The sequence below is a fragment of the Nicotiana tabacum genome, chromosome 3 (assembly GCF_000715075.1).
Source record: "Nicotiana tabacum cultivar K326 chromosome 3, ASM71507v2, whole genome shotgun sequence".
In the NCBI taxonomy this organism is placed as follows: domain Eukaryota; kingdom Viridiplantae; phylum Streptophyta; class Magnoliopsida; order Solanales; family Solanaceae; genus Nicotiana; species Nicotiana tabacum.
In genome coordinates, this window is record NC_134082.1 from 100,082,801 (window position 1) to 100,154,889 (window position 72,089).

The 72,089-nt window shown below is 36.7% G+C and overlaps 4 protein-coding genes across 6 annotated transcripts; 2 read left to right on the top strand and 2 right to left on the bottom strand.

The window, feature by feature from the left end:
* Positions 1 to 20,586: 20,586 nt before the first annotated feature.
* On the top strand, positions 20,587 to 27,412 carry LOC107827001 (putative metal-nicotianamine transporter YSL7). The gene is made up of 6 exons (XM_016654052.2): positions 20,587 to 21,383; positions 24,811 to 24,974; positions 25,280 to 25,377; positions 25,471 to 25,605; positions 25,817 to 26,006; positions 26,107 to 27,412. Exons 1-6 carry the CDS (start codon positions 21,017 to 21,019, stop codon positions 27,211 to 27,213), a joined length of 2,061 nt encoding a protein of 686 aa, XP_016509538.1. The 5' UTR covers positions 20,587 to 21,016; the 3' UTR covers positions 27,214 to 27,412.
* A 1,047-nt stretch (positions 27,413 to 28,459) lies between these two features.
* Positions 28,460 to 31,672, bottom strand: LOC107827004 (ATP-dependent zinc metalloprotease FTSH 6, chloroplastic-like). Its single transcript, XM_016654055.2, has 5 exons — positions 30,993 to 31,672; positions 29,944 to 30,484; positions 29,538 to 29,851; positions 29,050 to 29,290; positions 28,460 to 28,945 (listed from the first exon to the last, which is right to left on the bottom strand). The coding sequence occupies exons 1-5, from the start codon at positions 31,577 to 31,579 to the stop codon at positions 28,604 to 28,606; spliced, it is 2,025 nt and encodes a 674-aa protein (XP_016509541.1). The 5' UTR covers positions 31,580 to 31,672; the 3' UTR covers positions 28,460 to 28,603.
* Positions 31,673 to 39,234: 7,562 nt separating this feature from the next.
* LOC107826999 (uncharacterized) lies at positions 39,235 to 40,613 on the top strand. The gene is made up of 2 exons (XM_016654050.2): positions 39,235 to 39,551; positions 40,285 to 40,613. The coding sequence occupies exons 1-2, from the start codon at positions 39,266 to 39,268 to the stop codon at positions 40,473 to 40,475; spliced, it is 477 nt and encodes a 158-aa protein (XP_016509536.2). The 5' UTR covers positions 39,235 to 39,265; the 3' UTR covers positions 40,476 to 40,613.
* Positions 40,614 to 41,174: 561 nt separating this feature from the next.
* LOC107827006 (protein ROOT PRIMORDIUM DEFECTIVE 1) lies at positions 41,175 to 44,058 on the bottom strand. Of its 3 annotated transcripts, none has more exons than XR_001657401.2 (2): positions 42,550 to 44,058; positions 41,175 to 41,821 (listed from the first exon to the last, which is right to left on the bottom strand). XR_001657401.2 is itself a non-coding variant. In XM_016654058.2 (2 exons), the coding sequence occupies exon 1, from the start codon at positions 43,875 to 43,877 to the stop codon at positions 42,636 to 42,638; it is 1,242 nt and encodes a 413-aa protein (XP_016509544.1). In that variant the 5' UTR covers positions 43,878 to 44,058; the 3' UTR covers positions 41,175 to 41,461; positions 42,595 to 42,635. The 3 variants fall into 3 exon arrangements, 2 of the variants coding, with proteins under 2 accessions (XP_016509544.1, XP_016509543.1); XM_016654058.2 differs by having other exon boundaries at positions 41,175 to 41,461; positions 42,595 to 44,058; XM_016654057.2 differs by having other exon boundaries at positions 42,595 to 44,056.
* Between the last annotated feature and the right edge of the window lie 28,031 nt (positions 44,059 to 72,089).

The following is a 72,089-nucleotide window of genomic DNA, read 5'->3' on the forward strand; positions in this document are numbered from 1 at the left end:
GATAGATTTGATATCTTTGAACCGTCGAACTTTGGTGTATACCTAGATAACCATAAGTCATACAATCAACCCTTAACCGTCTTTGGTTCTCATTGTTGTGTTCGTTTCAGCCATGAACACCGCCTGATTTCATAAGTGCATAGAGAACCGGCCTTACAAAATTCTCCTTGAAGCGGCTAACACTTCACACTTACATAGGTGATTCCTAAACATGTTATCTCATAGATATACTATTTGATATACCCCGTATCAAATTTAGAAATCATTAAAAAGTCTTAACGCTTTATCCTTGGTATTGAACATTGTCTCATCACGAGAATGTACCAAAATTTTAGTTGACAATGTTGAACCGTCATTAATGACTTTGTTTGATCTCCTTGAACCTAGATCTTGGGATCTCCAGTCTTCTAGGTAGAGTTACCGCCGCAATGACTTGTTCTCGGCCATAGTCGCTGTGAGCACGTGATTTTTGCCCTATATGAATTACTCCCACAAAGTCAAAACAAAATAATTTTTTCATTATTTGCAATTTTGTGGATTTTTGTGGCATTTTCTGTCAATTGTTTGCATTTTATCTCTGCACTTTTACTTTAATTAAATAAAAAATACCAAAATATCATGCATTACATTTAGGATCTGTTTTTACATTTTTAGAATTAACCAGTAATTATTTGTCTTATAGAAATTCGAAAATCACAAAAATAGCTCATTTTTACATTTTTTGTCTCTTAATTTTTAGCTTATTGATTTTTCTCTTTTAATTTAGAATTAAGTATTGTTTATAATTTTTATAATTAGTTTAATTTCACACTTTTGGATAATTTAGGATTTTTAATTTGTAGGATTTTAATTAAAAGAAAAGAAAAAATTAGAAAATAAAAGAAAGAATTGAAAAAAAGGGTTTGTCTTGTAAAATTGGGCCAATTCCTAAAGGCCCAAATTTATTTTAAACCCCAACCCAATTCCAATACCACTACTCAAATACTCATTCCCCTTTACCCTACCCTTACATATAAAACATAATTAGAAAGCCTAAAGGGGGAGGAAGAAAAATCGATCAGACCCTAGGACCTCTTGAACAAAAAACGACGCTCTCTCTCTTATTCTTTCAAGGATAACGCTTGAAGACTTTCTCCCAAAAAATGGAGTAATGGCTGGCTTCTTCATCTCCTCTCTCTTCTAAAGAGCCAGAAATAAACCCGCCCCTCTTGAACAAGAACCCAACACACAAGCTGAAATTTCCTTGAAACTTTGGGTTTAAGACTATACAAAGGCATCAATTGAAACCAACTTCATCTTCATATCACAGTTTCATCTGTTTTCTTTCAAAAAATTGAATTTGCTTTCCGATTTGCTGTTGATTGCAGAAGTTTTGGCTGAGTTTCATTCAAATTTGCTCATGGGCTTAGGAAATTGTTGTTTTAGCTGCTGTTGAGTATCCCGTTGAACATTTCGGGCTTTAGCTTTCTATTTCAGCTTCATTTGGATAATTTTGAGCTGTATTTTTATTGTCGAGGTATGATTTTCAGTCTAAAATAATATAACTATTTCTAGCATTAACGTTGTAAAATCTGTATCCATGTGTTTACTTCAACACTTGTTGAGTGATTTTATGTTTTATTAGCTTGGGAATCTGTATCAATTTCAGCTTGGGATAGCAAGGCATCTCAGTTGCATTACCACAGGGCTTTCTGTACTTTCTTGATGTAACTGGTTTTCACAGTAATTTTTTTTGTAAAACATGGCATAACTGATTACTAGTACTATTCATTAATTCGTTGGTTTGGTTTCTTAAAAATGTGTATTTGATACTTTACTCTGGCAAGCGAAATGACCGTTGGTGTATTGGGACAAATCATTTTTAATTCTCTTAAATTGAGTTGGTGGATGCATCAAAAGTAGACCATGACTGCAGGTTTTTTACTTCTCACTGCTGAAAGTTAGATGTCATTGCAAATTGCATTAAAATTAATAGTTATACTAGTGATTAAATGAGTAAGAGGTGAATACTAGTCAGAATCAAGGATTCATTTCTGTACAAGTAAGCCAAAAAATCCAACAGTATAGTCCTCCTATTAACTTAGATGGACTATGAATTTTAGTAAAGTTTCTGCCTCATTTGTATATTCCTTTTACACCAAAAGTGAAGTAACATGAGATAAAATCTAACTTGATTCTGTGCACTGATTTTTATTTCTCTTCAACGCATCTTGAAATAGTTAAACGGTGGACTTAACTTCTTGTTTTGTTGACCTTAAGATTCTCCTGTAATTAGTAGTTAACTTAATCTTTTTCTCTTGTACTTCTGAAAATATTTTCATGCATCTTTACTGCTAAGTTTTGGACATGAAACACTACTTGTGCAATTTGTATTAGAACTTGTGCTGACATATCCCCATCATGTAATAAAGTTTAATGGTCATCAAAGCACTATAAATCTCTAATCAAAATGTGCTTACTGTAAAAGAAATTTTTATTCGTTCTACTTTTCATCCATTGAAATATTTCACAGTTTCTTGTAAACTTCTTAGTATTGATTTAAAGTATTTTAATCCTTCATGTTAAATACAAAATTATGTTGTACTCGTAGGATCCATGGCCCTCACTTAATTAATTTTAATCCTTTAGAAATCGAGCTGTGCCATTTAGTTGAATTTTCATGGCCCTCGCAAAGTTGAAAGTGCGCAGTTGCTTTAAGCACGCCATTTTAAAATTACTTTCCTAAACTCGGGTATGCATTTATGTGACCCAAATCCAAATCTCAACAACGTTAGATAACATATGTCGTGGATCGTGGGTGCATTTATGTGACATGGTTCAAGACATGTTTTAAATAATGTTGAATCTTCCTAAAAATATGTAAATAAAAGCGGTTATAAAGTTAAAATTGCACCATAGGCTAAAACATGTTTTAAAATCAGATAAATAGGCCAATTATAATAGTTGAGCGACCGTGCTAGAACCACGGAATCCGGGAATGCCTAACACCTTCTCCCGGGTTAATAGAATTCCTTACCCGGATTTCTGTGTTCGCGGACTGTAAAATAGAGTCAATCTTTTCCTTGACTCGGGATTTTAAATCGGTGACTTGGGACACCATAAATTATCCCAAGTGGCGACTCTGAATTCAATAATTAATCCCGTTTCGATTGTCACTTAAATTAGAAAAAACTACCTTATATACTACCCTTCCCCGGGGGTGTAGGTAAACAGAAGGTGTGACAGCTCTGGCGACTCTGCTGAGGAACGAACCCAGAATCTCTGGTTCAGAGTTCAGAATTTGAGCTTTGATGAATTGTTATATTTGGCTTTATCTATTATCTGATTTTGTTACATGTTTGGGCCTAATGTGCTAAGTGATGCTTTTACCACTTTGATATTATCTGAACTGTATATAAACTGCTGCGAAACCATTCTCTTCTCATCTTCGGGGATGTGCTCGCTGGTTGAGACTCTCTATTCTGTTAGTGTCACACCTTGAAATAAGAAAGAGGCTCGGACAAGTTACTAAGCCGGATGGCCTTTTGGTTCCCGATACGTAGCCCCCTCCTCGGCTCGAGTTGTCCTCTCGGGTAAGCCAGGTCTAGAACAATAAACTCAGGTTTTAAACCTAGTATAACAAAGCCTCATGCCGGATCCCTAGTAGGAACGCTTATTTGCATCATGTGCATTTTGACTTTGGGGACTCAACACAGGGGTTGGGTCCGTCTAGGACAGGTGTACCCAAAATAACAGACCATCTTGATGCATCCTATGTGCTACATATTGCATTTTCTTCGAGGGTAAAAGAGTCATTTGGCGGATTAATGATAGTTGAGGGCAAATAAAAAAATGAAAAAAAAGAGGGTGAAGTGTGAAGGGATTGGGGCCCAATTAGGTTTTCTGTCACATTTCTTGTTAAAAAAAAAATTGAAAATTCAAAAAAAAGATGTTGCACTTTTTCATCATTTTCCGAAAATCAAAATCAAAAAAATAAAAAGAAGGAAAAAGAAAATCCAAAAAAAAAAGATGTTGCATGTTTCATCATTTTCAAGGAAAAGGCAAAAAATATATTTTCTCTAAATTAGTTGTTTTTGTTTTAATTCTCGCCCGTATTCAATCTGCCCGAACTACGCGAATCTGATTCTCGTCTCTCGGGGCGGGATACGCAGACAATCCACATAGGGTCCGGTCTTCCTAGTAAGTCTTAGGTTCTTGGCTTTGTGGGGTCTTAGCCAAATCTTGCTTTTAGTTGGGTCTTTTGTTTTTGTATTTCCTATTTTGTATTGGAAAAAGATGTGTTATAAATCAAAAATTCAAAAAAAAAGAAGATATTTTGCGTTTTTATATTTCCGTAAGAATTTTCTTTAGGAATACTACTCCCAGAAATTGAAAAAAAAATCGTTTGATGTGGTTTTTCCTTTAGGCAATTAATATCTAGAACTTAAAATAAAAATTATTTTTATATTTCCTTTAGTATATTAGGACTAAAAATTTAAAAAAGAAAGAAATTTTCGTTTAGTACCCATTTTAAAGTTTCCTTTAAGATATTAATTCCAAAAAGATTTTCTTTTGAGGTTCTTCTTTGGGAAATTCTTTTTATTTTTACTAGAACTTTGGGACATTGTACATAGAAGAAAAGAAAAAATACTTTATCTTTCGTTTATCATTAAAATTTCTCCTTTATGTAATTAAAAATTGAAATCCAAAAATAATTTTTATCTTTTTCATTTCTCGTTACAAAGTTTTTCTTCAGGGATATCAAATGAAAAAAAAAAGTCAAAAAATATCTTTCTCTCTTCTAGAATTTTCCCTTAGAATAGGTTATAGAACATTAATTCTAGAAAATTCAAAAAGATTTTGCTTTTTTATTTCTTTTTTTTCATCAGATTAGTCATTAAGGTAAAAAGGGGGGGGGGAGAACATTGGTTTATTTACTTTATTTCTTATCCTCCAGAAGTACGCAAAGATCTGATTCATGCGACGTCATGATACGTAGACAACCTACATAGGGTTCGATCGAATCATTTTTTTATTATTAAAAAAAAAGTAAAAAAATAGGTGAAATTGTGGGATGTGAGATATGAGAGAAAGAAAGAGTGATGATTAAAAAAAGAGAAATGAAGGAAAACGGGCAAGCCAGCAAGTGCTAAAAAAGCAAAGAAAAGAGAGGTTGAAATGAACAAATTGGGATGATGCCAACTGACCTTTGTACCCTTAAAGTCATTTTAGAACCGAGAACTGTGGCTAGGTGCATTGCACATAAAGTGAGATTATCTTATGTTAAATGCCCTAATGCTAACGTGATGACTTCATTTTGTTATATTCATAGCAGAAGAGTGGTTGGTTTGTGGGTTTTAAAGTGGTAAATCTTTCTACAACATAAAGTTAAAAGGCAATGGCAGACAACAACAGAACTGAGTTGGTTGATACCGGTGCCCGGAAGCAGTTGTCTGAATAGGACAATGGGTTGGTTGAAGAGGTAAAGATGTTAAGACAACACATGGCGGACATGTATCAGGCTTGGATGACTAGGAAGGCATCACCCCCGCCACCACCTAGCTTCCTAGATGCTGCCCTTACCCAAACTCCGGACACAATGCCAGATGATTCTCCATACTCTCCAGATCCACCCGCTTATCTCCAAGCTCACGATGCCCAATATTACCCCTCAGAGGTTGCCCACAAGGTTCCCTACTCATACAAACAGGGCCCCAGGGATGAGCCTCATGTTGAAAATGAAAGGTTCACAGGAAGAAAAAGGAAAGATGGGGCACCCAGGAGGTTAAAAGGCATAGAACAGTCCTTAAAGAACAAGCAAGGAATGAGAGACCAGGGAAGCATGGCTTACAAAGAACTGTCTGTGTCCCCTGACGTTCGCCTGCCCGCGGGGTTTAAAGTGTCAAAATTTAACTTGTATGATGGGTGTGGGGATCCGGTAGCCCACCTGAAGGTTTATTGCAGTGAAATGAGAGGTGTTGGAGAGAAAGATGACTTGATGATGGCGTATTTCAGTGAGAGCCTGACTGGGCAGCTTTGGACTAGCATGCTCGTCAAGATGTTGGTAAGTGGACTACATTGGGTGACATGGCTCAAGATTTTGTTCAAAACTTTCAATACAAATCAGGCGTTACCCCAGACTGCTCCTCCATATCTATAATGGGAAAGAAACCGGAGGAAAGCTTTAGAGAGTTTGGGCTCCGATGGAGGGAGCAGGCAGCTCGAGTCAATACCCCGATTGGTGAAGAAGAAATGGTTGAGCTTTTCCTACAAGCCCAGGGGCCCACATACTTCAGTCATTTGATCCCGTCCCTGGGGAAGCCTTTCAATGATGTGTTAAAAATGGGGAAGCTAGTAGAAGAGGGAATCAAGTCAGGAAAAATCATGAATTGTTCGAAAAACATTCAGAACATCCCAGTAAGCTTGGGTAGAAGAAAGAGAAACAGAAAAGATGATCCAATGGGCTTTTCCGATCAACACTTCCAGCCTCAACATCGTCCCCGTGGATATCCTTATGCACCAGATGAGCCTCCCCAATGCCACTTCTCTCCACAGAACTCCCAAAGTCGTACATCACTCTCCCAGTACCCAGCTCCACAAAATTTCTATCTACCCCCACGAGTCTACCGAAACCCCCCTGGATTAGGTTTCCAGCCCAATCAAGCATTTAAGAATGAGAGGTTGCAGAAGAAGAAAACCTTCACTCCATTGGGAGAGTCATATGCCAGTCTGTTCCAGAGGCTACGGAAATTGTACATGTTGAAGTTGATCCAGATAAAAATGTCAAACCCTCTTCCAAAGAAGTTTGGTTTTTCTCAAAGGTGTGCATATTGCTCAGATGCCCCGGGGCATGACATAGAGAAGTGTTGGAATATGAAGAATGTGATTCAGAAGCTTATTGATGCAGGAGACATTGTCATGCAAAATCCAGACGCAACAGACACTAGCCAAAGTCCGTCACCTGTGCATAATGAGACGCATATGGTGGGTATGATTTATTTTGAAAAGGAATGTGAGAATTTTTCTGGGATCCTAGGAAGTCCACGTGCTACGAAGCTTTCAGTGCTATCAGAGGTTGATCCTAAGAACGAGCAGGCAAAGGGAACCCAAAGGCAATCTGTTAACAACAATGTGATGGAGACTTGTGAAGGTCCTAGTATTGTTGATGCAGAAGTCAGTGGCTAAGATGTTGTGTTTGATGATTGGAAAGATGCTCTTTTTTTGGTTAGCCAGGGAGGAGTTTTGGTGGTTTATTTTGTTGTCATTTCTGCTATCCGGGTTATTTCAGGGTTGTAATCCGGATATTGTCTTATGACTCAAACCCTTCTATCCTTTTATTTTGCTTAGTTTGTTTAGTCATAACAGCCCGTTTAGTGTTGTCTAGGTTTGTAACCCCAGTTTAGTTTGTTTGTTTTGTTGTCCAAACCCTTTCACCATATGTCTAATGCAATTTTCTATTTTCTGTGATTTCTAGTCATTTTCGTTTAGTTCTCTTTTCTTTTTATAATTCTTTTCCTGTTGACTCTAGTGACATGACATGCACGCGTAATTCTCAGTCTGGTTTTAAAAGTCAATTTAATCACGACGCAATGAAACAATGTTGAAGATGTAAGTACATTTGCGGGAAATAAGTAAAGGCATTTTGAGATCACCTCAAGCCCGAATTGTGTGAAACTGGGGCAGATAGAACATAAAGAAACAATATTGAAACGCATCCTGCCGGATCAGGTTGAACTAAAGGCAAGTTTGCCCCAAATTTGTCGGGGTCGTTCGTGGTAACAAGAGTGTTGTCCAATGGTGCTTTGTATTTAACATATGTAGAAGGCAAATGTGTGGATATGGTTATCAATTCTGATGTAGTTAAAAGATATTATGTATGATTTCTTTGGTTTGTTTAATTGTGTTGTTTGTGTTTGGAATGCTTTGAAGATTGGAATGATGAAGGCATTTTATTCTGCTATCTAAACACTTTATCCTTTGTTACCCTTTCGAGCCTTATTTATTTTCTTTCATATCCCACTTTTGGAATCAGAAGCAGAGTTTAGAAATACAGACACAAAATTAAAAAAAAAAGAGAAAAGAGGAAAAGAGAAGAGAAAAAGAGAAAGAAAAATGGGAAAAGAGTAAAGAAAAAGAAAAGAGAAAAAAATAGAAAAAGAAAAAAAAGAGAGAAAAGTACAAAAACGAAGCAATTCCTATGTCATGAACTACGTTCGACCTGATTCCTTTTAAGGATACGTAGGCAGCCTCATGGTTCGGTCCCATCAAAATAAAAATTCAAAAGTCCCCAAGCAAGAAACTGGGGCAGAAGTTGTGGTTGATGTAAGAAATTTGATTCTGAAAGTTGTAATTTTGAACCCATGTGAATTGTTTTGAGCTTTGATATCCTTTATTTTTAACCCTATCCAAAAGCCCACGTTACGGTCCAAAGAAAGACCTTCCGATCAGTCTTCAATAGATGCCAAGTTAAGCAAGGATATGTAATTCGTATCAGGGGCAACACTCTGCTCCAAGCGGAAAAATAATGAAAACGAGAGAGTCTTATTGGTGAAAACCCTCACGGGCACCGTAAGGCGACGGGAGTTGAGAGAAATAAAAAATGAGAGAGTCTTATTGGTGAAAACCCTCGCGGGCACCGTAAGGCGACGGTAATTTGAGAGAAAGAACAAAATGAGAGAGGCTTGATGGTGAAAACCCTTCGGGCACTGCAAGTCGAAAAAGGATTGTGAATCAGATTGGATAATTGAAGCATTGAAGCCCAGTTTCACGGTTTAGGGGTATAACATGAGTTGAACATCAGACTTGCTCAACAGAATAGGCCACATGTGCATGTCATGGTCATTAGAGTTGGCATCCGCATCTGATAGGTTTCTACTTTGTCGTTTTCTTGTTAGGGATCATCTCTTTCCTTTGTCCTTTACTCTGTTCTTTTTGTCTTGTTTACTTCCTCTTCTTGAGTCTGTTCGGTCAAAATAGGTAAGAAATGACTTCAAAATTTTCCACCAGCTTTCCAATTTCATAAAACGGGATCTAGCCAGCACATCAAAGTGACATAAGTTAGGAAAAAATGACGTGCGCACTGAGTTGGTAACAATCAACATGCTTTGGGATTCATGTGAAATACAAAGGTTTGGTATATATCAATTCATGAACAATGCAACAGATGGAGGGTGTAGGGTGAACGGATCAAAGGTATTTTCTGTGATAAGATTGACAAAGAAAGTGGTTAATCAAGGACAAGAAAGGTCTTCCAAGCAGAAATCAAAGTTATCATGACAAGTGAAGGAGCAATAGACCTCAAGGCCAAGTCCAGTGGTTTAAGTCAAGAAAGAACAGCATACGCACTAAGTGAGTGGCAATTAACGTGCTTTGAGATTCATGTGAGACACAAAGGTTTGGTAAATGTCATTTCATGAGCAATGCAACAGATAGAGGGTATTGGGTCTAAACGGGGAAGAGGTATTTTATGTGATAAGGGTGACGGAGAAAGCGGTCAGTCAATAAACAAGCAAGAACTTCGAGTGGAAATCAAAGCTATCATGGGAATTGAAGGAGAAATCGCCCTCAAAGTCAAGGACACAAACCAACCACCATATTTTTAAACTGACAAGATTTTTCTTTGATTTGAAATAGGGGCAGAAAATTTCGATTGTTTCGGAGGAACCCTCTGTAAGGGGGAAAAGCAAGCACCAGACAGGTTTGACTTGTGATTTTCAGGACCCGCCTGGATAATGGGATTTAATTTGAAATTCTCAGGACCCTCATGGAAAATGGGACCTAGTTTAAAATTCAAAACAATCACGAGTAACAAAATCTAGCATAAATGTACCCCAATGAATATAAGTTTGTTTCAAAGTTTGCATGTTTAAGATATGATTCAATTAAGAGTTGTCAGGACCCTCCTGAATAATGAGACCTAACTTTAAAATTTCCATTGGATAACAAACTCAGTGTAAGTTTTGGTGTAGGGTAATATAATTTAGCCGTAAAATAGTCACTCTTAAGATAAAACTGGAGTTTGGATTTTCAGGACCCTCCTAGATAATGGGATGTAGCTTTAATACTTTCTTAGATAAACAAGATGCAGCAGAAGTAACACCTTCAGAAAGATATAACTTAGATTTAAAATTGTCGTTTAACTAAGAGTTGTCAGGACCCTCCTGGATAATGGGGTGTAGTTTTAAAATCGGCTTAGACAACAAGATGTAGCGAAAGTAATACCTTTAGAAGATATAATTTAGATTTAAAACTATCGTTTAACTAGGAGCTGTTAGGACCTTCCTGGATAATGGGACCTAGCTTTCAAATTCTTAGTAATATTTGATAATATAATTCAATTTAACACTCACATATGTGCCCAGCTACCAAACTGGGGCAGAAGTTTTCTTTGTTTTTGTCTATTTTGTTGAAATCAGGCGCCCACCTGGAGAGCAAGGGAATATATTTCAAGTTCAGCAATCAGGCGCCCACCTGGTGAACAAGGGAATACATTTCAAATTCAGCAATCAGGCGCCCACCTGGAGAACAAGGGAATACATTTCAAGTTCAACAATCAGGCGCCCACCTGGAGAACAAAGGAATACATTTCAAATTCAGCAATCAGGCGCCCACCTGGAGAACAAGGGAATACATTTTCAAGTCTCGGTAATCAGGCTCCCACCTGGAGAACAAGGGAGTACAATTCAAGTTCAGCAATCAGACGCCCACCTGGAGAACAAGGGAATACATTTTCAAGTCTCGGTAATCAGGCGCCCACCTGGAGAACAAGGGAGTACAATTCAAGTTCAGCAATCAGGCGCCCACCTGGAGAACGAGGGAATACACTCAAGTTTCAACAATCAGGCGCCCACCTGGAAAACAAAGGAGTACAATTCGAGTTTTAACTTTCAAGTTCTTACTGATATTCGGTAACATGATTCAGTTCACAATCACATATATGCCCAGCCTCCAAACTGGGGCAGAAAATTTTCTTTGTTTTTGTCTATTATTGTTGAAATCAGGCGCCCACCTGGAGAACAAGGGAATACATTTTTCAAGTTCAGCAATCAGGCGCCCACCTGGAGAACAAGGGAATATATTTTTAAGTTTCAGCAATCAGGCGCCCACCTGGAGAACAAGGGAATACATTTTCAAGTTCAGTAATCAGGCGCACACCTAGAGAACAAGGGAATACATTTCAAGTTCAGTAATCAGGTGCCCACCTGGAGAACAAGGGAATACATTCAAGTTTCAGCAAGCGGGTGTCCACCTAGAGAAAGTGAAACATCTCATATTACTATTCAAGGCGGCAACAAGGGGATGCCACCGGCATAATACAAGTCAACAAGGCAAGAGGAACCACAAGGGCAAGTGTGAAGATATAGATAGGATCTTGTAAACTCACAGATCATAGTCTAGTCTAGCTTCTTTTATTTTTGACATGGTGTAATAAGGGGGTTCAGTAAGCAACAACAACAACAGTGAAATCACAGCGTTATGGTAGTCCCAGCTACCAGACATTCCTGAACTACACTGACCTGATTCCTTTTTAGCCAAGGATATGTAGGTAACCTCAGAAACAGGGCGTGATCAACTCTTTCAAAAGTGCTTCCCACGGAGTATTCAAATGGGCAAAAATCGCTCGTATCCACTCACTTTATCTTTGCCCGAAAACTCTGCGTGTTTCCGAGCAAAGAGGGGCAGTTGTGAGCACGTGATTTTTTTCCTATATGAATTACTCCCACAAATTCAAAACAAAATAATTTTTCCATTATTTGCAATTTTGTAGATTTTTGTGGCATTTTCTGTCAATTGTTTGCATTTTGTCTCTACATTTTTACTTTAATTAAATAAAAAATACCAAAATATCATGCATTGCATTTAGGATCTGTTTTTACATTTTTAGAATTAACCAGTAATTATTTGTCTTATAAAAATTTGAAAATCACAAAAATAGCTCATTTTTACATTTTTTGTCTTTTAATTTTTAGCTTATTGATTTTTCTCTTTTAATTTAGAATTAAGTATTGTTTATAATTTTTATAATTAGCTAATTAGTTTAATTTCACACTTTTGCATAATTTAGGATTTTTAATTTGTAGAATTTTAATTAAAAGAAAAGGAAAAATTAGAAAATAAAAGAAAGAATTGAAAAAAAGGGTTTGTCTTGTAAAATTGGGCCAATTCCTAAAGGCCCAAATTAATTTTAAACCTCAACCCAATTCCAATACCACTACTCAAATACTCATTCCCTTTTATCCTACCCCTACATATAAAACATAATTAGAAAGCCTAAAGGGGGAGGAAGAAAAATCGATCAAACCCTAGGACCTCTTAAACAAAAAACGACGCTCTCTCTCTTATTCTTTCAAGGATAACGCCTGAAGACATTCTCCCAAAAAAATGGAGTAATGGTTGGCTTCTTCATCTCCTCTCTCTTCTAAAGAGCCAGAAACAAACCCGCCCCTCTTGAACAAAACCCCAACACACAAGCTGAAATTTCCTTGAAACTTTGAGTTTAAGACTATGCAAAGGCATCAATTGAAACCAACTTCATCTTCAGATCACTGTTTCATCTGTTTTCTTTCAAAAAATTGAATTTGCTTTCCGATTTACTGTTGATTGCTGAAGTTTTGGCTGAGTTTCGTTCAAATTTGCTCATGGGCTTAGGAAATTGTTGTTTTAGCTGCTGTTGAGTATCCCGTTGAACATTTCGGGCTTTAGCTTTCTATTTCAGCTTCATTTGGATAATTTTGAGCTGTATTTTTACTGTCGAGGTATGATTTTCAGTCTAAAATAATATAACTATTTCTAGCATTAACGTTGTAAAATTTGTATCCTTGTGTTTACTTCAGCACTTGTTGAGTGATTTTATGTGTTATTAGCTTTGGAATCTGTATCCATTTCAGCTTGGGATAGCAAGGCATCTCAGTTGCATTTTTACCACAGGGCTTTCTGCACTTTCTTGATGTAACTGGTTTTCACAGTAGTTTTTTTTTGTAAAACATGGCATAACTGATTACTAGTACTATTCATTAATTCGTTGGTTTGGTTTCTTAAAAATGTGTATTTGATACTTTACTCTGGCAAGTGAAATGACCGTTGGTGTATTGGGACAAATCATTTTTAATTCTCTTAAATTGAGTTGGTGGATGCATCAAAAGTAGACCATGACTGCAGGTTTTTTACTTCTCACTGCTGAAAGTTAGATGTCATTGCAAATTGCAGTAAAATTAATAGTTATACTACTGATTAAATGAGTAAGAGGTGAATACTAGTCAGAATCAAGGATTCATTTCTGTACAAGTAAGCCAAAAAAGCCAACAGTATAGTCCTCCTATTAACTTAGATGGACTATGAATTTTAGTAAAGTTTCTGCCTCATTTGTATATTCCTTTTACCCCAAAAGTGAAGTAACACGAGATAAAATCTAACTTGATTCTGTGCACTGATTTTTATTTCTCTTCAACGCATCTTGAAATAGTTAAACGGTTGACTTAACTTCTTGTTTTGTTGACCTTAAGGTTCTCCTGTAATTAGTAGTTAACTTAATCTCTTTCTCTTGTACTTCTGGAGATATTTTCATGCATCTTTGCTGCTAAGTTTTGGACATGAAACACTACTTGTGCAATTTGTATTAGAACTTATGCTGACATATCCCCGTCACGTAATAAAGTTTAATGGTCATCAAAGTACTATAAATCTCTAATCAAAATGTGCTTACTGTAAAAGAAATTTTTATTCGTTCTACTTTTCATCCATTGAAATATTTCACAGTTTCTTGTAAACTTCTTAGTATTGATTTAAAGTATTTTAATCCTTCATGTTAAATACAAAATTATGTTGTACTCGTAGGATCCATGGCCCTCACTTAATTAATTTTAATCCTTTAGAAATCGAGCTGTGCCATTTAGTTGAATTTTCATAGCCCTCGCAAAGTTGAAAGTGCGCAGTTGCTTTAAGCACGCCATTTTAAAATTACTTTCCTAAACTCGGGTATGCATTTATGTGACCCAAATCCAAATCTCAACAATGTTAGATAACATATGTCGTGGATCGTGGGTGCATTTATGTGACATGGTTCAAGACATGTTTTAAATAATGTTGAATTTTCCTAAAAATATGTAAATAAAAGCGGTTATAAAGTTAAAATTGCACCATAGGCTAAAACATGTTTTAAAATCAGATAAATAGGCCAATTATAATAGTTGAGTGACCGTGCTAGAACCACGGAATCCGGGAATGCCTAACACCTTCTCCCGGGTTAACAGAATTCCTTACCCGGATTTCTGTGTTCGCGGACTGTAAAATAGAGTCAATCTTTTTCTTAACTCGGGATTTTAAACCGGTGATTTAGGACACCATAAATTATCCCAAGTGACCACTCTGAATTCAATAATTAATCCCGTTTCGATTGTCACTTAAATTGAAAAAAATTCCCTTATATACTACCCTTCCCCAGGGGTGTAGGTAAACAGGAGGTGTGACAGTCGCATTCCCCTCGATGATTTCTCAACTACCTCTATAGTTAGGCCTTTTGTTAGTGGATCCAACACATTATCACTTGACTTTACGTAGTCAACCGTGATAATTCCTCTAGAGAGTAGTTGTCTAACGGTTTTATGTCTTCGTCGTATATGACGAGATTTACTGTTATACATAACGCTCCCAGCCCTTCCAATTGCCGCTTGACTATCACAATGTATGCATATTGGTGCTAATAATTTGGGCCAAAATGGAATGTCTTCCAAGAAATTTCGGAGCCATTCAGCTTTTTCACCAGCTTTATCTAATGTTATGAACTCAGCCTCCATTATAGAGCGGACAATACTAGTTTATTTGGACGACTTCCAAGATACCGCTCATCCACCAATAGTGAATACATATCCACTTGTGGACTTAGAATTAGTTGAACTGGTGATCCAATTTGCATCACAGTATCCCTCAATCACCGCAGGATATTTACTGTAGTGCAAAGAAAATTCCTGGGTATGTTCTAAATATCCCAAAACTCGTTTCATTGCCATCTAATAAGATTGACCTGGATTGCTCGTGTATCGACTCAATTTACTTATAGCACAAGCTATATCTGGTCGTGTACAATTCATGATATACATTAAGCATCCAAACATACAAGCATAATCCAATTGTGATATGCTTTGGCCTTTGTTCTTTGTTAATGCAAGATTCACGTCAATTGGAGTCTTTGCAACTTTGAACCCTAAGTGCTTGAATTTTTCAAGTACTGTCTTAATATAATGAGATTGTGACAATGCCAGACCTTGAGGAGTCTTATGGATCTTAATCCCCAGAATTAAATCAGCAACTCCCAAGTCCTTCATATCAAACTTGCTAGTTAGCATACGCTTAGTCGCATTTATGTTTGCAATGTCATTACTCGTTATCAGCATATCATCCACATATAAGCAAACAATGACTATGTGATTTGGAATATTTTTAATGTACACACATTTATCACATTCATTTATCTTAAAACCATTTGACAACATTGTTTGGTCAAAATTTGCATGCCATTGTTTGGATGCTTGTTTTAGTCCGTAAAGGGACTTAACAAGTCTACATACCTTCTTTTCTTTACCTGGAACCACAAACCCTTCAGGTTGTTCCATATAGATTTCTTCCTCCAAATCTCCATTTAAGAAAGCCGTCTTAATATCCATTTGATGAATTTCAAGGCCATAAACTTCAGCTGGTGCTGCATTCGTATGGACGTAATTCTTGTAACTGGAGAGTATGTATCAAAGTAGTTAAGACCTTCTCGTTGTCTATACCCTTTGACTACAAGTCTTGCCTTAAATTTATCAATAATGCCATCATCTTTCATTTTCCTCTTAAAAATCCATTTAGAACCAAAAGGTTTATTTCCAGGAGGAAGATCAACCAATTTCCATGTATGGTTGTTCAATATGGATTCTATTTCACTATTGACTGTCTCTTTCCAAAACAATGATTCCGAAGAAGACATAACTTCTTTAAATGTTCGAGGCTCATTTTCCAATAAGAAAGTCACAAAATCTGGTCAAAATGAAGTAGACATTCTTTGACGTTTACTACGTCTTGGATCCTCTTGATTAAATGTACTTTCTTTTGTTTCTTCCCGAGGTCGTTTAGATCCTTCACCAATTGACTCACATTCTTTTTTATACGGATATATATTTTTAAAGAACTCAGCAAATCTGATTCTATAACCGTATTATTATGAATGTCAGGATTTTCTGATTTATGAATCAGAAATTGATATGCTTTACTATTGGTCGCATATCCTATGAAAATACAATCAACAATTTTCGGCCCTATTTTTACCCTTTTGGGTTTAGGAACTTGCACTTTTGTCAAACACCCTCACACTTTAAAATAATTCAAGTTAGACTTCCTTTCTTTCTATTTTTCATATGGAATGGATTGTGTTTTGCTAGGGGGTACTCAATTTAGTATCCAGTTAGCCGTAAGAACGGCTTCCCTCCACAAGTTCTGTTGCAAACCAGAACTTATCAACAATGCGTTCATCATCTCCTTTAACGAACGATTATTTCTTGCCGCAATACCATTGGATTGGGGCTTTTAAGGGGCCGTTATTTGATGAATAATTCTATATTCTAAACATATTTCTGGAGATTCATACTTACCACCCCTATCACTTCTTATCATTTTGATTTTCTTGTTAAGTTGCGTTTCAACTTAATTTTTTTTATTGCCTGAATGCGTTTATTGCTTCATCTTTACTATTAAGTAAGTAAATATAGGAATATCGAGTACGGTCGTCAATAAAATTTATGAAATACTTCTTTCCATCGCGAGATGGTATTGACTTCATGTTGCAAATATCTGTGTGAATTAAGTCTAAAAGATTTGAATTCCTTTCAACTGACTTATTAGGATGTTTAACATACTTAGATTCCACACATATTTCACATTTTGATTTTTCGCATTCAAACTTAGGCAATACTTCCAAGTTAATCATTTTCCGTAAGGTTTTATAATTGACATGACCCAACCGTATATGCCATAAATTATTTGACTCAAGTAAGTAATAAGAAGCTGAAATTTTATTATTATTCTCAACAACCATTACATTCAGCTTGAAAAGGCCCTTGGTGAGGTAACCTTTTCCTACAAATATCCCATTCTTACTTATTACAAACTTATCAGATACAAAGACACATTTAAACCCGTTCTTAACAAGAAGTACAGTAGAGACTAAGTTATTTCTAATATCAGGAACATGAAGGATGTTGTTCAGAGTCACCACCTTGCCAGAAGTCATTTTCAGAAATATCTTCTCAATCCTTCAATTTTGGCCATTGTAGAATTTCCCATAGAAAGCGTCTCTTCGGGTCCAACGGGAGCATATGTAGTAAATGCTTCTCTAACGGCACAAACATTGCGAGTGGATCCAGAATCAATCCACCACTCCTTAGGATTTCCCACCAGGTTGTATTCAGAAAGCATAGCATATAAGTCATCAACATCTTCGTGCTTTTCAAGCATGTTTGCTTGACCCTTCTTCTTGTTTTTCTTTGGAGCATGACAATCTGTAGATTGTGTCCAGCTTTTCCACAGTTGTAGCAATTTTCGTTGAACCGCTTCTTGCTTGGGTTGCTTTTCAGTCCAGAAGCATGCTTCTTCTTTCTCTTATTTTGAGGAGTATCCTCAACAATGTTTGCTCCCATTATTGTTGAGTTTCCACGGCCTCTCTTTTCAGCAGCTTTGTTGTCCTCTTCTATTCTCAACCGAACAATGAGATCTTCAAGCGGCATCTCCTTGCATTCGTGTTTCAAGTAGTTTTTGAAGTCCTTCCACAAAGAATGCAACTTCTCAATCATCACTACAACTTAGAATGTTTCATTGATAACAAGACCTTCAGCAAAAATTCTGTTAGTAAAAATACTAAAATTACTACTTTCAACATCAATATTAATTCGACTTATACCTTCAGCAAAGAGATCGTGAATAATCACTTGCAATTCTTGGACTTGGGTAATAACAGACTTGCTATCTACCATTTTGTAGTCCAAAAATTCAGCGGCAACGAATTTCTTTAACCCAACATCTTCAGTTTTGTATTTCCTTTCAAGCGCAATCCATAGTTCTTTTGACGTCTCCACATTACTGTAGATGTTATACAGATCGCCCTCCAGTCCGCTAAGAATATAATTCTTGCACAGAAAATCAGAATTCTTCCATGCCTCAATCACGAGAAAGCGTTCATTCTCTGGAGTTTTATCAGGCAGAACAGGAACATCTTCCTTAATGAACTTCTGTAGACTTAAAGTAGTCAAGTAGAAGAACATCTTCTGCTGCCACTACTTAAAATCAATCCCGGAATTTTTTTTTGGTTTTTCCGCAGGTGCCAATGCCGGTGTTGTTCGGCTTGTCGCTACATTGACAGTCACCATAGAAACAGTCTGGTTCCCGTTGTCATTCGTCATTTCTGTAAAAGAATGACACTAACACACATTAAAATCACGTAGATTAGTATTGCTTTCTTAGTAATTAAAATAATGCAGAAGAAAGGATGAGAAGTCAGAAATTCGTATGGAAAATCTGAGAGAATGGACTGCAATTTATAGCCCCAACCTGTTGAGTTCAAATGAAGAGTTGTAACTCTTCAGAGGTCAGTTACTTAAAACGGCCATAACGTAAATGATCATTTACGCAAATTAAAATGGGCAGAGGAAATGTTTTCCGCTACAAAAAAACGGACGGGCAGAGTCAATGAAACGGATACTTTGGATTATTAATTTTCCGTTACAAACACAAATAAATTTGGTCTAAAAAATTAATCAATCAATCGTTTGACCGAAGCCGAAGCCAAGCGAGCAACGACAACGCGAGGTTTGCCTTCTTCTTAACTCTTTAAGAGCTACAAGAAGAGCAATTGTATATATAGCCATAAAAAACCTTTTCCTCTTCCAATATGGGACAATGTCCATGGTCAAGGAAGAAAACTTTAAAAATTTCATTTTCCCTCCATTTTCAATTCACCCTCTTTTAAGCCTATTTTAGCTTAAAACCTCAACACAATTTAGATACTCGTTTATCTGATTTGATTCTGAAAATTTATGTTGTAAAAAAATTATTCAGCCACCGTGTGGCCAACTGCCATAAACTTTATATTTACTTTATAATGTTAATTAGACTTCAAAGTTTAAATGGTTTAAACTTAAGAAGCAGCATTTCACGTGCTTTAACGTGATTCAGTGAAAGTAGAGCATCTATGTTTGACCGAGTGTCGTAATCATGGATCAACAAATATTTTCACATAGCCGAAGCAAGAAAAATAACCAGATTTGTATATAAGAAAACAGCTCACACAATCTATAGTAATATTTCTATCATCTTCTTTTTCTTAGACTAATATATTTACGAACTCAAAAGAAATGTCCCACTCCGTGGAATGAGCCAAATTCATGTTACACGCATATGACATGATTGTATATATCTTCCAATGTCTTATGTTTCACTTCACAATGCCCAATTTTAGGATCTAAGTCAACTTTATTCATACGGCACCATCGAATTTTTTTTATGTCAAGAGTGTGGGATCAACTTGCTCAGCTTTGACTATTTCATCAAGAATATGCTAACGCACGCTACCCATAAAAATTTAGGTAGAATGAAAAGAAATCACTTTTATATTTGTATTTTTTATTTCTGTTGAGATTTGCACCATACCAATGAATTTCTTACCCAAGAAAAAGTAATGGGAGGATTCTTAAAGGCATGAAACGCTACGTATAAAAGTTAACTATAGACTTACTCAGGATGCTGCATACCCATTTTCTATATTAAGTTTGCCATGAATCTCCAAAGTTGACTTCAAGTGCTGTTGCTACTTAGTGTTATAAGTTTTTTTTTTTAATAAAAAATCTCACATGCGCATATGCGTGGTCTATGTTGAAACTTATGGTTGCGATTACACTTTGGTCAAAATACTAAATCCGTCAATGGGACTCCTTTACTTTTAGTTTTGGTATTTATCAAACAAACCATTATACTTATTATTTATTAATCAATCCCTAAAAAAGAAAAAGAAAAAAGATCATACTCGCAAGAACGTATTTCTTGTAAAGAACTTTGTATTTTGTTAAATGGAGCATGCAGGAATCTGGTATAGACATGATTAATAAGTATTTAATTTAGATCCACGGATAGTATAAATGAAATTTAACTAACACAACAAATACAATTTATTTGTCTTATTTCAAGTTAGTATTTTCATCTATTATACATTAAGTGGGCATTTGGACATAAGAATTGTAATATCCCGGAAAAAAGTAAAAAAAAAAAAACAATTCAAGTGAAAATAATATTTAAAAATTAGAGTTGTGTTTGAACATGAGTATAATTTTGGGTTGTTTTTGAATTTTTATGAATGATCTGAATGAAAATTTTGAAAAAAAACAACTTTTTGTAGTTTTTCAAATTTTCGAAAAATTTCAAAATTCATCTTCAAATAAAAATTAAAAATTTTATGACCAAACACTAATTAAAAAAAAAACTTCCAAAACAAAGTGAAAATTACTCCAATGTTTGCATGTTTTTTTGTTAGAGTACATAAATAATTGCAACCAATTAGTCGACCAACCAATGTGCAATGCCGTTTGTATTCACTACTCACTGTACCATTTCCAGCTTCGGAGTCTTGAGTCATCACAGAATCCCCAAGTTTTTGCTGACTTTATTTTCAGAAAGATTCATTGTTCCTTCTTTTTCTACCCAATAAAGCGTCCAAATCGGAACTCCCATTTAAGCACTTAGAATTGATTATATATCACACCGAGGCCAACTCACCATCTGATAAGAACTACCATATCCCCCCTTTGATTTTGACAAATCCCATAGTATCCTTTTTCTGATAAACTTCCTCAATATAAACCTCAAGAAAACAAAGGAAAAAAAGGTTCCTTTTTCATTTGAAACTTCCTATTATGACCGATTTCTCATCAACTTTTTCACTATATAGTTTAATACCCATCTCAACTTCAATAAAACAAAGAAAAACAGAGTCGTAGAAACCCAAAAAAGGTTTCTTTGTATGGCTATGGATAGATCCAACAGAAAGAAAAATGATGACACCCAAATAGAAGGAGAAGCTTTGGACTCTGTAGAAAGGATATTTGAGTCCAAAGAAGTACCTTCATGGCAAAGCCAGTTAACTTTGAGGGCATTTGTTGTCAGTTTCATATTGGGAGTTCTTTTCACTTTCATTGTCATGAAGCTGAATCTCACCACTGGTATTATCCCTTCCCTCAATGTTTCTGCTGGGCTTTTGGGGTTCTTTTTTGTCAAGACTTGGACTAGTCTTCTTGAGAAATCTGGGTTTCTCAAGCAACCTTTCACTCGCCAAGAAAACATTGTCATTCAGACCTGTGTCGTCGCTACTTCCGGCATTGCCTTTAGCGGTAAGTTTATTCTCTGTTAGGCTTTTTACCAAACAGTTAAGCTGCAAACTTTTGAATAATTAGTGTTTTTCAACAAATTTTTCATGCATTTGTTGCAATTTAATTTTTCCATATTTAAGGTCTTGTGAGTATCTCGGCTTGCAGAAATGACCCAAAAGCCAGAAGTGGTAGGGGTTAAAGGAGAATTAGGTTAAAGTTAAAGTGTAATTTTTGTATATAATATCGCAGTTTGTTAAGAAACTTGGATAAGCCAGAAGTTAGTAAAAGTAGATTAGTAAGCATGCATGTTGAATCATTAAATTGGGCCATGGGATATTTCTCATGGGCCCTTTTTGGTCTCAAGCCTTGGTGGGTTGAGTAGGGTCCACGTTGAATATAATAGCAGCTTGACCATGCACGGGTGAAAGATTGTATGGGCCCTTTGGAAGTGGTGGTCCCATCTAATTAGGCTCAAAGGTTTGTGAATTTCTAGAATAGCCACAAATGCTACTCCACCAAAAAGTGATGTATAGTTCTATGGTGTTTAGCATCTCAGGAGTTATCTTCCTAATAACATACGTAACAAATATATAGAGCCAAAAGTGCTTGGTTTTTTTATGTGGCTAAAAGTGGTTTTTTTTCAAAGTCAAGGTGTTTGATCAAGCTTTTATATAGGGGTGTATAAAGGAAACCGACAAACCGCACCAAACCGATAATCCGAGTCAAACCGACCATAATTGGTGTCAGAAAAAAAAATCCGACCATAATTGGTTTGACTTGGTTTTAACTAAAAAAAGTGAAACCGAAACCAAACCAACCAGACATTACATGTAGACAAGTTTTAAAAATATTTTAATACATAAAAATAATTATTGTAATGTAATTTATAAATATAATTTAAACTCTTTAATAGTTCTCTCTTTTAATATATTATTTCAAGCTTGAACTTAGAACTTTTGAATGATCAAATATGTTTTATAACCCATAAAAGTTAGTAACTCAAATAAAACCCAAAGCAAAATCAAATCAACACTAATGTAACAAAAAAAATTCAATTCTATACTAGAAATGACAATAGTATTGGATATTTATTTTTTTAGTTTCACATTGATTTAGATAGTGAAAATGCATAACTCACTTTTAATATTATTTAGTCATGTAATTAATAATTAGTATTTATTAGTTGTACTTATTTTAACATGACTTAGTACTTTTAGATTATGTTTATTTTTATTATGACTTATTAATTAGCAATATTTATCTTATGCGGTTTGTTGAGTATTTTAGTATAATTATGACTTATCTCATATTATTTTATTGGGTAGCATCTTATATAGTTTTATCTTACTAGGACCTAAGAAATATAAGAGCGCAAATTATTAATTTTATGCTATGAAGATTTTGTCAGAAAAAAATCCGAAAAACCCGAGAAAACAGAAAAACTCGAGAAAACCCGTGATTGAAAAACCCGACTTTTGTTGGTTTGGTTTGTAAATTTAAAAATTCGAGACAATTGGTTTGGTTTGGTAATTGAAAAATCCGAACCAACCCGACCTATGTACACCCCTACTTTTAGAATAACAAAAATTGCTTTCGAGTAGAAATAAAAGTAGCTTTTGAGAAACAGAAAAAAGTTGTTTCCTCCCAAAAATACTTTTTAGAAAAATACTTTTGAGAAAAATATATTTAAAGGTACTTTTTAAAAGCTTGACTAAATATTAATTATTGCTCAAAAGTGATTTTTAAATTAATTAGCCAAACACAAACTATTTCTCACCAAAAATACTTTTTAAAAAAGAAACGAATGTTAGAAGCTTGGCCAAACAGGCTAGTAGTAATCAGTTATCTAAATAACCAAAGTTAGTGGTTAGAACATGTTGAGAATGAGAAGTACTGTATATGACACTATTTCAAAAACTTAATTTTGCACATGAATAATGAATATGAAAAAAAGTATTAATAAGAAAGACCTAATAGTGAGACTAAAAGTCTAAAACATGTCAAATTCCAGTTGCTATCATTAAATAACAACTTAAATCCTACTAAGCTTCTTGATGGAATGGTTGATGAATTCGCCATCACTCAACAACATGTGTTCCAGTCTTCTTAAAGGAACACCACTTTCCTGTATTATTAGTCGCTTTCTTAATAAGAGTTACATGACCATGAGAATTGTTTTTTATATAGTTCAAGGTGTTTTTCTATGAGAATGGAATGCGAACTCACGATTAACTGAAAGTCCATCCACTTATCCAGGAAAAATGGAGTGTCATTTACTTGACTGACTTCTAGTGGTAGGCTGACTTCACTCTTACGTAAATTGGAGAAATTGTAGGGTTTATTGAATTTAACTTATATGCACTTAACAGTATTATTTAATATGTCATAGCAAGTTTTGTACCTTATTTTTATGTTATTGGTTCCACTAATTATGTGTCATGACAATTAGTGAATTTTCTTGTTACTGTCCCTAAGTGATCAATAGCATAGAAAATAAGGGAGGCAACTATACCATAGAAGTTAAACTCTACTTTATTGAATGTCATCTGTTTGTTATCTAATTTTGAAAGCTGCTCCTATCATTTTCCACAAGTCCACTATACAAAATCCGCAGTAGCAACTACAACATAATCACTTTCTTAGTGTATTCAGACTTCATTATTCCTTTTCCCATTTTGAGACTATCTAACATGGAAAAATATTATGTATTCGGTATTTGCACCGAATTAATAAATTTATGACATGTCAACGTGCCACGTATATCATGTTTGGCTGACTTCTTGGTCAAGATGGTTTTCTAGAGTTCATTGATTTTGCTTTCGAGTAAACTTGAGTTTATTGCGGTGTATTTGGCAAACGAATTGTTGTAGATGATAACATATACTGCTAACAAATTGAAAAGCTATTTGAAGAGTTGATTAGGGAGAAGATATTAGTCTAGGATGTAACAGACCACAATCTATGTTTTATAGAATCTAGTCGACTATTTTCTCAGTGGGATGCTTAATATAGTAGTATAAGAAATCTGCTAGCTCTTTTTTTGGGAGTTTAATCAAGACAAAAAATTTTGCAGCTTTGTTTGGCTATTTCAATTAAAATTGGAATGTAATGCAAACTGAGGTCCTCTAATCTTCCTTTTTGTTTAAGTCAACTGAAGCATCAAATGAACTGGAATGAGTGTGACTGTTAACTATACCTGAGTGCTAACTTTGCCAATATTGAGCCTTGTTCTTCCACACAACTTTTTTATAATGGAATTTCCCTAGATAAATCCTGCATTATCTCGCAACACTAGCTCATTGAGTTAGCAGCAGCCGTTTATTTTTCCTCCATGCCTTTGTTTGAAAAGATATGTAAATGTTTCCTGTTTTTCTTCTTAAGAATGATAGGGGCGTCTCAAATTCAATGACTCTTACTCAATATTGTTTATGTTACTTTGGATGAGCAGGAGGTTTTGGAAGCTATCTGTTTGGCATGAGTGAAGTTGTTGCCAAACAGGCAGTTGAAGCTAATAATGAAGCTAATATTAAGAACCCCTCTTTGGGATGGATGATAGGGTTTCTTTTTGTTGTTAGCTTTCTTGGGCTTTTCTCAGTGGTTCCACTTCGTAAGGTATATTCCTATCTCAGGATATGTGTAGGGCATATGTATAACAAATTTTCTTGCAAAAGATAAAAGCTGTTCTCAATATTTTGTTTCTGGAGTTATCAGTTTTACTTTTTTCCTCTACACGTTTTTTTTTGGGTTATGACACTTCTCTAGGGCGTAATCAACCTTAATATTTGTTAAACACAGACCGAGACACTAGAGCTTTATGCCATACATAGTACTTGGAATGACATGTTAACACTTGATTTAGTCATCCTTATTTTATTCTTCTAGACTGTATCTTGATAATGCAAAAAACTATGTTTCAGATTATGATCATAGACTTCAAACTGACTTATCCAAGTGGCACTGCAACTGCTCACCTTATCAACAGTTTCCACACCCCACAAGGAGCTAAACTAGCAAAGTAAGAATATTTCACATTTTAGTAAATTCTGTCAGCATTAATACAGATGGTATGATTACAATTTTATTGTTTCTTTCTAATCGATCACTACAGGAAACAAGTAAAAGCTCTGGGAAAGTTCTTCACCTTCAGCTTCCTATGGGGTTTCTTCCAATGGTTTTTCACTGCTGGGGATGACTGTGGATTTGCAAGCTTTCCCACGTTTGGTCTTAAAGCCTACGAGAACAGGTAGGTTCTAATTCCAAATTACCTGCATGATAAAGGTTCAATTTCAGTCATCTTTCTCGCAACCGAAAGAGATGAGTTGATATTCATTAAAACTATTTACAAAATTAGCTTTTTAATATAGTTTGAGGTGTCGGGTTCAATAACATCTCAATATCTCCTTTCAACTTTTGTTTACTTTTATTTGACATTTTAATTGTTTCCAATCAACCAGGTTCTACTTTGACTTCTCAGCAACATATGTTGGTGTAGGGATGATATGTCCTTATCTAATTAACATCTCTTTGCTACTCGGATCTATCCTTTCTTGGGGTATAATGTGGCCTCTGATTCAGGACAGAAAGGGTCATTGGTACCCTGCAGATGAGAGTCCTGCCAGCTTTCACGGCTTGCAGGGCTATAAGGTAGTCTCCTCCCTTTTCTTTTAGACCAGAAATAAGGACCAAAATGAGGCAAAATTTTCAATTCTTAAGATATCTTTTCCATAATTCTCTTCTATTGCAGGTCTTCATAGCAATAGCCATGATCCTTGGTGATGGTCTCTACAATTTCTGTAAGGTACTTGGACGAACATTATATGGTTTGTATATGCAATTTCGCGATAAAAATGAAGGTGCAGTCCTACCAGTTGGCGCTCGTCCATCTCCTCAGGAGCCTTCCATATCTTTTGATGACCAGCGTCGAACAGAGCTTTTCCTCAAGGATCAAATCCCGACATGGGTGGCCATAGTCGGTTATGTTGGCATTGCGATCATCTCCATTATAACACTTCCACACATTTTCCATCAGCTTAAGTGGTACCACATTGTAGTGATTTATATATTCGCACCAGTACTAGCCTTCTGCAATGCTTATGGTTGTGGTCTCACTGACTGGTCATTGGCATCCACCTATGGGAAGCTGGCAATATTCACAATTGGTGCATGGGCCGGGGCTGCTCACGGAGGGGTTCTTGCTGGACTTGCTGCTTGTGGTGTCATGATGAACATTGTTTCCACTGCATCCGACCTATCACAGGACTTCAAGACTGGTTATATGACATTAGCTTCCCCTCGGTCCATGTTCATAAGCCAGATTATTGGCACAGCAATGGGTTGTGTCATCTCCCCATGTGTATTTTGGCTCTTCCTTAAGGCATTCCACAGCTTAGGTACCCCAGGTTCAGCATATCCTGCCCCTTACGCACTGGTGTTTCGTAGCATGTCTATCATAGGAGTTGAAGGTTTCTCAGCTCTGCCAAAGCACTGCCTCACCCTTTGCTATATATTCTTTGTTGGAGCTATCGTCATCAATGGCATCAGAGATCTCGTGGGAAAGAACAAGGCAAAGTACATTCCTCTCCCGATGGCGATGGCCATTCCCTTCTATCTTGGCTCCTACTTTGCTATTGATATGTGTCTCGGGAGCTTGATATTGTTCGTTTGGTCAAAGATAAACAAGGCCAAGGCTGATGCATTTGGACCTGCCGTGGCTTCTGGACTGATTTGTGGTGATGGGGTCTGGACTTTACCCAGTTCAATACTAGCTTTGTCAGGAGTGAAACCACCCATTTGCATGAAGTTTCTGTCTAAGAAAGATAACACCAGGGTCGATAGTTTCTTAAATTCTTGAACTCCCTTCTTCTTGTAGGTGTTTTATCATTCTCTATTATTCTGTTAGTATTGCCACATGTCCGCTTAAATCATTCATGTACATATCTGGGTGGTACAATTGTCATAAATCATCTCAGCTCAACTGAAACAGGATTGCTATGCTGAGTCAATGTCCCCCTTAAATATACAATTGTGTACAAAAAGCTTTTGTTTTTTCTTTTTTTTTGGGTGCATTGGCTAGCATATATCCAACTAGAGATCAATGTGAACAAAATATGTTGATCTCCATGTTAGAAGTCAAGTTCTAAAAGCTGAAAAGTAAGCATGGAAGAAAAAGAAAAGATAAAAAACCAGTTTTCCCTTATTTCTGTATCAACTTGTATTATTTGTTGTGTTGGAAAGAAAAGTATCTGGTTTCGTTATTGTTTAAAAGAGAAAAGGAAAAGAAAGTTTTATCCAGAAGCATAAATAAAAGCTTGAAGACGTCAACACGTTTTGTACTTAAGTCCTTTTATTCGAGATATAACTAGCATTTTCTAGATTCTCATATCTTTGAATATAAATCTCCTTTTTTCTTGACCCAACAACCCCACCATTGTGACTATTCTGTTCTGCCATATCTTGATTATTCCTAGTGATCTAAGCTCTTTATTGCCAACCTGCAAGTTTTGCTGTAAATCTTGTATATACACAACTTAAATACATGCTGTTGGAGCTGGTGTTAAGGCGGTGCTGGCATCAGACTTTCCCTCCTATGGATCCTCGTTAACTGTTTAGATTGTACTCCCTGTTCGGTTACCTCCCGCGTCAGATTGGGTAATTTGCGGTCCTGCTGCCTTTTTCATAGAGAAAGGAAGCTATAAAAAGAAGTTTGAGATGTGTTTGGTGTTTGTATGTGATGAAGATGAGAGGGTATTACAAAGACAGGCAGCTCCAGGGGCATGTCCTTACTGTGGAGGGTTGGTTCAAGCCTTGGACATGGAGAGCCAGTGGAGATTCTGCTTTGTCCCTCTTTATTTCAAGACTAAGCGCAGATATTACTGTACCCTTTGCACCAGGCGTCTCATCATCCAATAATTTTCCCTATCATATGATTATAGCCTTCTTTTTTTTAAAATCTTGTTTCGTTGAACTTCCAAGAAAATAAAGATGTATAATCCTTTGGCTTTTCAGGTATAAAGGGTGTGTACGGTATATGTTATCTAAGTTTTATAAGTTTGTTTTATGAAAGGATGAATCGGCTGGAAGTTGGTAGCTCAAAATTGTTCTGGTGCAACTGACCTGCTGTTCTTGCTATATGAAATTTAACCGATTATATTACATTGCTCAAGCTTTCTGCACTACACTACACATGTACAATCTGGTGAAAGTTGATAGTTTCTGCAGCTGTACATTGGAAGTAATTTTGCTTAGGCCTCAATCAGTTCTCTAATAGGTTTACTGTTTATGTTAGCCGATGGGATATTAGTGAATTCAGAGAGTATAGCTCTGAACTCATCTCCTGTAAGAGTCTCCTTTTCTAGCAGCACGTCCACTAATTTGTCGATTGCCTCCCTGCTGTTCCTTATGTGGTTCTTTGCAACTTCATATGCTCTCTCAATTATGTGCCTTACAGCTGCATCAATGTCTTCTGCTAGTTTCTCTGACATTTGATTCCTCGCCAGCATTCTCAGCACCAAGTCACCACTTTGTGTTGCAGGATCAGTTAACGCCCATGGTCCTATCTCAGACATCCCGAACATTGTCACCATCTGCTCAAGATATAAACATTAACAAGTTAATACTTATGAGTATTCGACTATGTTCTTTTTTCCTTATTTGGTGTAACAAGAAGATGTGCCAAATAAGTAAGTACTTGTCTTGCTATTTGAGTTATTTGTTGCAAGTCTCCAGCTGCACCAGTAGTGATTTCTGCTTCCCCAAAAATTATTTCCTCTGCTGCTCTACCTCCTAAGCCTCCAACTATTCTAGCAAAAAGTTGCTGCTTAGAGATCAAGGTCGGATCTTCACCAGGAATAAACCATGTAAGACCGCGAGCTTGCCCTCTTGGGATCAATGTAACTTTCTGTACTGCATCATGACCAGGAGTCAATGTCCTACAAGCGCAAGAACTCACTCTTTAGTACAGTGTCTTTTGATTACAAATAACAAACAAAAAGTCTGAATACTTTGACAGCTTCTTAAATTTGTCCGGTTTTTTCATCTAAACACTGCCTGACATATTGAACACTTGATGTTAGTTGAAAAAACAAATAAGTAGCAAATTACTCCCTTTTTTTGCTTCATGTAATATAATCTAGTATAAACGAAAACAATGAGGGGAAGAAATGATCGTTAACTTACGCGCAGACACCATGTCCAACTTCATGATATGCTACCAAAATCTTATTCTTTCCATCTGTCATCTTGGTTCCTTCCATTCCAGCAACAATTCTATCGATGGAATCATCAATCTCTTTCGAGGTAATCTTATCTTTTCCTCTTCTTCCAGCTAGAATGGCAGCTTCATTCATGAGGTTTGCAAGATCTGCACCACTGAATCCTGGTGTTCTCATTGCAATAACACTTAAAGATACATCTTTATCAAGCTTCTTATTGTTACTATGAACCTTCAATATTTCTTCCCTTCCTCTTATATCAGGCAGTCCAACACTTACCTAGTGTATCACAAAATGGATGTAACATCAATATCAGTGAAGTGATTCTGGAAACTGTATTGGAATTTTACAATCAAAAGCTCATTTCATACCTGCCTATCAAATCTTCCAGGTCGAAGCAAAGCTTGATCAAGAATTTCAGGCCTATTAGTAGCAGCAATGACAATGACTCCAGTGTTTCCAGTAAAACCATCCATTTCAGTGAGAAGTTGGTTAAGTGTCTGCTCTCTTTCATCATTTCCACCACCAATACCAGTTCCTCTTTGCCTCCCAACAGCATCAATCTCATCAATAAAGACTAAACAAGGTGAATTTTGCTTTGCCTTGTTGAATAAGTCCCTAACTCTAGAAGCTCCCACACCAACAAACATCTCAACGAACTCTGAACCAGAGAGAGATAAGAACGGAACCTCTGCTTCTCCGGCGATCGCCTTAGCTAGCAATGTCTTCCCTGTCCCTGGTGGCCCTACTAAGAGAACTCCCTTTGGTATCTTTGCCCCAACTGCAGCAAACTTTTCTGGGGTTTTCAAGAACTCAACAATCTCTTGAAAATCTTGCTTTGCATCATCTACTCCAGCCACATCATCAAATGTTACTCCTGTATTTGGTTCCATCTGGAATTTGGCTTTGCTCCTGCATTATTCACAAACAAGTACTACTAGTTATTATTAGTTGTTGAAGATCACTTCACCAGACATAATGTTCAATCTTGATCATGTTTATGGAATTTCTATTATAGCATACCGCTGGGTTTCTTAAAGAGATGGAGCAGCAAAAAAAATTAAAAGAATGATTGAAATTGTCTCTCCTAAGTTTTATTAACTATAAAGCGATTTAAATAGCCAACTTGAAAATAAAATACGCAGATTTATAAAATATTGAAAAATCTAAAATATAGCAACAACCTACAATATCTAACCGAAATTTAAGTTCAAACAAAGTAGACTACTCTTACTACTAAAAAAAGGGCTTCCCGCTATGCACGGGGTCCGGGGAAGGGCCGAACCACAAAGAATCTCTTTTATGCAGTCTTACTCTGTATTTCTGCAAGAGGCCGTTTTCACGGCTCGAACCCATGAACTCCTGGTAGTATTATTATTTTAGTAAATCAGCAGTAACAGAAGCTATATTCAACACATACCTTCCTAATCCAAAAGGCAAGTTTGGCCCACCAGGGGTATTTGAAGAAGAGCTTCTCAACAGCAAAGAGCCAAGCAATATCAATGGAAAAGCTAAATTCCCAAGTAAATCAAGAAGTGGCCCTATGACATTCATTTCAGGGAGATGAGCAGCAAAATCTACATCCTTCTCTCTAAGTTTTCTCACCAATTCTGGTGGCAATCCTGGCAACTGAACTTTAACTCTCTGGACTTTGTTAAGAGCAGGATTGAATATCTCAGCAACAGCACTATTCTCAAAGAAATCAACTTTTTTCACAGCACCTTGATTCAAGTATTCCAAGAATCTTGAATATGACATTCTACTTGATGTTGCTTCAATTGGTGCTTCAGTTTCTGCTCTTGCTGGTTTAGCCAAAGTCCCTGCTACAAGGCTCAAACCACTAGTACCCAACAGCTTCCTCCTGTTTATTCTGGCGTCTGAATATGATTTTTGACATGGGGTTTCTTTATTGGAGATTTTAGGATTGTGAGTATCCTTAGAAAAATCTTGGGATTTGCATAGGGGAAATTGAGTGACAAACAAAGAAAGGGCAGGAGACATTTTCATTTTCTCAGCTCAGATTTATGTGTTTATGTATGTAGTGTGCACTTTGGGAAGTTAATGGCAGTTAGCTGCTTTTGGAGGGAAAGATGGTAAGAATGTTATAATAGAGTTAGTTTATATAGGCTTTGAAGATGTTTCTAGTACTACTTTATTTGGAATTTTGTTGTGATGCTTTTGTAGTACGTACTTGGTCATTCATGAAGTCTCTAGAGTAAATGACTTATGGCTATTTGGATATGATGTGATGGAAATTAGAAAGAAGTTCTAATAGCTCATGTTTATAATTAGCAGACATTATATAATAAAGTCTGGAGTTTAACCATATATACACTTGGAGAGATTGTGGGCTCTTGTTTGGACAAAATGTGGTAGGCAATTTTAGATTGACTATTCTTTTCAGTAGAAGTGACACCGGGTCATTCCGTTAGAAATCTATATTCGAAAATATGCTCAAAAATAAAAATGCTATAAAATCAGAATTATTTCGAGCCCACTAAATTCACAGTGTTCCCTTAAGGAACTTAATTCTCTCCTAGTACCCGAGGTTTAGGATTATTTCCTCCAAGGATAGAATGGATTATCCTCACTGGTATAACGGTACTTCAAACTCAGTGACAACAAACGCAAAGAATAATAGTAAATCATACTTACTGTTTTTTTTTTCTTGTTAAAACATTGCAGAAAGAAGAAGGAGAAATCAGAATTTTCGAAAGGAAAATTGTAAACTTTCGATCTTCGACTATTACAATGGACTTGATTTGATGAATGAATTGCTGATTTAATTAGCTTTTCTGGTTAAGACTAGATGATGTACCCGTGCGTTGTGCGATGCACGGGCCCAATTATTGCTTTTTTTTTTTTTGAATTTTTACATTCCTATGACACATAAGAAACCTTATTACCCTCAATGTTTAAGGTTTGACTTAATTACACTTAGTATACCAAATTACCAATTCTATACCATAATTAATTAAAGGAATCTGCATATTTCTCTCTCCTAACCCCTCAGTCTCACCCACGTTTTACCCATACTCACGTTCTTTTTACTATTTTTCATCTTCTGAAATCAAATTCTCCCTCTAAATTCACAGAAAATTGAAGAAATCTTTCAACAAAGTTGGTTCCCCATTTTACTTCAGTTGAAGTTCATCAATGAAGAACAACAAAGTTCATCAAAATTGAAGTCAAATCTTCAAAGTTCATACACACATTTACCTTCAGCTTCAAATTTTCTCAATGAAGAAGAACAAATCTTCAAAGAGACAAGAGAGCAGCAATTCCACCATTGACAGCCATTAAAAAACTTTGAAGCTTTGAATTCAAATTTGGGTTTTCAAAAATCATTATTTGTTTTGATTGGGTGTTGTAATAAATAATTGGGAATATGTTTTGGAGTTTATATCTCAATTTTGAGGGGTTTTGGTGAAGATTTAGACTTGACTTTGGCTGAATTTCAGATTGAAACTCGAAGAAGAAGAAGAAGAAGAATAAGACATATTGCAGAAATTGTAGAAAATTGTAGATAAATTGTAGAAAATTGTAGATAAATTGTAGACTGTTTTTTGCAGAAGATTTGTAGAAGTTTTAGTCGTTTTTGATTTGTGAAAACAGAAAACAAAGCATCTACAATCAGAATACAAATAATCTACAATTTATCTACAAAATATCTACAAATTGGGCGCATTGAATTTTAATATCCCAATCCCCATTCAATTGTAGCTTAATTGGATTTTCGACATAATTGCATTTTTTGTAGAAGATTTTGTAGGAGTTTTAGTCGTTTTGGATTTGTGAAAGCAGAAAACAATGCATCTATAATCAGAATACAAATAATCTACAATTTATCTACAAAATATCTACAAACTGGGTACATTGAATTTTAATATCCCAATTCCCATTCGATTGTAGCATAATTGGCATTTTCGACGTAATTGTGTTTTTTTGCAGAAGATTTGTAGAAGTTTTAGTCATTTTTGATTTGTGAAAACAGAAAACAAAGCATCTACAATCAGAATACTAATAATCTACAATTTATCTACAAAATATCTACAAACTAGATACATTGAATTTTTATATCCCAATTCTCATCCAATTGTAGCATAATTGTAATTTTTTACATAATTGCGTTTTTTCAGAAGATTTGTAGGAGTTTTAGCTGTTTTTTATTTGTGAAAACAGAAAATAAAACATTTACAATCAGAATACAAATAATCTACAATTTCTGCAATATGTCTTCTTCTCCTTCTTCTTCTTCTTCTTCTTCTTCTTCTTCTTCTTCTTCTTCTTCTTCTTCTTCTTCTTCTTCTTCTTTGTCTTCGTCGAGTTTTAATCTGAAATTCAGTCAAAACCAAGTCTAATCTTTACCAAAACCCCTCAAAATTGAGATATAAACTCCAAACCATATTCCCGATTATTTTCAACAACACCCAATCCATAAAAATAATAATTTTTGAAAACTCAAATTTGAATTCAAAGGTTTCAAGCTTTTTAATGGCTATCAATGGTGGAAAATATCTGGAAGAATATTTACTTCCATAATTGTAGTGCTCCTAAATAGGAATATCTGGAAGAATATGATTTGATCTGATTTACGCCAAATCTTTTTAGAATATTCTGTTCCTCAATTTTAGCTCGACAAATTAGGAATATTCGGCTACTATTAATTAGTATTTAATGATTGGTATATAACTGTAGAAAAAATGTGGACAGGGCGGGTAAATAAGAAACTATGCACATTTTTGGTAATAAGGTTTCATATATGGTATAGGAAAGAAAAAATCTCTTTTTTTTCTCTCCTTGTTTTCTTTTAATATTTTTTGGTATATTATTAATTACACACTTTGTATGCCTTTGGGAAAAGAAGAAAATAGATTTTTGTGTAATAACGTATAGAACCATAATTACCTGTCGAAGTCAGACACTTTATTATACAAGATTATACAATACTTTAAATACAATTTAGAGTGTCTCTACATAGGTTCTACACTTTTTTATTTTTAAAAAAAGTTCTGCATCACCAAACTTAAAATTGACAATAAAATAATGATTAAAAGTCAGTTGAAAAATAAGTTATGATGTATTTTCTCATTGTTTAAATTGAAAAATATATAGTTTTACTCTTTTAGTATTTTCAGTTGTGTTAATATATTACTTTTTCCTTTTATACTAATCAAAATTTTAATAATAAAATATATTAATTTTATTCCCAAATAGTTGAAGAAAAAGTGTTATTTTGGTTCTTTGACATAGTAATCGATTTTTAATTATTAAGAATTTTTAACTAGAAAATTTATATTTTTATTATAGTTTAATGACATATTTAAATAATTTATTAAAAATAAATTATTTTTTCGATCCCACTAAATACTAATTCAATTGACCTTAATTGAAGCATTATAGTTTATTCTAGTTTCTTTGTATTTGATTGACATACTATTTAGGGAGTGTAATACAACTTTCTTCACTATAATTATTTGTTGAGCCTTTTTAAAATTAGTTAATTGTATATTTATGTATTTTGAAATTTATATAATATAAAATTCTTATTGAATAGAGGAAGTACCCAACTAACTTCGATCATAGAGGGAGAAATATAATCATGCATAATGATATTTCTCATGCATCTTAATATATAATAATTTTTAAAAGAAAAAAATCCCAAATTAATTGTCTTAATTTTTAATTTAAATTGTTCTCAGACATGTTTTAGAGAGTGAATCCTTATTATACAATTTGAACATCAATATTCTATAATAAAAAAGGGACTTGAAATTATATTTTATTCCTAAGTATTTTTTTTTCCTAATTTTATAAACTATTCCAATTGAAATTACAATTTAATGAACACTTGTATAAAATGGTATCAATTATAATAATATAAGAACATCTGAATATAAATCTACATAAATTATCGCCAATTTTTTATTTATTAAAAGATCTTCTTTACCTGAAATAGTCCGTAAATACACAAATGAAATAATGTTTCTTAAGGAGATAAAACAATTGTTATATATAAATGTATATTACTATAGCTTTAATCAAATGAACGTTTGAATTATAAAATTACCAAAAAGATTATTTTTTTAGTTAAAGGTACTTATTGAAAAAATATTAAGGGGTCGTTTGATAGGGTATATAAAAATAATACTGAATAGAGTGTATTAATAATGCATGAGTTAGTAATGCAAACATTAGTTATACAGAGATTATTTTTTATACACTATTTGGTGTGGTATATTAAAAACTAAAATGCATCGCATAATTTTTAAAAAAATTAGTTGTTTACAAAAATGTCCTCTATATTCTTTAGCTTTAAAAGACTTTAAGGATAATTTTGTCTTTAATCGTGTTAATGCATGCATTAATAGCCTTGGTATTAATAACAATAATCAAGTAGTGCATTTAATTAATAGCTTAGCTACAGACCACCTTAGTTAAGTTTTTTCTGTACTAAGAACACACAGGCAAGCTTTCGAGCCTAGTATACGAGCAACAGTGTAGTAATATATTTGAAATGACTATGATGCCCTTGGTCGACCTCCTCTTCTCTCTTCTATAGATTAGAAATGAGCTAAAACAAACCATATCCGACATAAGTTATATCGTCGTAGTTTGACCTTTCACATAAAATTTTAACAAATAATTGATACTATATAATCTTAGGGGTCGTTTGGTAGGAGGTATTAGAAAAAATAACGTAAGCATTAACTCTATGCATTCATAATATCTTACTTGGTATATTTTTTCAACTTGTGTATAATCAATATTTGTATTAGTTATACATCATACTTGGTATTATCCTATGTATAAGTAATGCATAGAAAACGATGGCATTAGTAATACCATGACTATTAATGCATGCATTAGTATGGTTAAAGAAAAAATTGTTCTTAAAGTCTCTTAAAACTAGAGAATAAAGAGAGCATTTTTGTAAATAACTATTTTTATTAAAAATTATGTAATGCATTATAATTTAAATATACCACACCAAACGGTAGATAAGAATAATATCTGCATATCTAATGCTTGCAGTACTAATACATACATTACTAATATACTTTATTCTGCACTGTTCTTATACACCTTACCAAACGACACTTAGAGTTTTAGCGATAGTTCTACTAGCAGCAAGTAAGTTGTACTTCAAAGACGTAAAGATTATTTTTCGGAGGTAAGATTTTAGGTCTAATGTTCACTTCTACCCACACCGTCCGAGTTTTTACGACTTTTTTACATTATGGGACATCCCAAACTTCTCCAAAAGTACCTAGAAAGGAGGTTTTTTTTTCCCGCCTTTTCCTTGTCATTTTTATTTATTGTTTGTAATTTTAGTAATTTGCTTTTATCAAAATTGTCGTATATACACGATTCACAAGTGTAACTGGCATGCACTTTTGCCATATTAGCTACATCTTCGACACATAAGCATAATGTATAATCAAATGTGTTTATTCATAGTAAGTTTATCAAATAGAGGTGTTAAAGTAAAACACTCGTAAATTTGATAATCGACTTAAAAATTTGGTGCAAGTTTAGAGGTTGTTAGGTTATTCTATCTAAATTGGAACTATATGCAATTGATATTATAAGAGTCAATTGCCCCTAATATTGCAATGTGTACCTAGTCACTTTATTCTTTAGAACAAAGAATTGCTCCTATTAGACATGCGCCGCATCAAAAGCGTAAGAAAATTTTACTATCATCGTGTCACTTTTATCTGTTGTAGCAAATAACCTATTTTATTTTTAAGATTACAAATCTCACATTGTAAGCAAACTTAAATGTATATATCGTAGGATGACCTAATAGTACAAAAAGAATTAGAGCTTGTTTGACCAAGCTTTGGGAGGGGAAAAAAAGTACTTTTTAAAAAATTTGAACTGTTTGACCAATACAGAAAAGTACTTTTGGCCAGCAGCAGAAACAGTTTTTCTGCTTTTGGGAAGAAGCAGAAAATTTTAGCTTCTTCCAAGAAGCAGAAGCAGAAGTAGAAAATTAATTTATTCAAGACAAAATTATCCTCATCATAAATTTATATTATCAAAATTATCCCCTATTAATTTAAGTTTTTTCTTTTCATTTTTGTTTCTAGTTTTTACCATTCTATTAAAATTAAAGATATCTATATGAATCATATTGTAACTTTCCAATTTTTTTATTGACATTTCTTGTTTTTAATTTTTTTCTTTGTGTAATGTCTTGTAACTTTTCAAATTATCTTCTTTTTCACACTAAAGCAAATTATCTGCATCCTTCTTTGGATTATCAATTCTCTTCCTACAAATAATCATTTATAATTTCTTCTATAATATGTTGTTAGTTCCCGAATCTTTAAAACAGTTATCAAATCTAATTTGTGAAAGTGACCTACAAATAGGTAATAAATCTACAATTACATTGCATAATCTATTTATATACTATCAAAAGAAGAAGAAAATGCATCCACATTAAGTCAAATGGTAGCCTCGCAATAGGCCGCTTGGCATTTTGGGACAAGGTTAGTAAGGTTAGGTAATAATTTTTTTTTTTTAATTTAAATTTTTTTAAAAATAAATTATACATTATGTGTTGTTAGTAATTAGTTACTCTTTTTGAATTAGAATTTAAGCATACTTAACTATTTCTTTTACGATTTTTATATATTTAAAATTATTTCTATTTTACGCTCAACACCATCTTTCAAGTTTGACACTCATAGTCATCTAGTTACAAATACCATGGCTATACATAATTTCGTTCGACGACATTCATTTATCGATACAAAATTCAACTACTATGCTAATGAAGACATTACTGCATAGATTGATGAAGGAGATGAGCCTTCTGATATTCCTTTAGAAATGCGAGCCAAGTCTTCTACTAATATGGAGGCGTTGTGTGATAGAAGTATAGATAAAATTGTTGAGAAATATTATCATGTGTGAGTGACTTTACTTATTATTTTATGATGGATTATCAATATATAGTAATTCGTGGATAGACTTTTAATTTATACTGAATGGGGTTATTTTAATTATTCAAATCATCATATAAAAATAAGTAATTATACTAGATAATAGCATATGCTTTGGTATAACTATATATGTTAAATTGATTTGAATTTTTAATATGTTTGTTTACTTTATGTTTTATATTTTAATCAAATCAAATAAAAATAATAATAAAAGTCTCTTATGATAAATATTTAAGTTCAGTTTTCTATTTAAAAGAATTATAAGACCTTGGTACTATTCTTTTTGGTAATTTGACACTCAAAAGCATTTTTTTTAAAAATTGGTCAAACATAATTTATTTACCAAATGTTGCAAAAAATACTTCTTAAATGAATTGACTAAACACAAACATTTTCTTTTTTTAAAAGTACTTTTAAAAAAAGTACTTCTGAAAAAAAATTCTTTTCAAAATAAGCAGATTTTGGCAGATTGGCCAAACGGGCTCTTACACCAATGGTGTATCAAACAATGAAATGAGTATTAATTTTAATTTTTAATTAAATATAATTTAATGAGAAACCAAGGTGTATTAAACTAGAAAATGCAGCATGTACACTCCACTTCATAGTGGGTACAGGAACGAAGCGTTTACAATATCGAGAAACGGACATAAAACCTTTTCATGTCGCGCTTTATGGTCAGTTGACACTGTACGAGGAGTTGGATTTAAAAACAAAGGAACAAACTCATTTATTAATGAATTCGAACTTTCCGGCTTTTGCTCTTCTTTTGTCTTTTCATTTCCCTGAGAGTTCTAAGCTAAAAAAGGAAAAAATGGAATGGCCGTCAACATCATGGAATGTGTTTGGCTCAGCAAAAACGAACATTAATATGATAGAACAAGCAAAAGAAGAACTGGAAATTTTAGAAGATCAGCACCCAAACAAATTTGAGTATCTGAAGTTGGAGCTCAGATCCTTCATCACTTTTCTTGAATCCAACAACTCTGATTCTGTTCCTTCCACCTCTGCTGCTACTCAAGGTATTTTCTTCTTTTTGTTTATGCTATCATATGTTCCTTTGATAGTGAATTCTACTTAACCCGTTGTATTTAGCTCGAACTTAATGTATATAGTTGAAAATATTTGAAATTTATATAGTGAGACCATGTATGCACACTTTTCCACCAAAAATTGTGGGCACGGCCGAGCACAGCCTTCCATCCTCAGACCGATGGCCAGTCTAAGAGGACCATCCAAGACATTGGAGGCTATACGGAGGTAATCCCTTGATTTTCGAGGTTGTTGGGATAGACATCTACCCTTGGTTACGTTCGCCTATAACAAGAGTTCTCAGCCAAATATAGGCATGCCACCTTTTGAGGACAGGATTTGAACCCGTGACATTTTTGAGATACATGGTCCAAGTGGGGTTCAATCGAATTCCTTTTGTCAGTAAATTATACTGTATAAGTATGGTAATTTAAACCAATTCTTTTTCGTGTATATATAAGTCGTGTCATAGATAACATTGTGTAGCGGCGTAGGTGGCTCAAAATTTGTTTTTAGGTTGCAATCTTGAATCTTGTGGCATTCATGCACTTTTTGAAATACTCTGTTAGTTTTTTAATACTTAATGCCATTGACTGTAGATGCATGTAATGGGAATCTCCATTCACTAGTTTTAAATCCTGAATTCGTCTATGTTTGCATATTACAATTTTTAAGTTAGTTTGCTCTGCTGATGTTTGAGTTTCTGTGCTGGGATCTGAATAGAGTCATCAAGCAACAGGAAGAGGAAAAATGGAAGCAATGGTAGTCAGGGAAATCAAGAACCCAATAAGAAGAAACTGCAAAAAGTAGTGCTGGATCCTGTGAGTTGTACAAAGAGGAGTAGGATTGATGTTGTCTTGGAAAGAGCTCAGGCGTGTCTTCAGAAAATTCAACGGTTCAAAACCAGTAACTAGTGATTTTATGACTTCCTGAATGCTTACTGTTTTGATCAGCCAACCGGCAAAATCCAAGATTTAAAGTTAATGGTCTGGAATTTTATGCATGCAAAGTAATTTTTTGTATACGTATATGTATTACTAAACAAAGTTGACACATACTCCCATGTGTTTGCCATTGTTCCAGCTTAGCAGAGGGTTTGGATTTTAACCACACATACCATAAAGAAACAAACACTGGTTAATGATGGAACTTGTATTAAGAGAGAGAAGAAAGGATGAAAGCATCATCTGCCATTTACTTCCAGGTTCTACATGTGCATGGAGATGGACACCTAAATTGCCGTTGGGCTTGTATACCATTCATTATTTATTACCTTGGGTTTTGGCGAAACTTCTCTGATGCCAAAGAAGCATTAATGCTCATTGAACTGTCACCTCACCCTATCTTTTACTTTAAGGTGAAGATCTTGCATTAAGTGCTCAGGTAAAAACACCTGTTGCATACACCTCCGCTAAAAATATTCAACTAAGAAATTAGCACGTTTCTCTACTTTTTGACATTGAGGTGGAAACTAAGCTGTATGCTGTATATGGCCCAAAGAGCTTTAACCATCTGGCATCTAAGAAACAGCATGCAATTTGTGATTGTTTGATTTAATTCTGCTACTTTTAAAGGTTGATAAGAAAGCTTAATGCATTTGTGCAGCATTCCAATTTCCAAACCAAATTTCATAAATTTAATATACATTCTTCTTCAACTAATATCAGCTTACAATTCAACACATTCATAAAAAAGGAGAAACCACGGACCCAGAAACTTGTGAGTAATATACAACACAACTTGCAGTTAATGCCTAAGAAACCAAGATAATTAGTAAGCAAGTAAGATACATAATTTCACTTGGCCTGTCTCCAGCTCCCAGATCATGCATGCAGGATTTGGACTTCTTTTTCCAAGATGATACAATGAATGCTCCGATTCCATTCGCTGGCTTCCCCACCTTCACAAAACTTGTAGAAGTTACAAAACAGCTTGGCTAGATAGATTTGCAACAATCAAAAACAGTCGTGCATTGTTCAAAAGGCAGGGCACTGCAAGCATTACGGCCTGTGTAGCTTCACCCAAAGACCACAAGTTCTAAATCGAGTAACTCTCTTAAAGTATCAGTGATACTCAACATTCACTTGCAACCACCACGTCATCCATTATAAAGCAGCAAATTTTGCAGCCTTATAACAGTGTAATCAGTAATTGAAACTCGGCCTCATTTCCTCAAACGCAAGCCTCTATGCTAATGTGGAGGATAATTCATCTCACTCGCTGAAGTTGGTCTCTGCTAATATGGATGTTACTCATCTCCCTGGAAGTTAACAAATAGAACAAAATCAATGGACCAGATATGCAGCTTATAGCTTCTTTTCCAACAGGGAAAGATCACGACATGATTGCTATGGACTGTTTTGTCAATGAAACATGGAGGCACGTGGATATAATGTATTCAAATAATACTCGCATAGTTGCATCTATCTTTCAACTCGAACTTGCTATATATGCAAACTCTCAAAGATCATACCATCCTATCATATTAGTTAAAAGGTCGCTAAACACTGAAGGCCTTCATTTCATTCCTAAGACATGCATTCATGTCTGGTGCGTGAGTTTCATGTGCATAAGATTTTATGCATTCTGTCGGGTTTCTTAGTTAAGTTAGACCGACCTCAAGTGATAAGATTAGTTTTCTTGATCATAAGACATAAAGAAACATATGATCATACAGTACAGAACAAATGAGATATATTTAACTTATTTCTGCCTCTAAAAGACATGACAGGGAGCCATGAAAAGAGGGAATTTAGTTTTTGATAGTATAAAAGGATATGTTGTAATGAAATGAGCCAAAAAAGAATGAAATGAGCCCAAGTAGAGTCGAATGGATATGTAGGATTCATATAGCCGTCCCTAACTAGTTTGGTATTTGAGGCATAATTACATGAATATGCTGAAATCCACGGACTAGAATGCTGTAATCCAACTGAAATTAAACGAAAACAATTCTTGTGCGTTTGAATCAAAAGATTTGAAATCTACCTCAGAGTAAATGAACAATCCAGCACTCGTGTTCTCTATTCTTACCTCCATTTTCACTGCTAAGCTATTGCAAAGCATCCCTGCATTCAATCTTCATCTGAATCAGTCTTCAACTCGTCAATACCATCGTCACCCTGTCTCACGCTCGTTGGCTCAGAGTGACCTCTAGACAATCCACGCCGTCCCAAAATAACAAGATCAAGAAGCTTCCTCCTAGCCTCATACACCGGGTTCGGTTCAATCAAGCATCCCCTTTCATAAGCCTCCCTCAAAAACACTGTATGCCTATACCCTTTCGTCGACAAATAAAATATCCCTGGATGATCCAAAAACAAGTCCCTTATATTCAAATCAATCCCAAACCATTTCCTAAAATGACTAATCTTCTCTACCTCAACCATTTTCTCAACTGTCAAACTCAAAAACTCATGAACAATCCCAACAGCTCTTTTCTCCATCTCCATCGTCCCAATCTTACTCTTTCTCTTCTCCCCAATCTCCACCGCCTCGTACGGCCCCACGTACTTCAACTTTTCCCATTCCTTAACCTTTGCCTTAAAACTCCTCCTCAACTTCATCCCTGGTGGATAACTATGCTTAAAACTATACAAAATCTCATTCCTATCAACCCCAACATCCTCTTTACAACACTCCATAACCCTCCAACTATCAACAGCTGCAACTAACTCACTTTTCGGTATTACATCCCCAACAAGTTTCAATAAATGAGTGTTTGGTTCAATCCCACTATCAACAAGTGCAAAAAGATTAGATTTTTTCAAGATTACACTATCCTCAAAATCATCAGGCAAACCAAGTTCCCTAAAAACCTTGAAAATGGCTCTAAGGGGCAGTGTTTTAGTCACTGACATAGACAACATACGCACTAAACGGTTGATTACAAGTGGTAAAGAAGCATTGATAGCTGCAGCTTCTTGTTGGGTGATTTTGAGGGCGGATTCAGTGAGTGTACAAAAGGGTTGTAATTTGGTGGGGTGGTGGAAAATGTGGAAGATGTGGGGGTACTTACGGAGGAAATGGGTGGCGCCGCGGTTGAGATGGAGGCGCTGAGATAAGCGGTTGAGGAAGTCGACGGACACGGCGGGGGGTGAGGCGGTGGCGTTGTTGGTGGTGGTGGTGCCGAGGATGAGGTTTTGAATCGAGATGACTTTGAAGAGGTTTTTGTATTTGTCCATGAGTTTTTCGAAAGTGGGGTCTCGGTTTCTCGAGGCTACGTATTCAGCTGAGGTAGTTTTCCGGCGGAGGAGGAGGAGGATGGTGGTGGTGGGTGGTTGATGGTTTAGTTTGGAGAGGAGTTGGGTCAGCATGGTTTATCGCCGTGGTTGTTAACGGCGGTGGCGGTGATTGGTGGTAGTACTAGTGGTGGTTTGCGGCGGCGGAGTGGCATTTACGGGTAGCTTTGTGGACCTGGACTGGGATTTGCTTTGGATCTAAACATTGGACTTTTAGCCTAAATGATGAATAAGGCTTGTTAGGCTTCGTAGCAAAATCAGCCCAAGAAGAATTTTACCCGCCCAATTCAGCGCATCACGAGAAACTTATCAAAAGATTTCTTAAAAAAAACTTTTTTTTTTTTGAAAAATGACATTGTATAACCTAATTTTTTTTATCTATATATTTTTGTATATTGACAAAAAATATATAAATTTTATCTACTTTGCGACTACCAAATATAAATAGTTTTGGCCTCTGGCTAAAAATGATCTTTAACTTTTTTGTTTGATATGCCGTATGTAGACAATAAATTTGCGTAGAGAAAATAAAATCAAGACCGAAAAATATCGCAACAATCGTAGTATTTCATTTTAAATATTTGAATGTACAATCTCTATGAATCCTCTGATTCTTCTTTCCAATAGTAAATAAGTTCAAGGGCCTTTGAGCTTGATCTTGAATATGTAGTTGCCACGGACAATGATTTTGAATTCAACTAAAACGAACTTTGATTTGTACTCGTACTCCTTGAATCTTGATTTGTTCTTCGTTCTTGAGCTTGAATTTGATTACTTGAAGCTTGAAACTGTAGAGAAATTTGCGGCGTTTGATCCACGAGCTCTCTTGCTTCTTGTTGTAACTTGTGGTCCCTTTTCTGAGTTATGAAGACCCCTTTTTATAGTTGTGGGATGGAAGAGTTGTGATAAGAACAAACTCTTTTTGACCAATTAGATTGAAGAGTGACAAGACAACATTTGATTGGTCAGAACATGTCACTTGCACATGTGGCACGGTTTCATTAGCCTTTTAATCTGATTTGGCATGCCTTGTCATTTTGACATGTGGCATGATCTCATTGGCTCTTTTGATTGACTTGGCATGCCACGTCATTTGACATGTGGCACCAAACTGGGCCTCTAGGAAGATGACATCTTGGGCTTAATGAAGTGGGCTCATCACATTAGCCCAATTAAATGGGCTAGCCCAATGGATTAAGACTTATATATTTAATCTATATATATTGAACTTATATAATTAATTCAATTATATTAAGCTATAGTATTTATTTGGACCAATATATCTTGAATTTAAAATATAATCCAAATTATTTTATGGATTTAATTTTAATAAAATTTATATGCCTACAAATGCTCCCTACTTTAAGATTTGTCGGAGTGTAGATTTGTTGCACTTCTTAGACGAGGCTTGAAGTATAATATCTTTCTTTCCAAGATCCCTTTTTGTTGGTCCATGCACTACTTTAAAGTAATTATCCCAAGAGTAGTGTGCCATAACTTTTTCAAGTAAGCTTGCACGAGTATCCTTGCTTATTCATGGGGATATACTGCCAAAAGAACCATTTAAGAGTTTCTTGAACCTCCTTAGCTATATTTTTTTTTACCAAGAAGAGATAGTCTTTCTCAAATGTCTGACATTTTTTCATTCAAAAAGATGACATACAATATTAAGTACTCCATTCGTGTGAATACCATGAGGTATTTAATCATGGAGTGATTTTTCATGTAGAAAATTTAATGGCCACAAACAAAGTAGACTATTACTTTTCCATGTAGTCATGTAGGCCTCCATAAATTCTTTGACCATTTTGACTAAATAAGGACTTGTGACTCCTCTTTATCCTTTCAGTCGAACTCGGATACTTAAACTTTCTTGGACTCCTATAACTACCAAAGTTTGTATCACATTAGGAATTAAAACACCTTCACTATTTATTTATAAATAGGGATCCGATAGAAGTCTTAGAGCCTAGAAACGGTGTTATAATAGAGTTTGAATCTGCCTTTGACGTTTGGAAGAGTTGAAGGTAACTTCTTCTTCTTTTCTTTTCAATTTTTGTCACCCTTTTACAGCAAGTATATCTTGTGGTATAAAATTGATATCTTGCTGTAGAAAGGTCCAAATCATGGTCTGTTTGATTCTATAGAAGCTAGACTTTTAGTTCTAAAACATATTCGAAATTTAGGATTAGAATCTTCGCGGATAACCCTAGGTGATTTTTTGAAATTAACCTTAATTTCTATCATGCTGATATTTTTTGATTTGTGCGACTTTACCAAAAGCTTTATACCTTGATATAGGAACCTATGAATCTCAAACCATTTGAATTATCAGAAACTAGAGTTCACGATCTACAACATATCTAAAATTTAGAGTTAAACACATTCAGGATCATTCCAGATAATTTTTTGAAGTCGGCTCTATATTCTGACGCACCATCAGTTTCAGATTTGTGCGACTTTACCAAAAGTTTTATATCTTGATGTAAGAATCACAGAATCGTACACCGTTTGATTTATCAAAAACTATAGTTCAAGATCTACAACATATACAAAATTCAGAGTTAAACACATTCAGAATCGTTCCATATAAATTTTTGAAGTTGACTCTATATTCCGATACGTCATTAGTTTCAGATTTATGCGACTTCACCAAAAGTTTTATATCTTGATGTAGGAACTTCAGAATCGCAAAGTTTAGGGTTTAGGGTTCAGGATCGTTCCAAATAATTTTTTGAAGTTGACTCTATATTTTAACACGCCTGCAGACATTTAAATTTTATTGGATTTAAATACATAAAATAATTTGGATTATATTTTAAATTCAAGATATACTGGTCCAAATAAATATTATGGGCTAATATAATTGAATTAATTATATAAGTCCAATATATATGAATTAAATAAATAATTCTTAATCCATTGGGCTAGTCCATTTAATTGGGCTAAAGTGATAAGCCCACTTCATTAAGCCCAAGATGTCATCTTCCTAGAGGCCTAGTTTGGTGTCACGTGTCAAACGACGTGGCACGCCAAGTCAAGCGGAAGAGCCAATAGAACCATGCCACGTGTTAAAATGACAAGGCATGTCCAGTCATACTGAAAGGCCAATGAAATCGCGCCACGTGTGCAAGTGACATATTCTAGTCAATCAAATGCGGTCATGTCACCCTTCAATTTGATTGGTCGGAAAGAGTTTGTTCTGATCAAAACTCTTCCCTCCCACAACTATAAATAAGGGTCTTCATAACTCAGAAAAGACACCAGAAGTTATAACAAGAAGCACGAAAGAGCTCGTGGATCAAACGCTGCAAATTCCTCCACAAGTTTCAGGCTTCAAGTTCAAGAAATCAAGTTCAAGCTCAAGAACGAAGAACAAATCAAGTTCAAGCTCAAGAACGAAGAACAAATCAAGGTCAAGTTCAAACAATCAAGCTAAATCTCAATAACAAGATCATCGTTCGTGGTAACAAACATAGATTCAAGATCAAACTCAAAGGCCCTTGAATTTATTTACTATTGAAAAGAAGAATCAGAGGATTCATAGAGATTGTACACTCAAATATTCGAAATAAAATACTACGATTGTTGCGATATTTTCGGTCTTGATTTTATTTTCTCGACGCAATTTATTGTCTACAAATCTGGCATGCCCAGTGGGACAATCTCTACCTCTCATCTCAACTTTTCAATCACCAAAGTCCGAGAACATTGAAATGGCTTCAAAGAAAATCAACTCCGGTTCAACTTCCACCAAGGCTACTAGCTCTAGGTTCTACGCTGATGTGGAAAGCATCCTTGATGTTACCTTTGGAAGCTTCGGACCAGTTACGAGGAACAAAACGAGCTCTTTAGGACAACAAGCACCCCAAGTGCCGTCTGCGTCAACACCAGTTTTCGGATCTTCATCCTCAAATGGAGCAAGATCTTCCACAAACGCACTTGAAGGAGGAAACGATGTTGCTGAAAAGATCAAGAAAACTCTTGCTCTGCTTGACCTTTTCGGATCCAAGCACTCTACTAGGAAGGAAGATGATGATGCTTCAAGTGATGGATCCTCCCCACTTACACCATATAGCGTGATCCAATCAAGGATCAATCTGTGTGAAAATCCATGCTACTCTCCGTCGTCCACGACAATCATGCAAGCCATGGTGACAAACACTTTATCTATGGAGGAGCAGTTGACAAACTTGACAGAAGCAATCGCTGGCTTGACCAAATGCATGCAAAATCAAAAGGCTAGAATTGACAAGCTAACAGACAGGGTGGAAATCTTGATGGAAGAAGAATCCACCCATGCACGCGGCAAGTTCCCAGAAGTTCTAGAGAGTGACTCTCCCCCAAGACAAGCAGCATCCACTAAGGCTATCCCTGCCTCATCTGAAGGATTGATTCCAATTGATCAATAGAAGGAGTTAATTGAAGGAACCATAAACAAATATGAAGTTGCTGCCAAATCCTCCCTTACATATGAAAAGCCGTACACTGCAAGGGTCGATATGTTGAAGATGCCTGCTGGCTATCAACCTCCAAAGTTTCAATAGTTTGGTGGTAAAGTAACCCAAAGCAACATGTTGCGCACTTCGTGGAGACGTGCAACAATGCTGGGACTTATGGAGATTACCTCATCAAGCAGTTTGTCCGCTTACTAAAAGGAAATGCTTTTGACTAGTACACGGACCTCGAGGCTGGACCAATCGATAGTTGGGATCAACTAGAGCAAGAGTTCCTTAATCGCTTTTATAGTACGAGACATACTGTAAGTATGATAGAACTTACAAATACTCGTCAACGAAAGGGGGAACTAGTTATCGACTTTATCAATCGTTGGAGGAATGCAAGCCTCAACTGCAAAGACAAGCTTAGTGAAGCTTCAGGCATAGAGATGTGCATCCAAGGCATGCATTAGGGATTGCGCTGCATCTTGCAAGGTATCAAGCCTGGCATATTTGAAGAACTTGCAACTCGTGCCCATGATATGGAATTGAGCATGGCCTCCGCTGGAAATAAAAGGCTGCCCATCTATGAACCTCGCAAAGGGAATGACAAGCAAGAAGTCAAGAAGTGGGGCAAGCTCGTATCCAAGTCTGAAAGCAAAGAAGCTATGAATGTCAACACGTCATCTTGAAGTTCACAACGAAGGTGAGCAAGAAGCAGAGTATGAAATCCACTTCTTTTCAAGATAAGCCAAGTGGAAAGTTGATGGATTCTGATGTGCCAGCCATTTTCGAAGAACTCCTCGAGTTAAAGCTCTTTGAGCTTCGGGAGATTAAGCGACCAAATGAAGCTAGGAAAACGAATGACCCAATTTACTGCAAATATCACCGACTTGTAAGCCACCCTTTGGAGAAGTGCTTTTTCTTCAAGGACAAAGTTATGGACTTGGCCCGTGAAAAGAAGATCGTGTTTGAAGATAAGAAAGCAAGCGCGAACCAAGTCTCTATCACCTTTGGCTCATTCAATCTAAATGAGTTATGCAGTTTAAAAGGAATCAAAAATGAAGAATTACTGGTGAACAACAAAGTTGAAGACGATCAACCTGTTGATGATGAAGGTTGGACGTTGGTGACTCGTCGTAGGCGCCACAAAAGGAGCCCACGAAAAGAATCAATAGAACAACCAACAAGGACGATGATAGTAAAAAGACCAATGAAAAAGAATCCAGTTAGGCGTTTGAGGAAAGCAAAAGTGGAGATGCACCACCCTAAAAAACCACGACATACAATAACCATGGAGGATTTCTTGCCATCTTGGTTCAGCACGAAGATTTCCCGTGATGGTATTGAGGCCTCTTGTTGCAATGCTGATAAAAGGGAAGAAAAGAGTGATGACCTACCGTTGGCACCATCTCCAGAAAAGCTCATCGAGTCCACTCCTCAAGAAGTTAATGCTTGCAAGGAAAAAGTCACGTTCACAAATGACGATCTTCTGCTAGGTGACACTCTTCATAACTGCCCATTGTACATGGTTGGCTATATGCGTAATGAAAGGGTAAATCGAATTTTGGTTGATGGAGGATCCTCAGTGAACATTTTTCCAATTCGCGTTGTGAAAGAACTTGGTATTCCCATGAACGAACTCTCAAAAAGTCATGTGATGATCCAAGGATTCAACCAAGGGGGGAAAGAGCCATAGGCGCGATCAGTCTAGAAATCACCATTGAAGATATGCAATCAAGTGCATGGCTGCATGTAATCAACGCGAAAACTTCATACAATGTCTTGCTTGGAAGGCCTTGGATACATGAGAATAAAGTGGTTCCATCTACCTACCATCAATGTTTAAAATACTATGAGGGTGAAGTCGAGAAGAAGATAATTGCTGATGATGAGCCATTCACCGAGGCAGAGCCACACTTCACCGATGCAAAGTTCTACTTGAAGAACCGCATTGTGAAGGAGATAAAAGTTGATGATGGCATGAAAAGCAAGAATGACGAGCCCATAACTAAAAGATTTGATGTGACTATTAGTAAAGCCAAAGCTGTTACTGAGGAGGTACACACCATTGTGAATAAATCTCATAAAGGAGGTATTGCGTCTTATGGAAAGAAAGTAAGTCCCGCGCTCCAATATGCCCTAAAAGGAAGAAAGACGAGGGCGAATCATCTAATTTCCAAACTAACATGCTAAAGGAGCTAACTCTTCCGGTAAAACGAATTGAGACAGTAAAGTTGTCCTCGAAGCTGCTTGCAGGGTTTTTAGCCCAAAATCGTTTACAGAATGGGGGCACTCCCTACAAAGCGAACAGACGAAGGTTTTTACCCTAACATTTACAAGCTATTTGCAAAAGCTGGATACAATCCCAATGAGACATCAAAGTTAGGGAAGCTCCCATCAGAAGCTGCAACGAGGCAACCACGTGAAGGTTTGGGATACAAGCAACCATCACCAGTGCGCATCTCTATAAGAAGGTCGAGTAGCAATTATATTACTGTGGAAGACGAATCTGCCGCTTCCAACAATTCTTCTGTCTTTGATCGACTTGGAAAATCACCTGTGAGAACCTCCGTGTTTGAAAGATTGGGTCCATTAAAGAAGGGGAACAAGTTCCAGAGAAATTTTCAAAGCATAAGAACACCCGCTTCGCCCAAAATCCATAAGATCTCTAAGGATTTCCAAAGTTTCGTTCCTTCTAGAATGAGGAGACAAACAAAACTTGTGCTTTCATGTAAAGAAGTATTGAAGGTAAAGCTATATACTGTGGTCTATACTAAGGAGCATGACAAAGATGAAAAAAGTGTGGGTTCTTCGTATCATGTTACTGTACAAGGAGAGAATGGTGTTCCATTTTCTATGAAGGATAAAGCATAATTGGAGGATGTTTCACCATGTTATCACATATCCTTCAATGACGGGGACCCTCAAGAAGATGAAGATGTGAAAGACACTCCACCCGAACTTGAAGAAGGAGTGAAGATGACAGTTGATACCTTAAAAGAAGTTAACCTTGACACCGATGAGGAACCAAGACCCACCTACCTAAGTGCTTTACTAGAAGCTGATAAAGAGAGCACTTATATTGAGTTACTAAAGAAGTTCAGGGATGTCTTTGCTTGGAGTTACAAAGAGATGGCTGGCTTGGACCCGAAAGTAGCAGTCCATCACCTTGCAGTCAAAAATGGTGCTCGCCCTGTTAAACAAGCTCAAAGGTGTTTTAGGCCGGACTTGGTTCCCTTGATAGAAATCGAAGTTAACAAACTCATCGAAGCTCGCTTTATTCGTAAAGTTAAATACCCAACATGGGTTTCAAGTATTGTCCTTGTAAGGAAGAAAAATGACCAGATTCGAGTGTGCGTTGACTTTAGGGATCTTAACAATGCATGTCTGAAAGATGAGTTCCCGCTTCCCATTCCAGAACTGATGATCGATGCTACTACTGGGTATGAGGCAATGTTATTTATGGATGGTTCATCAGGCTATAACCAAATTCGCATGGTGCCAAAAGATGAAGAGCTTACCGCATTCCGTACCCCCAAGGGTATTTATTGCTACAAGGTAATGCCTTTCGGCTTGAAAAATGCTGGTGCTACTTACCAAAGGGCTATGCAGAATATTTTTGACGATCTTCTCCATAAGAATGTCAAATGCTATGTTGGCGACTTGGTGATAAAATCAAGAGAGAAGGGCGACCACTTGAAAGACTTGAGAATTGTGTTTGAGTTGCTCCGGAGGTACCAACTTAGGATGAATCCATTGAAATGCGCCTTTGCAGTTACTTCCAGAAAGTTCCTTGGTTTCATTGTTCGACATCGAGGGATTGAAATTGATCAAGCTAAAGTAGATGCAATCTTGAAAATTCCTGAGCCTCGGGACATTCACGAATTGAAAAGTCTGCAGGGAAAGTTAGCGTACCTTAGGGATTCATCTCAAACCTAGCTAGGAGGTGCCAACCATTCAGTCGCCTTATGAAGAAAGGTGTCCCTTTCAAATGGGACCAAGCGTGTAGCAATGCCTTTGAGAACATTAAATCCTACTTGCTGAAGCCTCCTGTTTTGGCAGCCCCTATACTTGGAAAGCCACTGATACTATACATTTCAGCACAAGAAAGGTTTGTTGGAGCAATATTGGCCCAAGAAAATAGTAAAGGGAAAGAAAACTCCCTTTACTACTTGAGCAGGATGATGACACCAAATGAGCTGAATTATTCGCTAATTGAAAAGTTATGTTTGGCGCTAGTCTTCTCAATCCAAAAGTTGAAGTGCTACTTTCAAGCTCATATCGTTCGTTTGGTTTCTAGAGCAAATCCCATCAAGTTCGTGATGTCAAAACCCGTCCTTAGTGATCGGCTAGCAAGGTTGTACCTCCAGTTTCAATAATTTAAAATTGTGTACATCCCTCAAAAGGCTATAAAAGGACAAACGTTAGCAGACTTCTTGGCAGATCACCATATACCTGATGATTGGGAGATAACTGACGAACTACCTGATGAGGACGCCATGGTCATCGAAGTTAAGCCTCCATGGAAGATGTACTTTGATGGTGCTGCACATCACGGAGGAGCTGGTGCTGGTGTAGTATTTGTCACTTCTCAAGGTGAAGTTTTGCCCTACTCTTTTACGTTGACGCAACTCTGCTCTAACAACGTTGCTGAGTATCAAGCACTAATACTTGGGCTCGAAATGGCTGTCGAAATGAAGCGGTTGCAATTGAAAGTCTTTGATGACTCTCAGTTAGTGGTTAATCAGCTTTTAGGTAGTTACGAGGTCAAGAAGCCTGAACTACGCCCATATCATGATTATGCTAAAAAGTTAATGGGGTGGCTCGGTGATGTGACTATTCAGCATGTGCCAAGGAAAGAAAATAAGAAGGTAGATGATTTAGCTGCCCTAGCTTCATCTTTAACCCTGCCTGATTAAGCGCAAGTTACTGTCTGCCAAAAATGGGTAGTACCGCTGCCAAATGAGGCTGAAGGTGATAAAAATGAACTCAAGCATCTTGTCGTTGTTTCTGAAGTCAAGAAAGAAGAATGGAGACAACCCATTATCGACTACTTGTACTATGGGATACTTTCAGAAAATCCACAGAGAAGAACTGAAATCCGTCATCGTGCCCCTCGCTTCCTTTACTACAAAGATACCCTATACAGAAGATCATTCGAGGGAGTACTCTTGCGATGCTTAGGGGAAGATAAAGCACTCCAAGCTTTGCAAGAAGCGCATTCTGGGGTATGTGGGTCACACCAGTCTGGACCAAAGCTCCACTTCCATATAAAAAGGATGGGATACTATTGGCCAACGATGGTAAAGGATTGCTTGGACTATGCTCGAAGATGCAAGGCTTGTCAATTCCATGCGAATTTTATTCATCAACCTCCTAAAGCATTGCACCCGACTGTTGCATCATGTCCGTTTGACGCTTGGGGATTGGATGTTGTTGGACTACTGCCAAAGTCCTCTGGTGGGCACCTATACATATTGGCTGCAACTGACTACTTCTCAAAATAAGCTGAAGTTATTGCTCTTAAGGAAGTAAAGAAGGAAAATGTTGCAAGTTTCATCCGAGTAAACATTATTTATCGCTTTGGCATTCCTCGTTGCATAATAATGGATAATGGAAAGCCATTCGATAATAGGATGATGAACAAAATTTGTAATCTCTTTGGCTTCAAGCAACGTAACTTTTCCATGTACAATGTTGTCGCCAATGATCTAGCTGAGGCATTCAACAAGACTCTATGCAATTTGTTAAAGAAAGTCGTCTCCAAATCTAGTGAAGAACCCACTTCGTGGCTTTCGGATTCATAGGACACGCACTTCGTCTCCAATTAAATTGGCATTCGACGCATTGTTTTTCGACTCCAAATCGACGCATTGTGGACATGCACTCATCTTTAGAATTTCTTGGGGGAAAGAAGGCACGCTACTTTGTTGGAAACTAAAAATGAAAGCATAGTTGTCTTACCACTTCATGAAAAATAAAAGAAATTCTTCACTAGAATTTCAAATGCAAAGAGGTCACGTCCAAATTAACCTTGTGAAATCAATAAGCATAGCTGATCATTTCATTAAATTGATCCATCTATGATTTGACATACTACTTCTCAAATAATAGCAAGTAAAAGCTGTTACTTTATTCCTTAATTGGACAAAATTAGTCATTTTAAGCTATAAGTGGAAAGGGGATGCATGGATTAATCAGTGAAAGCATTGGTAAGAAGGAGGATACAAATTGTCTTCATTAATACTTCAAGTCTAGTCTTTAAAGCTTATACCTTGACAAGCCTTGAAGTAGGGGGCATTTGTAGACATTTAAATTTTATTGGATTTAAATCCATAAAATAATTTGGATTATATTTTAAATTCAAGATATACTGGTCCAAATAGATATTATGGGCTAATATAATTGAATTAATTATATAAGTCCAATATATATGTATTAAATAAATAATTCTTAATCCATTGGGCTAGCCCATTTAATTGGGTTAAAGTGATGAGCCCACTTCATTAAGCCCAAGGTGTCATCTTTCTAGAGGCCCAGTTTGGTGCCACGTGTCAAACGACGTGGCACGCCAAGTCAAGTGGAAGAGCCAATAGGACCACGCCACGTGTCAAAATGACAAGGCATGTCCAGTCACACTGAAAGGCCAATAAAATCGCGCCACGTGTGCAAGTGATATGTTCTGGCCAATCAAATGCGGCCATGTCACCCTTCAATTTGATTCATCGGAAAGAGTTTGTTCTTATCACAACTCTTCCCTCCCACAACTATAAATAGGGATCTTTATAACTCAGAAAAGACACCAGAAGTTATAACAAGAAGCAAGAAAGAGCTCGTGGATCAAACGCTGCGAATTCCTCCACAAGTTTCAAGTTCAAGTTCAAGCTCAAGAACGAAGAACAAATCAAGTTCAAGCTCAAGAACAAAGAACGAATCAAGGTCAAGTTCAAGCAATCAAGCTAAAGCTCAAGAACAAGATCATCATTTGTGGCAACAAACATAGATTCAAGATCAAGCTCAAAGACCCTTGAATTTATTTCTTATTGAAAAGAAGAATCAGAGGATTCATAGAGATTGTACACTCAAATGTTTGAAATAAAATACTACGATTGTTGTGATATTTTCAGTTTTGATTTTATTTTCTCAATGCAATTTATTGTCTACAGCGCAATCAGTTTTAGATTTGTGCGACTTCACCAAAAGTTTTATATCTTGATGTAGGAACCTCAGAATCACAAACCGTTTAATTCCTCAAAACTAGAGTTCAATATCTACAACATATCTAAAATTCAGAAATTAAACACTTTCAGGATCATTCTAGGTGAATTTTTTTGAAGTCGGCTCTATATTCTAATGTGCCAATAGTTTCAGATTATCCTGACTTCACCAAAACTTTTGTATCTCGATGTTGGAATGTCAAAATTGAAAACCGTTTTAATTGGTAGAACCTAGACTCAGAGAGCACATCGAAAACCCTCGAAATAGGTGGCTAGGTAAAAGTTAAGACATAAAAAAAATCCACCCATTCTGAACTACGACATGACTCGATTCTCTTCATCAAGGTACGTAGGCATCTTAGAGTTTCATTTTGAGTTCAGTTTCATAAGTTCAAAAGATACATATTACCCCAATCATTATTCGAAGGAAGAATGATGGAATATAATCCACTTATTTGGAACTTAAAAATCAGGCTTACACGAACTTTGTGCTTTACTGAAGATTGGTGGTCCAATGGGGGCAAGCCTCCATAGCAAATTGGCATCTCTGATTGATGGATGTAGACTTTTAGTAGAAGGCCAAATCTTCAATTTGAAGTCCTCAAGTTCGCCAACTGATCCTCCACAAATGAAGTGTTTGTCACCATGGCTTGCATGATTGTTGTGGACGATGAAGAGTAACATGGATTGTCACACAGATTGATCCTTGATTGGCTCATGCTATGTGGTGTAAGTGGGGAGAATCCATCACTTGAAGCATCATCATCTTCCTTCACAGTAGAGTGCTTGGATCCAGAGAGGTCAAGCAGAGCAAGAGTTTTCTTGATCTTTTCAGCAATATCGCTTCCTCCTTCGGGTGCGTTTGTGGAAGATCTTGCTCCTTTTGAGGATGAAGATCCGAAAATAGGGGTAGATGAGGCCGACACTTGGGGTGCTTGTTGTCCTAACGATCTTGCTTTGCTCCTCGTAACTGGTCCAAAGCTTCCAAAGGTAACTTCGAGTATGTTTTCCACATCAACATAGAACCTAGAATTAGCAGCCTTGGTGGAGGTTGAACTTGAGTCGATTTTCTTTGAAGCCATTTCGATGTTCTTGAACTTTGGTGATTGAAAAGTTGAGATGAGAGGTAGAGATTGTCCCACTGGGCATGCCAAAATTTGTAAACAATAAATTTGCGTCAAGAAAATAAAATCAAGACCGAAAAATATCGCAACAATCATAGTATTTTATTTCAAATATTTGAATGTTAAAATCTCTACGAATCCTCTGATTCTACTCATCAACAGTAAATGAAAGGGCTTTTGAGCTTAATCTTAAATTTTATTTAATTTAATCCAAGCGCTTGAGGCCTGATCTTGATCTTGACGTATTTTTAATCCAAGGGCTTGCAGCTTGTTCTTGAATCTTCGTCTTGATATTTTAATCCTTTGAACACTTGAACGCTTGTAGCTTTTAGATAAATCTACAACGTTTGATTCACGGGCTCTCTCTTGCTTCTTGTTATAACTTCTGGTATCTTTTCTGTGTTATGAAGACCCCTATTTATAGTTGTGGAAGGGAAGAGTTATGATGAGAACAAACTCTTTCCGACCAATTAGATCGTGACAAGGCCACATTTGATTGGCCAGAACATGCCATTTGCACGCGTGATGCGATTTCATTGGCCTTTTTATTTGACTTGGCATGCCTTGTCATTTTGACACTTGGTATGATCCTATTAGCTTTTCCCGTTTGACTTGGCATGCCCTGTCATTTGACACGTGGCAACAAACTGGGTCTCTAGGAAGATGGCATATTGGGCCTAATAAAATGGGTTCATCACTTGTAGCCCAATTAAATGGGCTAGCCCAGTCCTAATTTATTGGACTTAAGTAATTAATCCAATTATATTAGACCACAATATTTATTTGAACTACTATATTTAATATATAGTCTAAATTATTTTGTTGGATTTAAATCCAATAAAATATAAATACTTACAAATATCCCCCTACTTTAGAGTTGTCAGAGTGTAGATTTATTGTAATCCCAAGACGAGGCTTGAAGTATAATATCCTTCTTTCCAAGGTCCCTTTTGTTGGTCCATGTCACACCCCTTTTTTTCCCTTTTTGACAGGGAAGTCCGGGTTTCAACATTCTTGGGGGGAATAACTCGTTTCCTTTTGGGAATTGGGTATTTGAAGAGTCGTCACCTAACGGATTATGGTGCGTTAGGGCACCTTGAGCAATTAACTCATGGACTAGTCTGCATTATCAAGGATAATGGCTCGAAATAACCTTTAGGGGAAGGTGTTAGGCACCCCTCGCGGTCCACAACAGTGGATCCCGGCCGAACTTAAACTATGTGAATTAGTCATTTTAACAAATAAACAATTTTAACACATACTTACAAGTAAATATATGTTTTGACATCATAATCACATGTATGATTCAAGTAATGGAACAAGGGAAAAGGTTTGAACAAGTTGCGTATATATAAAGAAAAGTAAATCTATTTAAACAACGGGAATTGGAAAGAGGGGTCCTAGGTTGGTTAGCCTATATGATCATACCCACATAATGCCTGGTAAACACTCCTCAACGAGGGACTACACGTGACATTAGAGCGTAGTCATCATATTCCTTACTACCCAATTCCCTCCCCTTGGTCATAGCCTAAAGCGTTCTAGCAACATTGAAAGATACCCTATGCGTGCACTATTCGTCCCTTCCTTGTGGCCCTGGAGGTATTTAGGACCTCTAATTTAGGTGGTTCTAGACCATCCTAAGGTATTTAAAGGAGAAAAGTCTAAGCGTCAATCAAAACAATTAGGACTGCATTTAAGAGAACAATTAAAGGCTCACATTTACCTCCACAAACATAACAGATAAGTGCACGTCTCAATTAACAATTTCAAATATTTAAGAGAAAACCTTAGAATATGATATCTAGGTGAGTAAAGATTATACAATATTGAATTAAGACCAAAGTGTCAAAGACCTATTCAGCTTGCCTACTGATTTTAGACCTGTTTGAATATGAGCAGTCACAGATAACAGAACACATTTTTATAGGATTTTAAGGCACCCTATAGGCTTGCCTAGGCATATAATAGTGATAGCCTATAAGCATGATATCTAATCGTTAATTCGGAAGGTAGTAAATTAGTAGACAATTTTTAAACGGGTAATTGAGATCTATAGACATGCTTTCTAGTGATATTGATTAACAAGAAAAGAGTAGGTTATTTAATCTGATTCAGAACTGACAGACACGAGTCATACTGATTTTAAATCTAACTAGACTGGTTTTAGATCCTATAGGTATGATTTCTATTATAGCTGATTTTAAATCCTATGGGCATGATTTCTAATATTGTGAAAGTAAAACATGCAGAATTTTGTTTAAACCAAAGCAGATCCTATAGGCATATTATCTAACAAACACATTTGAATCGAAATAGACCTTATAGGCATGTTATCTACCATTTTTACCCACAATATGCAACTACCCACCCTTTTTCACTAATCGCCCCAATGTTTGTTTACAATAATTATTACAGACCAAGAACTGAATATAAATTACATAAATAAAATAGAAGCTAAGCTATAGGGAGCCTGAAGTAGGCCCAAAACAGTCATAGTGTACCAAGCCTTTACTGATCTCACATACCCAAAGTTCCATAGCCCAATTCGTGTCTAGGTGTGTCAGAGTTCCCTAAGGACCTCAAGGATCCCGGGCAGTGCTCACATCCAGACTTTACTAGAACAAAGATTGATTATGTTCAGTGTGGAAGTGCCAACCCTGATATGCCAGAGTTCAGAGAGATCTCAAGGGTCTCAAAGCAGTACACATATCAGAGGGGAAGGACTTAGCAATCTAAGAGTAATGTGAGAGCGCATAATGATTTGAAAGAGTTTGGTAAGCAGTAGCAAGAGAGTCTTATGAATGGAAAGAATTTTATTAAAACCAGTAATAGTTAGGGTAGAAATAGTTTGAGAAAGCATGAAGAACATTTTTTAGGGTGAGGGAGCAAGTCACAGAACACACAGTTTCAGAACAGTCTTCACACAAGGGAGAGGGGTAGGGGACACCTAGAATGAACCTTAGTGATGGCAAACAAATACAAAAGATTGTTAGTTAAGTTGATAACATAGGTCTTAGACACAAATAGGATCTCACTAGTGAAGTAGAGCAAGTTGGACTTAGATGAACAAACTAGACAAACACTTCATGAAGCATTCAAGGTTTTAGAAATACTAATCATATACAGAACATGCACAGAATTTGGTCATGTTGGGTGAAGCAATAAACACACAACGCAGTTTGGACATGCTAGTGAACTAATTATTTAAAGCATGATTGGCATGCTAAGCAGTATAAACTTCAGCATGTTGTGTGATACAGTAATCTAGGCATGCTGATTGCATATTGAGTGGAATAACAAATGGAAACTGGAAATCACAACTGGTGAACTACAGCAACAAAGTGCACACATGGTTTTGGAATGTGAATTGAATCAGAACATACCAATTAAAGAGAGAATACAGAGTATAGAGCAGAGATGGTGCAAGTAGCCAGCCTTGGCTTACAGCCAGCTGGATTAATAAGAATTGCAAGTAACAGAATAGAATAGAGAGCTTTTTGAGAGTGTGAGAATGTAGATGAACTAGTGTTCGTGTCTAGAAGTCATGAGTAAAGGAGAGTATATATAGTAGAAAAGAGCAAGGAAATAAGGTAAATGGAATCAGCCCTTCTGCAATTAAGGAAGCCACAGAATCAATTATACGTCAATTAGTATAATTTTCCCTTAATTAAGGATAATCAACCAACAAAAAAGGCATAACACATTTAAGGAAAGAAAATCAAACAAGCAATTAGGGGTAAATGGACAGAATTTTAATTAAGAAAATGATTGGTAAAGAATCAGTAAATATTGTCACACCTCCTTTATCCATACCCGCGAGGGTACAGGGGAGTTTTTCCAATTGAAGGACAATCGAAACGGGATTTGTTTATTTATTTCAGAGTCGCCACTTGGGAGATTTAGGGTGTCCCAAGTCACCAATTTTAATCCCGAATCGAGGAAAAGAATGACTCCATATTACAGTTTGCGTACCAGAAATCCGGATAAGGAATTCTGTTAACCTGGGAGAAGGTGTTAGGCATTCCCGAGCTCCGTGGTTCTAGCATGGTCGCTCAACTGTCATATTCGGCTTATTTATCTGATTTTAATACAATTATGAACCGATGTGCCAATTTTAACTTTTTACCACTTTATTATTATTATTTTAAAAGAATGTGAACATCGCTTAAAATACGTCTTTGGACTGCGTCACATGAAATGCACCCACAATCCGGAACACATTTTATTTGATGTTTTGGGATTTGGATTTGGGTCGCATGAAATGCACACCCAAGCTTAAGAAAGTAAACTATTAAACACGCGCCTAAAGAGACTATCGCGTTATTATTTTGGGAAGGCCGTGAAATTCGCTAAACGGCCCTCCCGAACTCTAAGTAATTAACACATATATTTTTGTGAGGGCCCCGCAATCTGTGTGTTTTATTTGGCGAGGCTCGTCTCATTTTATTTAAAAGGATAAACCTATAGTGACTACATTTCTTCTATTAAGTTCGTCTCTAAAAATAAAAGGAAATCCCTCAATTAATTACATGCTGAAAAAGTCGAACTTATTAGTTATTAGTTTACGGCTAATACAAATGGAAAATTGCAATCGAGTTTGTACAAAGAGAGATTGCTTCCGTTCTATATTCAATTATTTAATAACACTGGAACATGAGATTTACGCACAATAATATCAAAACAGATTACTTGTTCTTTGATTAATTTAAACTAACATTATTAGATGAAGAAGTTATGCAACCTCGTTACTCATTAATCAGTCAACTACATTTTTATACAAAGAAAGGAAAATTATATTCAAACACAAATCTAAACAGGAGGAATTCAACAGGAACAAAGCCTGATTAATATTTCATTTCGCTTCAAGCCGAGAGTGTACAACTGTGTACCTGGAAATGGCAGTACAAGAACAAAAGAAGGAGGAGTCAGCAGCAATAATAACACAGCAACAGAATTCCACAGCAAATAACAGCAACAAAACCAGCAATAACCAGTGTAACAATGGTCAGAACCAAACTGAAAAAAAAACGGAAAGCCTAACTGAAAATCAGTAACACTAAACACAATCCACAGACGCAGTAACAAAGTTCTGATTTTAGTAGTAAAGAAAAGGACCTCACTTTCAGTTTTTAGCTCTCAAAGACTGATTTTTAGTTCTGAAAAATTAGCCTATTTCTCCCTTTTAAGTTCTGAAAATTTTTCCTCTCTGAATTTTTTCTAGTCCCTATCTCTATATCAACTCCTCCTATTTATAGGCTAGAACTAAACATTATTTATTCAAAGTTTTTCACTTTCAGCCTGTATATTCCCTCCCATGTGCATCTATACACTTTTATCATTAATCTCATGCTTACTTTCTGATTTTCCACCCTTAAAGACACCAGACAGGGTGTATTCTGCACTACTAATTCCCTTTCCATTAAACAATTCATTAATTTAATTATACACTGAATATTAACTGGCAGACTACTAACACTAAACTTTTTAAATCTTTTAACACAAAAAAAAATACCCCTGAGAATCCCCTATTATTATTGTCTTTCCCTCACTCTTAGCAATCTGTATTTAAACCTCTCTAATTTACAACTACACCAAATCACTACACAGCTATAACCAATCCTTAAGTCAAATTCACACAAAATGATTCAAGCATCAAAACATACCAATGAAGTGATTCATGCTGTATTCGTCCAAACAAAGCAGTCATAAACTAACTATTCGACGAAGTTGTTCAAATCGAATGTAGCTTAAAACGCACACTCAAACAAACAGAAGAAAAATCTTGACCAAATAAAAAGGTCTTGAAGAAGAAGGAGAACTAATGAACAAAACAAGATTACAAAATAACACTTTAAACAAAGAATCAATAATCTGAAAAATAGAATAATAAAAAAAACAAGATTAGGAACAACATTTAAAACCAAAGCCATAACAGAAAATAAATAAAAATGAACTAAATAGTCTTGAAAGAAAATCCTAAAACTTGAACGAACCCAAGTCGAGCTCGGAGTTGAACTATTAGAGGTTGAACGGACTATTTTGTGGACGTTGAAAAAGGACGAAGCAGCAACTAGACGTTTGGACTATGGCGGATTAGCATGGAGGGACGAGGGTGTCGTGGCGTCGAGGAGTAGCAGCGGCAGCGCTGCTCGCTGGGCTAGGGTGTGGCGCGACGAGCTGGGCAGCAGTTCCGTTGAGGGGGGGGGCTGCTGACGGGTCTGTTTGGTCGTGGAAGTTATGTGGTTATTTGGACTGGTTATGGATATGGAGGAACTGGGCAGCAGCCGCAGCAATGGTGGTTTCACGGGCTGTCCATGGCTGCTGGACAACGGGGAGGTGATCTACTGGTTTTTCCGGCCAGTTATGGGGTTGTTTGGTGGTGGTTGCGGAGAGGTTTTGGAGGTGGGGAAGATGATGGTTACGGCATGAAGCAGCTGTAGCAACTGCTACTCGACGGGGTGGTCGACGTGACGGAAAACTGGTATCGTTTGGACGTGAAAAGAAGAAGAAGCAATCCCCAACCTTTACCCTTTTTTTCTTTTTGTTTTTCTTCCGTTTTTCAACCGAGAAAGAGGTCGAACAGTCCTTTCTTCATTTTTTGTTTTAAAATCTTTCCTCCTTTTCACGTTTTTGTCTTTTTCTTTTCCCAAAAAATTTTCTTTTAAAATTTTCAATCCCCCCTTTCTCACCCGTTCTGTCCCCTTTTCCCTTTTCAAAATTTTTGTCTTTTCAAAATTTTTTAAATCCCCCTTTCACGTGTTGTCCCCCTTTCTCCTTTAAACAATTTTCAGCCTTTTCAATTTTCAATCCCCTCCCCCATGCCATGCTTTGTCCGTGTATCAAAGGACATGGACCCCACGTGTGTAGGGGTCCAAGACATGTGTCCCCCATGCGCGGTGGGGTTCAGATTATTATGGGTCAGGACCGAAAATTAGGCCTAAAAACGGGTAGTTTAAACCCAAATATTATTCTTTGCACGGACCCGAGAATAAAAACACGATGTTATTCATTTAGTCCTATGTAAGCAAAATACCACCAAATAAGACTATTTAAAACAAAACTATTTCTTTCTTCTTCTTTTTTTTAGTATTTTTTCAAGATTAAGATAGCTACAAAGCATAAATAAAACTATTTTTGTCATTTTCATTTTTTATATTAAGATAAAATATAAAGTACTATTTTTTGTATTTTTCAAGATTAAAATGGCTACAAAACGTTAATAACTCTTTTTTTTTATAATTTTCGAAATTATACAACGATAAAAATATAAAGTACTATTTCTATATTTTTTATGTTTAAAATGACTACAAAACATTAATAAAACTACATATTTTATAATTTTTGAAATTATATAAAGTATAAAAAATAAGGTACTATTTTTGTATATTTTCAAGTTTATGAGAAATACATAAGCTAAAATTTACATATATATTTTTTGTAATTTTTCTTTTGCGACGAAATAAGGTAAAATAGTCAAAATAGCTATATTAGACTCAATTCAAATATTAACGTTTTGTAGCCCTCTTTTCTTTTCTTTTTTTTTATTTTTTTTATTTTTGATAAAACTAAAATTCTAAATTGAGCTACAAACTAAATTAACTCCAAAAATACTAATTAAACTCCTAACAAAAATTATCATACACAATTAAGCACCAATTAAAACAAAATTGCATAATTTGACATTAAATGCTAACAATGCAAAATATTCCTATTTTTGTGACTTTCATTTTTTGTAAAACAAACTTAATTAAATACTAAATGAAAATGTGATATATTTTATATTTTTATTAATTAAAACAAATAAACATGCACTCATAAGAATACAAATAATTATACAAAAATACCAAAAAAATAACAAAAATTGCACACAAAGGAAAATTGTTTTATTTTGAATTTTTTGGGAGTAATTCTTTCATAGGGCAAAAATCACGTGCTTACAGCCGCCCCTCTTTGCCCGAAGAAACGAAGGGTTTTCTTGCAAAGATAAAGTGAGCGATTTTTGCCCATCCGAGTACTCCATGTGAAGCATTTTTTTTTTTGAAAAAGATTTAACCGAACCTTTGCTTCAAAGGTTTCCTACAAATCCCTGGCTAAAGGGGAATCAGGTTAATGTAGTTCGGGAAGTTTTGGTAGCTGGGACTACCGTGGGACTGCAATGTTACTTGTTGTTGCATGCTATTACCACTGCTTACCGATCTCCTTGTTACATCGTGCTTAAAAGAAAACAAGAAACTAGGCTAGACTGCAATTTGTTCTTGTTGCCTTGCTTTCTTGTCGGCTTGTGTTTCCTCCGGTGCCTTTCTTCCGTGAATTTCTGGCCCTTTGCTTTTCTGAATACCAGTTTTCATCATTTTGCTCGGTCCGCTGGGGATATGGCTTCCTTCATTAAGCTTTTTGGCGGTTCCTCTGGGGATACAACTCTCTTCATCAGATCTGTTATGCTGGGCATAATTTAATATTCACAGGCCGCTTCTTTCAAGATGCGTCTTTTCTTCCTTTTGACTCATGCGCTTGAACTTGTGCTGGGACCTCTTGTTACAACCTTCTGCTTTCCGATGCTGGGGATTTTTATTGTTTCCTGTTGGGGATTCCTGTTGTAACCTTCTACCTTCCGGTGGGTTACTGATTTCAAGATCTGCAGTATAATACTCAAAAGTATTCCTCTCGTTATACAGGTGGGCGCTTGAATGCAAAAATATGAAATGTATGCCCGCATTATACTGGTGGGCGACCTAGAACAGAAATGAAAAGACAGAAATGTATTCCCACATTATACTGGTGGGCGACCTAGAATAGAAATGAAAAGAAAGAAAATGTATTCCCGCATTATACTGGTGGGCGACCTAGAACAAAAATGTATTCCCGCATTATACTGGTGAGGAACAGAAATGAAAAGACAGAAATGTATTCCCGCATTATACTGGTGGGCGACCTAGAACATGAAATGAAAAGACAGAAATGTATTCCCGCATTATACTGGTGGGCGACCTAGAACATGAAATGAAAAGACAGAAATGTATTCCCGCATTATACTGGTGGGCGACTTAGAACATGAAATGAAAAGACAGAAATTTATTCCCGCATTATACTGGTGGGCGACCTAGATATTCACGCATTATACTGGTGGGCGACCTAGAATAGAAATGAAAAGACAGAAATGTATTCAGGCATTATACTGGTGGGCAACCTAGAACAGAAATGTATTCCCGCATTATACTGGTGGGCGACCTAGAACAGAAATGTATTCCCGCATTATACTGGTGGGCGACCTATAATAGAAATGAAAAGACAGAAATGTATTCCCGCATTATACTGGTGGGCGACCTAGAACAGAAATGTATTCCCGCATTATACTGGTGGGCGACCTAGAACATGAAATGAAAAGACAGAAATGTATTCCCGCATTATACTGGTGGGCGACCTAGAACAGAAATGTATTCCCGCATTATACTGGTGGACGACCTAGAATAGAAATGTATTCCCGCATTATACTGGTGGGCGACCTAGAACATGAAATGAAAAGACAGAAATGTATTCCCGCATTATACTGGTGGGCGACCTAGAATAGAAATGTATTCCCGCATTATACTGATGGGCGACCTAGAACAGAAATGTATTCCCGCATTATACTGGTGGGAGACCTAGAATAGAAATGAAAAGACAGAAATGTATTCCCGCATTATACTGGTGGGCGACCTAGAACAAAAATGTATTCCCGTATTATACTGGTGGGCGACCTAGAACAGAAATGTATTCCCGTATTATACTGGTGGGCGACCTAGAATAGAAATGAAAAGACAGAAATATATATGAATTTGTTTCCTCGTTCCTCCGAGAAAATTTTTGAACAACGACAGAAAATTTTCTGCCCCGGTTTTGGTGACCTTTCTTATGGCGTGTTTTTCCGCCACCATCAACCGTTATTTTCCTGTAGAAATCAAAGAGAATCTTGTTAGTTTTAACATGGTGAGTGATCGTGTCACTCCTGTTGGGGTATGATTGTTCCTTTCCCTTTTCCTTGCTCTGTGCTCCCAAAAACTGGTTGGGGGATAATATCGCTTACTGGAGATGATATGTCTGCTGGGGATGGTTTTCCATTTATCCCTTCCCCGCCTTCTTGTTTCAGAACGAGCTGTGGGAGTCCTCTTTAATTCCAAAATTACTCTCTTAAAAGTTTTATTCCTTCCCAGAACTGCAGGGCATAGGATGTTATCACCTGGGGATATCCTTATTGGGGACAAGACTGTTAGGGTTGTCTTACGGCGGATCAATTCTCCCTGCCCCCTTCCCCCTTTCTGTGGTGTCTGGCCACCTCGGACCTCGGTCCATGATCTATCGACGTTCTGCTGAGGGATCTTCTTGGAACTTGGTCCATAAGTCCCTCATCCGTCATTTTCCGCTTTTCTTCACGTCCCCCTTAACTTTCTCAGCCAATTTGTCCTTTGGTCTTGCAACAAACGCCTTTTGTCTTGTTGCCTCATCTTTGGCCTGTCCCATTCGTATTTTGCTTTTGTATCACTTTGGCCCCTGGTAGTAAACTCTGAAAAATCCTTTACAAAATAAATTTCTGGAAAGAAATAAAAAAAAAGATAGAAAAGGAGAAGAATCTTTCTGAACAAATGCTGGGGGGGGGGGGGAAGAAGAAAAGGAAAGAACTTATCTGGATGGTATGACTGGTCCCTATGATCATGTCGTGCACTACAGATTCCCGACCCAGTCTATTTGTATTCATCAACCTGCATGATGGCCTTACTTGCTGGGGATAGATAGGTGGCCACTTCTTCGCAGATGCGGATCCTATTGCCAGTCTGTTTTGTCGCCTTACAGTGCCCTTCGAGGGTTTTCACTAATAAGACTCTCTCTTTTCTCTCAGCTCCCATCGCCTTACGGTGCCTGTGAAGGTTTTCACCGATAAGACTCTCTCGTTTATCTCTCTCACCTTTCATCGCCTTATGGTGCCCGCAAAGGTTTTCACCGATTAAGACTCTCTCATCTTGTCTTTCAACGGGTGATTGGAGTGTTGCCGATATGTCTCTCTCTTTCGGAGATTCTTTTCGGCCATCAATTCATTTCCAGTTTATGACCCTCTTCTTTGCTGGAGATCAACGTATTATTCTCGGCTTCTATTGGCCTGTCTTGACACTTCTCGAATATTGATCAGGAGGTCTTTTTTGGGCATCGATGTTGGTTTTGTGTGTCAAATATTTAACTTAACTTTGACGGGTGAAGTGTTACAACTCTTGGAATCAAACCCTTTTTGGATATTCAAAAACATAATTCCTGCCCCAGTTTTCTTGCTTGGGGAATTTTATATTTACACTATGTTGAGCTATGCATATTATGCATACTATGATCGAGCCGTGAGACGCCTACGTATCCTCTTTGAGGAATCAGGTCAAACGTAGTTCCCACGGTTTTGTTTTTCTTGTGATCTTTATCTCTTTTTTTTCATTTTTCTTTTAATTTCTTTTTTTTTTCATCTTCTTTTTCATATCTTTTTCCCATTAGTGATTCCAAAAGAGGGGTATGAAAGAATAACTTAAGGCTCAAAAAGGGGAAGCAAAGGTTAAAAGTGTTTGGATAGAAGAAAGAATTGCCTCCGTCATTTCAATATCCAATAAGTACTAAATACAAATGAACGAACCAATAGCCACCATAATTAAAGAAATCACGTATAATATCTTTTGACTGCATCAGAATTAATAACCATGTCCACACACCTTCCCTCGATATCTGTTAGACACAAAGCACCGTTGGACAACACTCTGGTCACGATATAAGGCCCTTGCCAATTTGGGGCGAACTTGCCTTTTGCTCAATGTGGATGCTGATTTTGGTTTCTCTGACATTATCTGCATCCCCTAGATTCACAGCCTCCGTGTCATTCAGATTAGGCTTGGGTTTCTCTTCAAACTGGCACAGTTCTCGGTTTATTTCTTCGAAGGCTTCATCCCCGTCATATTCAGACTCATCGTCACAATCGATCTCTTGTATCATTAAGTCGGAGTCTGATTGATTTATTAGACTAGGTCGAAGATCCGCTGTGCATGCCATGTCCTTAGAACCAGTAAAAAGAGAACTGTTTAGAAAGAAAAAGAACAAAACAAAATTAAAACGAGACAAAAGAATTTTTTTTATTGAAATTGCGGGATAACAGGGTTCACACTTTTACAAAACAAAATAAGAGTTGGATTACACCCTGGAATAATCCGAAACAAAAAAACAAAAATCAAAGCCTACTACCAGGACTCCCCCCGGATAGGAAGAGGAGTAACCGTCCCATTGTTGGTTTTGGCCTCAGGCCCCACAAACTGTATGTCCGCTCTTACACCGGTCGATTCTTCTTTCGGAGCGGCTTGGATTGTCATCACTGTCTGTGAGGGTTTCTTTGGCTCTCCTCCCTCGTATACCAGCTTGATCATGTGAGCTTCGTGGTGTACTAGCAATGGGTTTTGGTTGATGTTGGGCGCCTCCGGCGTCTGGACTTCGATCCTATTGGCATCAATAAGATCTTGTATTGCATGCCTTAACTTCCAACACTTTTCGGTATCATGTCCCAGCATTCCTGAGCAGTACTCACAACTTATTGAACGATCCAAATTTTGGGGTGAAGGATTTTGTCCTCTAGTCTCGACAGGACTAACCAAACCTAATTGCCACAATTGGTGGAACAAGGCGGTGTAGGTTTCTCCCAACTCAGTAAAAACTCTATGTCTCTGTAGCCTGTCATTTCTAGCAGCTTGATTTCCCCGAAAGCCCGCCCCTGGAGGGTTTCTGTATGCCCTTGGTGGAGGATAGGTGTTTTGCGGTGGTGCATGTGTGTTCTGGGGAGCCGACGTGTGCCATTGCGGGCGAGCCGGAGGCTGAGTGTATGTTTGGGCTTGGTGCACGGAGAAGTGTGGTTCTTGGGGTGGATAGTAGTGTTGTGGTGGGCTATATGGGTAGTTTGGCCTGTGGGGTCTGGGTTGGTTGTAGTATGGTTGGACGGACCTGGACCAACTGCTTGCCTCAATCGTGGCAATTTCTTCTTTCTTCCTTCTTCCCAGCGCACCTCCCGTGCCGCTCTGAATAGCTTGGGTCGTTGCCTTGAGCGCCGAGTAATTCAGGATTTTATCAGACCTCAGACCCTCCTCTATCATGACCCCTATCTTTACTACTTCATTAAAGAATTTTCCAACCGTCGTCACCAAGTGACCAAAGTAAGTTGGATCCAGTGTTTGCAAGAAGTAGTCCACCATTTCTCCCTCTCTCATGGGAGGATCAACTCTGGCTGCTTGTTCTCTCCAGCGGAAACCAAACTCACGAAAGCTTTCCCCAGGCTTCTTTCCGGTCCTCAGCAATGTGAGACGGTCAGGGACTATCTCGAGATTGTATTGAAAGTGACCCGCGAAAGCCTGCGCCAGATCATCCCAAGTGTACCATCTGCTGGAATCCTGCCTGGTATACCATTCCAGTGCCGATCCACTCAAGCTTTGACCGAAATAAGCTATCAGTAGCTCGTCTTTGCCGCCTGCCCCTCTCATCTTGCTACAAAAGCCCCGCAAATGTGCCATGGGATCACCGTGCCCTTCATATAAATCAAACTTAGGCATCTTGAACCCAGCCGGGAGTTGGACGTCCGGGAAAGGGCATAGATCCTTGTAGGCCACGCTGACCTGGTTGCCCAATCCGTGCAGGTTCCTGAAGGACTGCTCCAGGCTTTTGAACTTCCTCATTACCTCATCTTGTTCTGGGACCTTAACCGGCTTTTCAATCTCTGCCGGTACCTCCAAGTGTGGATTGTAGGTATGGGGTTCTGGTGCATGGAATGTGGGCTCAGGGGGATAGTATTGCGTATCGTGAGCCTGAAACAACGGCTCGCTGGTTGATCTTTGCAGGGTGGCTGATGTGGGTCCCATAAAAGTGGGAACATTTGGTGTTGGGAGAGGTTGATAGGGTGGTGGTGCTTGGGAATCATGGGGGCTTCTCTCCTGAAGATAACGGTGATTCGGGAGGCTTGTTGAAGGGCCAGAGTGAGGGTATTCCGGCATATGCCCCAGTGGTTCAGGGCTCTTTTGTGCTTTGGCCAGAGCTAACTGCATTGCATTCATCTCTAGTCCCATCCTTTCTATTTTCTCCATCGCTTCTTTTAACAACTGGCTCAACGGCCTTTCTTCCCCGGTACTATTTTCTGAAGTAGTCATGCTCGTTGTCACCGGTCCTTTGGATCTGGTTTGGTAAGGGTGCGTTGCCAGAATGCTTTAACAACTAACTGTCTGGTATTTGTGGAAAACAACAAACTTGTTAGCGTTAGAGTTTAACAGATTTGATGATAGCACATTGGGGATGCAATGCTCCTAGGCAGTTAACCATTTCTAACATGCTTTGCTTCAAACAAATCAAGTTATTCCGGCTCGCTTATTTGCCCCTTTAAAGTACTTTGGGAACCCCTGTATTTTATTTTTATATTTTCTTCTTTTTTTTTTCTTTTTTTTCTTTTTTTCATTCTTTTTTTCTTTTTGTTGTGGTCGAATCTTATGGAGATTTCCTACGTATCATGACCCCGCATGAATCAGACCTTGCGTAGTTCGGACAAAATGAAAGGTAACAACAATGAGACATTTTTTTCTTTATCAATTTTCATAATAAAACAAACTGGGTTTCAAAGGTTGAAAGATGACCAACAAACTCAAAAATCAAACAACTCACACGTTCTAGTCAAAAGATTTATAACCTCAAAACAAAAAGGTCAGCTTCCTTTCCCCGTTTGACAAATGCAACCAAACGACTATTTTTTGCAAATGTAGCCCCTTCCAAATCTCACATGAATTTTGAGGCCAGAGAGGATTATTTTATGACACTTTACAAACTTGTCTGTTCTTTTACGAAAATAGCCTTTCGACAACTAAAAGATACTCTAAGGCTATTTCGGCAAGAACGGTTTAAGACGCGGCCGAAGCTGGCTTGGCTTATTTTTGACTAAAAATCCAAGCGGTATTCACCTGACCGCCGACTTTTTTTTTTCAAATTACAATAGACCCCTGGTGTTGCAAACACGGCCCTTCAGTGCCTCGGGGACGAATATTTTTAAGGCTGTGTGGGTCAACTGGACCAAATCTTAAACATGACCCAAAAGGTGGCTGTTTATGCAAGGTCAGCCTTTCGACGCCCCTTTCGGGAACATTCGACTATGTTTTGACAAAACAGCGTCCCCCGACTTCTTTATGACAGAATTAAAATTTTGACATGTTTTTATTTATTTATTTATTTTTGGCTATTTTAGCAAAAGGTGGGGTTGGACCCGATGAGGGTTGCCTACGTATCTCACATCCGGTGAGAATCAAACCAGCGTAGTTCGGGCAATCATGAATAAAGTAAATAAACTAACCCTTTTTCTTTTTATTATTATTACTGTTTTTATTTATTTGAAGGAAAGACTTATAAAGAAGAGTTTTTTTTTTGAATTTTGAAAGAGAAACTTCTAAAGAAGAAAGAAAATATTTTTGGAATTTTACTTTCAAT

Bases quoted from the DNA above. Each gene is read 5' to 3' on its own strand.
- LOC107826999 (XM_016654050.2), top strand. From the start codon at position 39,266: ATGAATTCGAACTTTCCGGCTTTTGCTCTTCTTTTGTCTTTTCATTTC. The intron at 39,552-40,284 runs GTATTTTCTTCT...GGATCTGAATAG, and splicing joins CACCTCTGCTGCTACTCAAG to AGTCATCAAGCAACAGGAAG.
- LOC107827001 (XM_016654052.2), top strand. From the start codon at position 21,017: ATGGCTATGGATAGATCCAACAGAAAGAAAAATGATGACACCCAAATA. The intron at 25,378-25,470 runs GTAAGAATATTT...CGATCACTACAG, and splicing joins CAAGGAGCTAAACTAGCAAA to GAAACAAGTAAAAGCTCTGG. The intron at 26,007-26,106 runs GTAGTCTCCTCC...CTTCTATTGCAG, and splicing joins ACGGCTTGCAGGGCTATAAG to GTCTTCATAGCAATAGCCAT.
- LOC107827006 (XM_016654058.2), bottom strand. From the start codon at position 43,877: ATGCTGACCCAACTCCTCTCCAAACTAAACCATCAACCACCCACCACC.
- LOC107827004 (XM_016654055.2), bottom strand. From the start codon at position 31,579: ATGAAAATGTCTCCTGCCCTTTCTTTGTTTGTCACTCAATTTCCCCTA. The intron at 30,485-30,992 runs GTATGTGTTGAA...TGAATAATGCAG, and splicing joins TTGCCTTTTGGATTAGGAAG to GAGCAAAGCCAAATTCCAGA. The intron at 29,852-29,943 runs GTATGAAATGAG...GTGATACACTAG, and splicing joins CTGGAAGATTTGATAGGCAG to GTAAGTGTTGGACTGCCTGA.